Genomic DNA, 72,089 nt, shown 5'->3' with positions numbered 1-72,089 from the left:
AATTTTAACCCACTATCTTTGCCCTTGTGTAGTTTCTATGAATATTTAAAAAATTCTATAAGATCTAACTTCATCCTCTATCAAAATAAATCCGTATGAAGTTTTTGTACATGTAAATTATTTTTATTTGCTTTCTAAGGAAACATAAGTTTCTACCAGTCAATGGAGAAACCAGAACTTTTATACTAGTGAGGATGAAAAACTATGGAAATCCCCTGCATCTTAGATACAATATTAATCTCCAGGATATATAAAGAACTCAAAAAAACTTAATACAAAAAATAATAATAATAACCCAATCAACAAATGGGCTAAGGAATTGAACAGATACTTCACAGAAGAAGAAATACAATCGATCAACAAATATACGAGAAAGTGTTCAACATCTCTAGCAATTACAGAAATGCAAATTAAAAACTACACTGCGATTTCATCTAATTCCAGATAGAATAGCAATTATCAAGAATACAAGTAACAAAAATGTTGGCAAGGATGTGGGAGAAAAGGTACTCATACATTGCTGGTGGGACTACAATTTTGTGCAACCACTCTGGAAAGCAGTATGGAGATTTCTCAAAAAGCTTGGGATGGAACCACCATTTGACCCAGTTATCCTTCTCATTTTATACCCAAAGGACTTAAAATCAGCATACTTATGATGATGCAGCCACATATAGGTTCATAGCAGCTCAATTCACAATAGCTAAGCTATGGAACAAACCTAAGTGCTCTTCAACAAATGAATAAAAAGATAAAGAAAATGTGGTACATAGATACAATGGAATATACTCAACCATAAAGAAAAATGGAATTGTGGCATTTACCTGTAAATTGATGGAGCTGGAGATTATCATGCTAAGTGAAATCAGCCAATCCCCCAAAACAAAATGTCCAATGTTCTCTCTGATATGTGGATAGACTCTCAATAGGCCTTGGGGGGTGGGGGAGGAGTGGAGGTTCACCAGATTGGACAGGGTGGAATGGGGGTGGGATGGCTTTTTGAGACTATTTTGTTTCATTTAGCATAATGCTTACAAGGTTTATTCATGTTATATCATGTTGCATATAGCAGGTACTTTATTTTATGACTAATATTCCATTATATAGATAAACCTCATTTTATTTATCTGTTCACTAGATGATGAACATTGATCCTTCTGCCTCAGACTCCTGAGGAGCTGAGGCTACCAGAACACACCACTGTGTCCAGCTACTTTGGTCAATTTAAATGAAAACTAACAGTGGGGCAAAAGATAAGAAGACATAATGGGAGATACTGTTTCTTAAACAACTTGGAAGAAATTCAATCAAGACACTTATACTTATACACTATTAAAAGCTGACCTTAGAAACAATAATGTATGCATGTGATAAAAATAAAATCCAGCAGTAGAGATGGGTTTCAAGCAGTTAAAACAGCTGGATAATTTGGAGTGCACAAATAGGAATCTGAGGGAAGCCAAGTCACCTTGTTCTTCATGCCAGATTTGATCTCAGGAGTCTTCAATTCCTTCGGGATTTATTTCCCATACAAAGATGCAATAGATGAAATACTCTGGTACAAGAGGGATCTTAATGACTGTTCTACCAGGAATAGTAAAATAAACACAATATCCCTGGTTTTTACTCTCTGTGGAGAGTATGTGTGTCAAAGTATTTATGAGTTAAAGAGAGGAACAGAAAATAAGGATTCACTTTCTGAACACCTTTCTGCTTGGTAGGCACACAATAGTATTTAAGTTATGGATCTAATAGTGCTGTTCAGCTGAGGAAATTGTGCTTCCTCCTATAGGTAAAGATTTTCAGCAATTAAAAAAAAAGGTTAAACATAAATTTACCATGCTACCTAACAATTACCATGCCTTGGTATCTAGCAAAGGAAAGTGAATATATGCCCACTCAAGTGGTCATAGTACATTGTTTATAATACCAAAAGCTGAGAACAGCCCAATGCCCACCAGCTGGGGAATAAATAGTATATCCATACATGTGATATTACACAGCCATAAGAAGAAATGAAGTTCTGATACATGCTACAACATAAACGAACCTAAAAGGCTGATGCTAAGTGAAAGAAGCCAGTCACAAAAATGCACAAATTGTATGATTCATTTATATGAAATGTACAGAACAGCTAAATCTGCAAAGATAGAAAATAAATTAATGGTTGCCTAGGGCTAGAAATGGGAATGGGGAATTTAGACAGTGATGACGGTTGTACAACTCAATAAGTTTATTAAAATTCACTGAATTAACATTTAAAACAAGTGGATTATGTTGTATGTCATACTTCCATGAAACTTTTAGAAATTAATCAATATGGTGTCCCATGTTAGGATAATAAAAGAAAAATACCAATGGAGACAGAAAAATAGTTGATAAAAATTTAGAGTTAATAAGTGATTTTAATTTTTTCCCTATGAACCATATTCCAAGCAACTAGAAACACAGTATATTAATTGTGTTATTATGGGTAATACACCAGTGCCATCAACCCTAAAATCTCAGTAACTGAACACAACAAAAGTTCATTTTTCTCTCTATTTTAGTGTGGCCAACAGGTGTCATCATCAAGGGTTGGGGAAAATAAAGGATTATATTCATTACAGAGCTCAAAAGCCAAGTTTCAAGGAAGATACATCTGAATGCATGCTTCTGAGCTTTCCAAAGAAGGAAAAGGAACATGAAAACCATGTCCTGTTCTCATATCTTCTACATGGAAGTGAAACACATCACTCCTCACATCTTATTGGCCAAAATAAGAAATATAGCCACAACTAATTTTAAAATATAATGAGGAAATGCAATGTACGCATACATTGCTACCATATGATCAAGAGCAGGGGAAAGAGAATATTTATAATAAATAGCTCCATGGAACTGCTAGGAGGTGATAAATCTTGATCCTTCTATGTTGTTGGATATAAAACAGAAGGCAAGGTAACCCCAAACTCACTAAAAAGGAATATGATAGGTTAAGAAAAGCAGGTATGATGGGACTGGGGGCTAAAGGATCAAAATTTATATTTAACAAGTTGATACTTGAAAAGAAAATTTGAAAACTATGGTTGGATCCTAGATATTAAAAATTTAAAGCAACATTTTAAGATAGACTTACATCTTGGGCTTAAAAGTTATGCTTCAGTAGTTGTTAAGACTTTAATGGAAAAAATTCTACAATATTAATGGGAAGGATACTGCTAGAGTTAAGTAGCATGCTTTTTTGCTCAGGATGAGTCCTGGTCAGATATAAAAATTAGAGTTGTAAAAATAGCAGTGGAGTCTAGCATGTTGTGGAAACATTGAAACCATTGGATAAATGCTGAATTTTATTACACAAATGTTTCTACTCTGCTGGCATGGCTCATATGAGAGGCATGGGTATCTTTCATTGATAGAGTGCTTGCCTAGCATGCTTAAGGCCCTGGTTTCAATCCCAAGGGGGCAAAAGAAAAATAGTTCATGATTTTGCACTTTATTTTCTTAACTATTTGATAATGATGATCTATGTACTCCAAGCACCCCTTGTGGGGGGAAAAATGTTTATTTGTGGTTACTTTAGCATTCAGGGGAATAAATATGCATGTGAAAGACAAATTACTTTCCCCATCACAATGATAAATGGGAACTACGAGTAAACTATCTGAAGTCATAGGTAAAATGCAAATAAACAGAGTACAAAGTGACATCTAGCTGACATACTGTTTTGGAAGTTGATTTCCAAAGTTTTACTCTGTTAATTCTTTTGAAGCAATATTTTATATAGAGGGTGAGAGGTAGAAAATTATGAGTTAATTTATTCCTGAAATTCTTGTTAATTTTCTGAGACTACTTAGTGATTTGATGGGTTTTTAATTTTGTTTCATGAAACTTTTTCCCAAACAATAGTACGTATCCTACTGTTGTGTACTTACCTTAGAGTTCTTTCAAGGTACCATGTAAATTCTAAAAGTTTTCTTTCAGACATTTAAATTAGAGTATATTTAAAAAAAAAAAAAAAAAGACAAGACAGTGCAATTTTGAAGTCATTTGGCAAACTGATTCTGTCAAGAAAGCTTAGTTTCATTCTGCTTGCTGCAACAGCTTTTTTTTTTTTTTCATAACTCCACTCTTCTTGTTCTTGTAATGCATTTGGGAGGCCTGTCAAGGCCTATCCACTCTCTAAATAGCTTTGCAGATTAAATTTTTAACTCTCTTCTCTTCATGCAGATGTATATTTCTGACAAAGAATTGCCCTGAGATGTCAGCTTCCATCTTTCTCACTGGAGAAAAGTCGCCTAGGTGCAAGTGTGGATTCTTAAGTCTCAGCCTCTTCAGGAAGTACAGGCACACACATCCACACTCTCCAGAACCACACATGTGTATGTCATTTGCTCCTTTTGGATTTCCTAATTTTGTGGTTCTCCCTCTTTTTTCCTTTGGTGGGGCTGCAAGATAATAGTGTAAGGGACAAAAATAAGAAAATAAACCTATATTTTTGGTAAATTGATAACCATAATAATGAAGTTTAAAGCAACAAAAAATAGTTTATAGTCAAACCTGAGAGGAAGGTGTTGGTTTTGTTGGTTTCCTTTTGCAGATGATGTCTGAGAGGAACTTTAGTATTTGTAAAGAGAGGAGAGAGAGGGGAAAGGAAAGAGAGAAGTCATTTAAAGCAAAGGAAACAACTAAAGTGAAACTATGAATTCATAGAAACAGCATGGTCTACATAAGGACCTTCTAAATCAGGAGTCATGCTGAATTCCAAAGAGTGGAGTGGAAGGTGGACACATCCTGTGACATTGCACAGAGGGGAGTTGGGTTTAGCACCAGAAAGGAAGCAAAGCTCTCTTAGCCTTGCTTATCTGTTCATGAAGCTTAGGGTCCCACTTACAGAAACCATCACTGGGACCAGGATGATTTAAAGAAAGTAACTCCATTTCCCAGAGTGAGAAGTGGACAGTGAATTTTAGTGGGACCAGTCTGACTTTCACTCAAAATTAACCAAACACCAGAGAGAGAGAGAGAGAGAGAGAGAGAGAAGAGACAGAAGAGTCGTCATATTAGTACTTGATTTATTAGAAGACAGATACTTTCATCTGAGCCTAGGCAACAAGTAGTTGTAAGACCTTGAATTAATCAGTTCAATCCCATTGCCCTCAGCTTCTGTACCTGTACAATAATAGCTAGATGGCATGATTGCCTAGTCTTTCCATTCTAAAATCTGATGGCACCATGCAGGGTATAAATACTTGACTAGTGGTTATAGGAAAGAACATCTGAGAAAAAAAATTAAATATAAATGCATGAAATTAATAAATAAAATCACACATCAACAAATGCATAAATTTATAATGATTCACATCTAAAAACATCATTCCAATGATATTGTTTATGTGTTTAAAAAGACTTCCTTAAACTTGGAAATGCTTAATGAAATAGTTTTAGATTACTTAATATGAAACTGAGATTGACTGTAATAATCTAATTTGGGAAGATGAGTAATTATGGGTAGAAAAAACATGAAGCGAGTGATGATTGATTAATGATTATTTGGTTAAATAATAGGCACTAGGGAACTTGTTACTCTTGATATTCTGAGTGTGTTTTAATTTTACATAATAATGCTTTTAAAATTATCGTTTCTAGGGCTGGGGCTGAGCTCAGTGGCAAAGCACTTGCCTAGTATGTGTGAGACACTGGGTTCGATCCTCAGTACCACATAAAAATAAACAAATAAAATAAAGGTATTCTGTACCTCTACAACTACAAAAAAAATTTAAAATAAAATTATTATTTCTAAGTTATTTTTTTAATGAAAAGCACCAAGATATAAAACAGTAGCTTTTTCTTTAAAGGAAGAAGCACATACAAAAATATTTATGTTTGTTTTATTTCCATAAAGAAATATTGTAGAGGCAGAGCATGGTGGTACACACATATCTATAATTCCAGCTACTCAGGAGGCTGAGGCAGAAGAATCACCAGTTCAAGGTCAACTTAGGAAGACTCTGACTCTGCAGCTCAGTGGTAGAGTACCTATGGATTCAAACCTCAGTACTGCAAAAATGAAGAAGGAGGAAAAGGAAGAGAGGGAAAAGAGGAAGAGAAAGAGTGAAAGGAGAAGTAGGAAAAAGGAGAGGGAGAAGAAGAAGAGGAAGAGAGAGAATATCATTCTATCATTGTAGAATGATAAAAGGAGTTAACTTTGATGGTGAGGACACAAAGGACAGCTGCAGGTGTCGGGGCAGGAAGTTTCAACTTATAATATTTAATGTCATTTGTATTTTAACACATGAATATATTATCTATTGAAAAAGCTAAATTTTTGCCTCTAATATATAAGGATGTTAGAATAATATTTTCAATAAGTGGTGTATTGTCAATTAAATATCCTTCTGCAAGAACAAATTCATCTTAACCTTACCTCACACCCACACAAAAATCAAGTAAAGACAGTAGAATGAATCTGAGATAATTTTTCTATGTACATCTATGAATACATCATAGTGAATCCCACCATCATGTAAATCCATAAAAATGGGGTCCATGCTTGTATCATTATATCAAAAGGACTTCTACTATTGGGTATAACTAAAAAAAAATACAATTTAAAATTTAAAAATTTAAAAATAATAAATTCCAGATTGATGATAAATCCAAATTCAAAAAGTAAAACATATCCAGACGTGGTGGAACATGCCTATAATCCCAGCTACTCTGGAAGCTGAGGCAGGAGGATTGGAAGTTAAAAACCAGTCTGATCAGCAAATCACATACAAAAACATATTTTAAAAATACTGCACCATGATCAAGTGGTGTTCATTCCAGGGATGCAAGTTTGGCTCAATGTATGGAGATCAATAAATATAATTCATCATATCAATAGACTTAAGGATAAAATCATATGATTATATCAATTGATGCAGTCAAACATTTAACAAAATACAGCCCCCTTCATGTTCAAAACACTATAAAAACTAGGAATAGTAGGAACATACCTCAACATTGTAAAAACCATCCATGCTAAACCCAAGGCCAATATCATTCTAAATGGAGAAAAATTGGAAGTATTCCCTCTAAAAACTGGAAAAAGACAGGGAGGCCCTCTTTCACCACTTCTATTCAGCATAGTCTTTGAAACTCTAGCCAGAACAATTAGACAGACAAAAGAAATTGAGTCATATGCATAGGAAAAAGAAGAACTTAAACTATCATTATTTGCTGATGACATGATTCTATGCTTAGAGGATCCAAAAAATTCCACCAGAAAATTTCTAGAATTAATTAATGAATTCAGCAAAGTAGCAGGATATAAAATCAATACCACAAACCAAATTTATTCTTATATCTCAGTAATGAATTCTCTGAAAGAGAAATTAGGAAAACTACCTCATTCACAATAGCCTCAAAAAAAAAAAAAAAAAAAAAAAAAACCAAACTTGTGAATCAACTTAACAAAAGAGGTTAAAGACCTCTACAATGAAAACTACAGAACATTAAAGAAAGAAATTGAAGAAGACCTTAGAAGATGGAAAGATCTCCCATGCTCTTAGATAGGAAAAATTAAGATTGTCAAAATGGCCATACTACTCAAAGCGCTATACAGATTCAATGTGATTCCAATTAAAATCCCAATGTCGGGCTGGGGATGTGGCTCAAGTGGTAGTGCGCTCGCCTGGCATGTGTGTGGCCCGGGTTCAATCCTTAGCACCACATACAAACAAAGATGTTGTGTCTGCTGAAAACTAAAAAAGAAATAAATAAATATTTTTTAAAAAATTGTTCGCTCTCTCTCTCTCTTTAAAAAAAAAAATCCCAATGTCATTCCTTATAGAAATAGAAAAAACAATCATGAAATGCATTTGGAAAATTAAGAGACCCAGAATAGCCAAAGCAATCTTTAGCAAGAAGAGTGAAACAGGAGGCATCACAATACCAGATCTTAAACTATACTACAAAGCTATAATGACAAAAATGGCATGGTATTGACACCAAAATAGACATATAAATCAGTGGTATAGAATAGAAGACACAGAGACAAACCCATATAAATGCAGTTATCTCATATTAGACAAGTCACCAAAACATACAGTGGAGAAAAGAAATGCTCTTCAACAAATGGTGCTGGGACATACTACAAAATATCGTGCAGTATTCTTAAAATGGTTAAAGTCATCAAAACCATATGGAAATCCATATACAGCAAAATGAAAATAAACCCCATTCTCTCACCAAACTCAACTTAAAGTGGATCAAGGACTTAGGAATTAGTCCAGAGATTCTGTGCCTAATAGAGGAAAAAGTTGACCCAAATCTTCATCATGTCAGATTAGATCCGGACTTCCTTAACAGACTCCAAAAGCACAAGAAATAAAATCAAGAATTAATAAATGGGAAGGACTCCAACTGAAAAGCTACTTCTCAGCAAAAGAAACAATCAGTGAGGTGAATAGAGAGCCTACATTTGGGAGCAAATTTTTGCCACACACAGGTCAGGTAGAGCACTAATCTCCAGGATATATAAAAACTTAAAAAACTTAACACCAAAAACCCAAACAACCCAATGAGTAAATAGGCTAAGGAACTGAACAAACACTTCTCAGAAGAAGACATACATTAGATCAACAAATATATGAAAAAAATGTTCAACATCTCCAGTAATTAGAGAAATGCAAATCAAAACTACTCTAAAATCTCATCTCATGCCAGTCAGAATGGCAGTTTTCAAGAATACAGACAACAATAAATGTTGGCGAGGATGTGGGCAGAAAAAGCACACTCATACATTGTTGGTCAGATTGCAAATTGGTGCAACCAATCTGGAAAGCAGTATGAAGATCCTTAGAAAACTTGGAATGAAACCACCATTTGACCCAGCTATTCCACTCCTCAGTCTCTACCTAAAGGACTTAAAATCAGTATACTATAGTAACACAGCCACATCAGTGTTCATAGCAGCTCAATTCACAATAGCTAAACTGTGGAAGCCACTTAGATGCCCTTCAATAGATTAATGGATAAAGAAACTGTGATACATATACACAATAGAATATTACTCAGCATTAAAAGAGAATAAAATGGTATTTGTAGGTAAGTGGATGTTGTTGGAGAATATCATGCTAAGCAAAGTAAGCCAATCCCAATAAACCAAAGGCTGAATGTTCTCTCTGATAAGTGGATCCTGATCCATAACAGGGAGAAGGGACGCATGGGAAAAATGGAGAAACTTTAATTGGGTAAAGGGGAGGGAGGGGAGGAAGAGTGCATGGGGGAAGGAAAGATGGTGGAATGAGATGGACAACATTACCCAAGGTACATGTATGACTGTACACATGGTGTGATGCTACATCACAAACAACCATAGAAATGTAAAGTTGTACTGCAATTGTGTAGAATGAATCAAAATGAATTCTGCCATCATATTTACCTAATCAAAATAATTTAAAAAAACTATTCTGATCAGCTTAGCAAAACTGTCTCAAAATAAAAAAATAAAGAAATGTATAGGATGTAGCTCAGTGGTTGAGCACTATCCTAGCATGTGTTAGGCCCTGGGTTCAATCCCCAGTATTGGGGACTGGTGAGGGAGGAAAGAAGAAGAAAGAAAAGAGAAGAAAGAAAGTAAAACTTTTAGAAGAAAATACAGGTGTATATTTTTATGATTTGATGAATTAGAGGTGGGCAATGACTTCTTTAATCAATAAATTACAAATAATAAAAGAAAACGAATAGATCAAAACTCATTAAAATTAAGTCTGGCAGAATATATTTGCTAAATACATTACATATATATATATATATATATATATATATATATATACACACACACACACACACACACACACACACACACACACACACATAGTGAACCAAGCAATTATACCTAGGATATATATTTTAATCACATAGCTATAAAGATGGTAGACACACCAATTTAAAACATAATAGGCTTAACTCTCTAGTCCTTGCACATAGTGACTTCCTTTCAATGAGTAAGAAAAGGGAGGAAAAAAGAGTAACCTCATAGTAAGGAAGCTTGACAACACTACCTCAGCCAGATGATCAGAGTTAACATCAACAGTTATAACTTATGTTGATAGTGTGTACTCTTGATATGATAGTCTGGAAATGATATTTGCTACTGTGATCCTCCTCCTCTAAACCCTTAGCCTCAATCTAAATATGAGAAAAAATATCCAAAAACTCTCAGTTGAGGGACATTCTACAAAATATCATGCAAGTATTCTTAAAACCATTGAAGTCATCAAAACCAAAATATAAAAATCTTCCACATCCAAGAAGAGCCCAAAGAAACATGATAACTAAATGTACCACAGCATTCTGGATGGAATCTGAAACAGAATAAATAATTAATAATGAAAGAAATATCAGAACAGGCACAGCAATCCGCAGAGCGTCAGAGCCACCCCACGCACCCACCCCCGCGCCTGCAAGGTGGGTGGACCTACGACCCACCGGCAGGTCAGGACCAGCAACCCGCGGAGGGGCACAGCTGCCCCACGCGCCTGCAAGGTAGGCTGAACCGTGACCACCGACAGAACAGGCCCAGCAGCCCCCCAGACACATCGCCCCGGTTGGGGGAGGGGCAGAGCCCCCGCGCACCTGCAAGGTAGGCAGACCTGCGACTCACCAGCAGATCAGGCCCAGCAACCCTAGGAGTGGCAGAACCACCCCCGCGCCTGCAAGGTAGGTGCACCTGCCACCCACCGGCAGGTCAGGCCCAGCAACCCGCGGAGGGGCACAGCTGCTCCACGCGCCTGCAAGGTAGGCGGAACAGTGACCACCGACAGAACAGGCCCAGTGGCCAGCCAGGCACATCGCCCCGGTTGGGGGAGGGGCAGAGCCGCCACCAGCGCCTGCTAGGTAGACAGACCTGCAACCGACAGACAGAACAGGCCTAGCGGCCAGCGGAGGGGCAGAGTTGCTGCTCGCACCTGCAAGGTAGGCAGACCTGCGACCACCGAAAGAACAGGCACACCAAAAGTACAGGCCCAGCGGCCTGCCGGCATGGTAGGCACATTGCCCCAATTGGAGGAGGGGCAGAACCACCGCCAAAGCCTGCGAGGGAGACTTTGCAACTATACAAGAGCAATATAAATATATAGGGAGAAAAATCAATAACACAACAGTTTCACCAAGCAGAAAGAAACGCGATCAGTATGAAAAGACAAGGAAAGAAAGGACCACAAGCAATGCAGGTCAACTCAACTTTAGAAGAGGTAATATCTGCAGCAGATGGAATGTCAGATAAAGAATTCAGGATATACATGCTTCAGATGATCTGGAGTCTCAAGGAAGACATTAGACAGCAAAATCAGACAATGAAAGACCACTTCGACCACTTCGACAATGAATTACATAAACAAATCCAGGAAGCAAAAGATCAATTATACAGGGAGATAGAGGTTATAAAAAACAAACAAACAGAAATCCTAGAAATGCAGGAAGCAATAAACCAACTTAAAAACTCAATTGAGAATACTACCAGAAGAGTAGAACACTTAGAAGATAGAACATCAGACAATGAAGACAAAGTATTTCAACTGGAGAAGAACATAGACAGCTCAGCAAAACTGTTAAGAAACCATGAGCAGAACATTCAAGAAATATGGGATAACATAAAGAGACCAAACTTAAGAGTCATTGGGATACAGGAAGGTATAGAGGTCCAAACCAAAGGAAAGAGCAATCTATTCAATGAAATAATATGAGAAAACTTCCCAGACTTGAAGAATGAGACATAATCCCAAATCCTAGAAGCCTACAGGATGCCGAATGTGAAAAATCATAAGAGATCCACACCTATACCCATTATAATGAAGATGCCCAACATACAGAATAAGGAGAGAATTTTAAAAGCTACAAGAGAAAGGAAGCAGATTACATTTAGGGGTAAACCAATCAGGATAACAGCTGATCTTTCAACACAGACTCTGAAAGCTAGAAGATCCTGGAATAACATATTTCACACACTGAAAGAAAATGGATTCCAACCAAGAATTGTGTATCCAGCGAAATTAAGCTTCAGGATGGAAGATGAAATTAAAACCTCCCATGATAAACAAAAGTTAAAAGAATTTGCAGCTAGAAAACCATCTCTTCAAAACATCCTCGGCAAAATATTACAGGAAGAGGAAATGGAAAATATCAATGAAAACCAACAGCGGGAGGTATTACAGTAAAGGGGGGGTGGAAATAATCAAAGAGGAAAACAAACCATGTTTAGTAACATAAATAAACAAATATGGCTGGAAGAACAACCCATATCTCAATAATAACCCTAAATGTTAATGGCTTAAACTCACCAATTAAGAGACACAGGCTAGTAGAATGGATCACAAAACAAGACCCAACAATATGCTGCCTTCAGGAGATGCATTTGATAGGAAAAGACATACATAGACTGAAGGTGAAAGGTTGGGAAAAATCATATCACTCATATGGACTTCGGAAACAAGCAGGAGTGTCCATACTCATATCAAATAAAATAGATTTCAAGGCAAAGTTAATCAAAAGGGATAAAGAGGGACACTACATACTGCTCAAGGGAACCATACACCAACAAGACATAACAATCATAAATATATATGCCCCAAACAATGGTGCAGCTATTTCATCAAACAAACTCTTCTCAAGTTCAAGAGTCTAATAGACCACCATACAATAATCATGGGAGACTTCAACACACCTCTCTCACCACTGGACAGATCTTCCAAACAAAAGTTGAATAAGGAAACTATAGAACTCAATAACATAATTAATAAGCTAGACTTAATTGACATATATAGAATATACCACCCAACATTAAGCAGTTACACTTTTTTCTCAGCAGCACATGGATCCTTCTCAAAAATAGATCATATATTATGTCACAGGGCAACTCTTAGACAATATAAAGGACTAGAGATAATACCATGCATCTTATCTGATCATAATGGAATGAAATTGAAAATCAATGATAAAAGAAGTAAGGAAAAATCATGCATCACTTGGAGATTGAACAATAGGTTACTGAATGATCAATGGGTTATAGAAGACATCAAGGAGGAAATTAAAATATTCTTAGAGATAAATGAAAACACAGACACAACATATCAGAATCTATGGGACACATTGAAAGCAGGTCTAAGAGGAAAATTCATTGCTTGGAGTTCATTCCTTAAAAAAAGAAAAAACCAACAAATAAATGATCTAATACTTCATCTCAAAATCCTAGAAAAAGAAGAGCAAAACAATAGCAAAAGAAGTAGAAGGCAAGAAATAATTAAAATCAGAGCTGAAATTAATGAAATCGAAACAAAAGAAACAATTGAAAAAATTGACAAAACTAAAAGTTGGTTCTTTGAAAAAATAAATAAAATCGACAGACCCTTAGCCACCTAACGAAGAGAAGAGAGAGAACTCAAATTACTAGCATACGGGATGAAAAAGGCAATATCACAACAGACACTTCAGAAATACAGAAGATAATCAGAAACTATTTTGAATCCTTATACTCCAATAAAATAGAAGATAGTGAGGGCATCAATAAATTTCTGAAGTCATATGATCTGCCCAGATTGAGTCAGGAGGATATTGACAACCTAAACAGACCAATATCAATTGAGGAAATAGAAGAAACCATCAAAAGACTACCAACTAAGAAAAGCCCAGGACCGGATGGGTATACAGCAGAGTTTTACAAAACCTTTAAAGAGGAACTAATACCAATACTTTTCAAGCTATTTCAGGAAATAGAAAAAGAGGGAGAACTTCCAAATTCATTCTACGAGGCCAACATCACCCTGATTCCTAAACCAGACAAAGACACTTCAAAGAAAGAAAACTACAGACCAATATCTCTAATGAACCTAGATGCAAAAATCCTCAATAAAATTCTGGCGAACCGGATACAAAAACATATCAAAAAAATTGTGCACCATGATCAGGTAGGATTTATCCCTGGGATGCAAGGTTGGTTCAATATACGGAAATCAATAAATGTTATTCACCACATCAATAGGCTTAAAAATAAGAACCATATGGTCATCTCGATAGATGCGGAAAAAGCATTCGACAAAGTACAGCATCCCTTTATGTTCAAAACTCTAGAAAAAATAGGGATAACAGGAACATACCTCAATAATGTAAAAGCAATCTATGCTAAGCCTCAGGCTAGCATCATTCTGAATGGAGAAAAACTGAAGGCATTCCCTCTAAAATCTGGAACAAGACAGGGATGCCCTCTCTCACCACTTCTGTTCAACATAGTTCTCGAATCACTGGCCAGAGCAATTAGACAGACGAAAGAAATTAAAGGCATAAAAATAGGAAAAGAAGAACTCAAATTATGACTATTTGCAGATGACATGATTCTATACCTAGCAGACCCAAAAGGGTCTACAAAGAAACTATTAGAGCTAATAAATGAATTCAGCAAAGTGGCAGGATATAAAATCAACACGCATAAATCAAAGGCATTCCTGTATATCAGCGACAAATCCTCTGAAATGGAAATGAGGACAACCACTCCATTCACAATAGCCTCAAAAAAAATAAAATACTTGGGAATCAACCTAACAAAAGAGGTGACAGATTTATACAATGAAAACTACAGAACCCTAAAGAGAGAAATAGAAGAAGATCCTAGAAGATGGAAAAATATACCCTGTTCATGGATAGGTAGAACTAACATCATCAAAATGGCGATATTACCAAAAGTTCTCTATAGGTTTAATGCAATGCCAATCAAAATCCCAATGGCATTTCTTGTAGCAATAGAGAAAGCAATCATGAAATTCATATGGAAAAATAAAAGACCCAGAATAGCAAAAACAATGCTAAGCAGGAAGTGTGAATCAGGCGGTACAGCTATACCAGACTTCAAACTATACTACAGAGCAATAGTAACAAAAACAGCATGGTACTGGTACCAAAACAGGCGGGTGGACCAATGGTACAGAATAGAGGACACAGAAACCAATCCACAAAATTACAACTATCTTATATTTGATAAAGGGGCTAAAAGCATGCAATGAAGGAAGGATAGCATCTTCAACAAATGGTGCTGGAAAAACTGGAAATCCATATGCAACAAAATGAAACTGAATCCCTTTCTCTCGCCATGCACAAAAGTTAACTCAAAGTGGATCAAGGAACTGGATATCAAATCAGAGACATGGCGTCTGATAGAAGAAAAAGTTGGCTATGATCTACATACTGTGAGATCGGGCTCCAAATTCCTCAATAGGACACCCATAGCACAAGAGTTAATAACTAGAATCAACAAATGGGACTTACTCAAACTAAAAAGTTTTTTCTCAGCAAAAGAAACAATAAGAGAGGTAAATAGGGAGCCTACGTCCTGGGAACAAATCTTTACTCCTCACACTTCAGACAGAGCCCTAATATCCAGAATATACAAAGAACTAAAAAAATTAGACAATAAGATAACAAATAACCCAATCAACAAATGGGCCAAAGACATGAACAGACATTTCTCAGAGGAGGACATACAGTCAATCAACAAGTACATGAAAAAATGCTCACCATCTCTAGCAGTCAGAGAAATGCAAATCAAAACCACCCTAAGATACCATCTCACTCCAGTAAGATTGGCAGCCATTTGGAAGTCAAACAACAACAAGTGCTGGTGAGGATGTGGGGAAAAGGGTTCACTTGTACATTGCTGGTGAGACTGCAAATTGGTGCGGCCAATTTGGAAAGCAGTATGGAGATTTCTTGGAAAGCTCGGAATGGAACCACCATTTGATCCAGCTATTCCCCTACTCGGTCTATTCCCTAAAGACCTAAAAAGAGCACACTATAGGGACACTGCTACATCCATGTTCATAGCAGCACAATTCACAATAGCAAGACTGTGGAACCAACCTAGATGCCCTTCAATAGACGAATGGATAAAAAAAATGTGGCATTTATACACAATGGAGTATTACTCTGCATTAAAAAATGACAAAATCATAGAATTTGCAGGGAAATGGATGGCATTAGAGCAGATTATGCTAAATGAAGCTAGCCAATCCCTTAAAAACAAATGCCAAATGTCTTCTTTGATATAAGGAGAGTAACTAAGAACAGAGTAGGGACGAAGAGCATAAGAAGAAGATTAACATTAAACAGGGATGAGAGGTGGGAGGGAAAGGGAGAGAGAAGGGAAATTGCATGGAAATGGAAGGAGACCCTCAGGGGTATACAAAATTACATACAAGAGGAAGTGAGGGGAAAGGGGGAAAAATATAAGGGGAAGAAATGAATTACAGTAGAGGGGGTAGAGAGAGAAGAGGGGAAGGGAGGGGGGGAGGGGGGATAGTAGAGGATAGGAAAGGCAGCAGAATACAACAGACACTAGTATGGCAATATGTAAATCAATGGATGTGTAACTGATGTGATTCTGCAATCTGTATACGGGGTAAAAATGGGAGTTCATATCCCACTTGAATTAAGTGTGAAATATGATATATCAAGAACTATGTAATGTTTTGAACAACCAACAATAAAAATTGATTAAAAAAAAGAAATATGAATGAACTATGGCTTTAGTTAATAATCAATATTAATATAAACAATATCAATATTGTCTTATTAATTTCAACAAATATATAAGTTAATGTAAGAAGTTAATATTAGGGATCACTGGACGTGGAATTTATGGGAAGTGTTCGTATTCACCAAAAGAAGAACCCAGTTACAAGTCTGACTATATAGGTGCCAGGATTTCCATGAAGAAAATAAAATCCATGTCGGAGGTTCATACTATGCAGACCAGGCTAATGCTAATGGGCTGTGGTTATCCAAAGGAAGTAAAGGAAGTGGAGTCGGTGGAGGCAGGTTCAAAATATGTTTGATTGCTGGCTTCTCCCCAGCCCCTCCCCACCTTCTATCTTTCTATTTCTATATCTATCTCTGTCTCTCTCTTTCTCATTCCTTCTCTCCCTTTGTAGCCATTAACTGCCATGTTAGAAGTCCAGATGGAAAGAATACCCTAAGAAGAAGATGACACTCCTGTTGTTTCTTGATTCCTACCTACAAACCAAACATGTAAGTTAAGGAGGCTTTGGTATGAACCTCACACCCTTCCTCGCTACTACAACCTTGTGAGTGATCCTGAGCCACAAACACCTAGCTAAGGCCTTCTTAAATTCTTGACCCACAGTAATAATAATAAATAACTTGTTTAAGTACTGGTAGCTGGATTCCCTGAGACAAAAGGAGAGAGTTTCAGAGACCACAAGTTGGAGCAATCTGCAGGAATGAGGTGAAACTGTGCCCTTTCAACCTCCAGACCACCCCACACCATGGTGATACCTGAATACTCTAGTAAAGAAGGCTATCCCACAGAGGAACATTCTGAGTCCCAGCACAGCCAATCAAGACCAGCAAACACAGCCTTTCTGCCACTCGGGTAGAAGGTATATTACAAGTTGATCAGACCAGAAAGATCTGATGACAGGGGGCAAGAATACCTGGTTAAGAGGGTGAGAGCAACTCCTAGAACATTTGCTAAAACCTCGCTGAAGTATTGCAAACCTGCAGTCAGCACTCGGGCATCTACTAGGACCTTCATCCCTCCCCTATATCCTGGAGTCACTTTCCTGATCCCCCACTTGCTAACTGCTGCAGAAATTTAGAAAAGTTCCCTGTGGCCTCTGTGTCTTCATTTCTTCATGAGAGAGAGAGAGAGAGAGAGAGAGAGAGAGAGAGAGAGAGAGAGAGAGAGAGAGAGAGAAATACCTGTTTCATAAGTTAGATTGTAAGTACTTAAAATAATACATGTGAAGTATCTTGAAAGTGATTGATGTGTGATAAGGACTCAGTAAGTTTAAACTCTAATTATTATTTTTACCAGGACTTTGGGGGATAAAATTAGGTAGGTAATGTCAGGGAAAATAGATTTCCTGCCAATTATGTGAGTGTTAAAATTTGTAGTACTGTTATAAATGTGACCCTTTTGTAAAATATAAAGGACCTATCGGTGAAATCAGAGGAATGCATATTTGGAGACCAGTAAGACTTTTTGTTGCTTGTTATGTTGACAAAGATTTGTCTAACAATAACCCTCAGTGCCAGAGAAAGTGCAATGAGGTGAGTACCTATACAATACCAGTTGATACTTAAAATATAATATCCTTTCTAGAGCCAACTTAACAATGTGCAGAAAATACCACAATGACATCTCTAACCTCTACATAGTAAATACACAAAAAATGGTTCTATCCTAAGTAAATAAGTATATATTGGGGGAAATTGATATATATTAATATGATTCATATTAATAGAATAATAGAAAATTTGTAAACAGATAAATAAAATGACATTTCTGACAAAGGCAGGACCATACAGTGGAATATTACATAGGCATAAAAGAAGATAGTTTTCAGGAACACTTAATGATAGGCAGAAATGTACCTTACATAAAATCCTGCTGATGACACCCACCAACCAAAACTCACCACGAATGCATAAAGCCAAGTTTATTTAGTTGACTGCAGTAAGGGACAATGCACTGAAGGAAAAATTTAGGAGCCTTCCAGCAATGGAAATTGAGAGGCACTGTTTATAGAACTTGAGCTGGTGCTGAATGATTATAAGGAAGAGTGACAGAAGCAGGGACCGCTTCTAGATTGGATGCTGCCAACTAGCAAGGACAGTTTGCTGATCTTAATCATTTTGATCCAGGAAGTGGGAAGATTAAAGTAGGTCTAGATTTGTCACTGATAAGTAAGCAATAGTCACTCAAAACAGTGTTTTTTTTTTTAAATATCAAACTGTAGGTTTTTTTTAAATCTTTATTTTGTTATACAAAAGACAAAAATGTTATGCAAAATACTGAAATTCTACTGTAAAAATATCATTTGACTTTTATCAAGCTTTTCACTTTCTCTGGCTACCAACAAAAATAGTCTTTTAATTTTTCACTACAATGTAAATCCCATACAGAGACAACAAAAATACTGAAATAAAATAAATTAAATTTTAAAATGACAAATTATGGATAATGGAGTTATAGAAAATGTTGGGTTTTTTTCTTGTTTTGTTTCTTGGTAGTACATATCTGTATTTTTACAGTGAAAATATGTTACTTAATAATCAAAAAATGATAAATTTTAAGAAATGTACAAGCCATTTACAAGAATGAATTTGGTAGATTTTAGCAATGAGGTAAGAACAGTGAATATTATGTCACGACTGTTCTCATTAATAATATATCAAAACTGAAATGAAGTTTTCCTACAGAATAAAAAGGCAGCACCTGCTATTTGCCAATGATATTGAGTCTACCCATTTCATGCAGGGAAATGATAATTCCCTAGAGAAGTTGGCTGATTTGCCTGGACTTTATGACTTCTACAAACTAGAATGTATAAGGAAAAAATTTCCCTCTGGTATTATTCCTGATAATAATTCATATTCTCTCATGCTAGGTTTAACACAGAGAAAAATGCCAAAGTCATGACTCTTCAGATATCTTGTTTAATCTCTCCAGTTCAGAAACTTCCACCCTATCCAGAGCTACAGCTTCCTCCAGGTATTAATGAATTAGATCAGAGGCTCTCAGCTTTAGTTCCACTATAACAATGGAAGAGTTTATGTTTTTATGGACAATACATGATTTTAACAGATTTCACTGAAATAATTTTTTTATTAAAGCTTTATAGTTATACATAGTATTTGGGTTACTTACAACAAACTCATACATGCATGGAGAATGATTTCAGTTTATGATTCCCCCACTTTCCCTGACCATTTTCCCTCCTGTCTTCCTTCCCTTGCACCATTCTCCTTCTTCTACTCTTCTAGACTTCCCTTTTCTGGTCTATTTATTTATGTTTTATCTTACTTATATATAAAGGTGAAATTCTTTGTGGTATATTTATATATACACATACAAGATTTTTTAAGAATTCATTCCTCATTACTTTCCCTTTCCTATTCTTCCATTTTGCTTCTTGATCTCCTCATTCTACATTATGGATCTTTCCTTTATCTTTACAATATCCTGTCTTTCCATCCTCCTTTCTTTATTTACTCTAGTTTCTACATATGAGAGAAAACACTTGACATTTGAGTTTCTAAGTTGACATTTTCACTTAGCATGATATTCTTTATTCAATTCATTTATCTGCAATGCCATAATTTCAGTCTTTTTTATTGCTGAGTGGATCTCCATTGTATAAATATACCACAGTTTCTTAATCCATTTATCTATTGACAGGCACATGGGTTGATTCCATAAAGTAGCTGTTGTGAATTGTGCTGCTATAAACATTGAGGTGGCTGTATCACTATAGTATTCGATATTTAGGGAAAATACCAAGGATTGGGATAGCTGGGTCTTATGGTGGTTCAATCCCTACTTTTTGAGGAATCTCCATAATGTTTTCCAGAGTGATTGTACTAGTCTGCAGTATAAGTACTGCACCAACAATGTACAAGTGTACCTTATTCTCTACAACCTCATCAGCATTTATTATTGTTTGTATTCCTGGTCATTGCCATTGTGACTAGAGTAAGATGAAATCTTAGTGTACTTTTGATTTGCATTTGTCTGACTATAAGAGATCTTAAACATTTTTTCATATATTTTTTTGGCTATTTGTGATTTTTTCTTTTGAGAAGTTTCTGTTTGTTTTTTTTTTAATCAATTTATTGATTGGATTCTTTGGGTTTTCTTTGGATGTTAAGATTTTTGAGTTTTTTTTTATATTCTGGATATCTATCCCCTATTGGAGGAATAGTTGGCAAGGATTTTTTTTCCCATTCTGTAGGCTCTCTCTTCATGATTTTAATAATTTCCTTTGGTATGTAGAAGCTTTTTTGTTTAATGCTATCCCATTTATTGATTCTTGGTATTATTTCTTGTGCTTTGGGGGTCTTGTTAAGGAAGTCAGTGTCAGCACTATAAGATGGAGTGTTGACCCTATTGTTCTTTTCTAGCAGTTGCAAGGTTTCTGGTCTAATTCCTGTCTTTGATCCATTTCCATTTGAGTTCTGTGCAGAGTGAAAGAAATTTATCTAATTTTATCTTTTAATAATAGTGATCCAGTTTCCCCAGCACCATTTTTTTTTAAACGCTGTCTTTTCTCAACAATATATTTGGTACCTTTTTAAGTATCAAATGGATGTAGGTATTTAGACTTGTCTCTGTGTCTTCTGTTCTGTTTCATTGATCTTCATGTCTATTTTGATGCCAGTACCATGGTTACTGTTCTTGTTACTACAGCATGATAGTATAATTTCAGATCAGGTATAGTGTTGTCTTGCTTAGTATTGTTTTAGCTATTCTGGGACCCTTATTCCTCCAAATGAATTTGAACATTGTTTTTTTTTTTTTTTCTAATTCGGTGAAGAATGTCATTGGTATTTTGATGGGGATGCATTGAATCTGTATATCATTTTTGGTAGTATGACCATTTTAACACTATTGATTCTGCCTATCCATCTAATAAGCTCTTCTTCAATTTCTTTCCTCAGTGTTCTGTAATTTTCATTGTAGGGCTCTTGTTACCTCCCTAGTTATATTAATTCCGGGGTTCTTTTTTTTTTTTTTTTTTGAGGTTATTGTGAATGGGATGATTTTCCTTACTTCTTCTGTTGAATCACTGTTGTAGTATAGGAAAAGTATTGATTTATGGGTGTTGATTTTCTCTCCTGCTACTTTGCTAAAGTAATTTATAAACTTTAGAAATATTCTGATAGAGGTTTTTTTTGGAGGGGGCAGTTTTCTAGATACAGGATCATGTCATCAACAGAGATAGTTTGACTTCTTTTCCTATTTGTATCCCTTTGATTTCCTTTTCTTACCTGGTTGCTCCAGCTAATGTTTGAGGACTATATTATACAGGAGTGGTGAAAGTAAATAGCCTTATCTTATTTCCTATCTTAGAGGAAATGATTTTAGTTTTTCTCCACTCAGAAAGATGTTAGCTTTGGTTTTGTCATAAATGTTGAGATAAATTCCTTCTATCCATAGCTTCTCTGGCATTTTTTTTAACATGAGTGGGTACTAAATTTTATCAAAGGCCTTTTCTGCATCTATTGAGATAATCATGTGATTCTTATCCTTAATTCTGTTTAAATGGTGAATTACATTTATTGATTTGCCTATGTTGAACCAATCCCTGGAATTAAACCCATCTGTTACATTGTATTACTTTCTGATGTGTTTTTTTTAAATATTTTTTATATTTATTTATCTTTTTAAAGAACCAACTCTTCATTGCATTGATCTTGTATATTGTTTTATTATTCTCAATTTCATTAATTTCAACTGATTTTAATCATGCCTTATCTTCTACTTGTTTTGTAATTAGTCTGTTCCTTTTTTAAGCCTTGAAATGGAGCATCAGCTTCACTTAGTGCTATAAATTTTCCTCTTAGAACTGCTTTGGTACTCTCCCAGAGATTTCGATATGTTGTATCTCTGTTCTCATTTGTGAAACTATTTTTCTGATAAAGACTGAAATTAAAATAATTTATAAGCCTTGAATTATGAAACTATTAAGGAAATATATACTATAGCTCTAGTAAGTATACAAATGGCTTCAATGATTTCCCATCCATTCAAGACAACTTACAGCCATACAATTGACAATGAATTGATATGGAAAGTCTTTTGACTTCATTCTTTTCAAAAATGGGTGACTAGGGGCTGGGTGGTGGCTCAGTTGGTAGAGCAGTATGAGGCCCCAAGTTCGATCCTCAGCACCCCATAAAAACAAATAAAATAAAGGTATTGTGTCTGTCTAAAATTAAAACAACATGCCAAAAAAATAAAAGGTGACAATACCCTGAATGTTTGTGCCCACCCAAATTCAAATGTTGAAAATAAGATAACTAATGTGCTATTAGTTTTGGGGGCCTTTGGGCAGAGCTTTTATGAACAGAATTAGGACCTTATGAAAAAAGATTCCAGACACAGCAAGAAAGCACTATCTAAATTTAAAAGAAGAAGAAGACAACATCTATGAGCCAGGAAGTGGGTCTTCACCAAACATAGAATCTGCTTGTTCCCTCATCATAGTAAGTCTCTGTTGTTTATAAATCATCCAGTTTATGCTACTTTATTGTAGCAGCCCCAACAAACTGAGTCACAATGCACAGATATCAGTATTTTAACATGACACTTGTAGAAACATACTTCACAAACGATGTTGTTTCTTTAATATGATTGAAAATTATCAATTTGCTGGCTGTGCTGGCACACACCTATAATCCTAGTCACTCAGGAGGCTAAGGCAAGAGGATCACAATTTGAAAGACAGTTTCAGAAACTTAGTGAGGCCCTGTCTCAAAATAAAACACAAAAAGGACTGGGGATATGATTCGGTGTTAAAGCGTTCTTGAGTTCAATCCCGGGTACCAAAATCAATAAATAAATAAAATGAAAGAAAGAAAATGACCAATTTTATTTACAAAAGTAGAGGTATTGCCTCTCAAGAGTAATTAGATTGATTATTAATATCCCCAAAGAAAATAATATATTGAATCACAGAATATGATTCAGAGAAATGTGAATAAAAACATAGCATTTTAAGAGGAGGAAACAGAATGTACAAGATTTAAAGATGTGGATAAAGCATGCTGATTTGAGAGATATAAGAAGTCTAATGTATCCAGAGCAGGGAGGGAAGGAGCAAAATGGGAAATTCATAATTAATTCTCTAAGAATCCACTGAATTTTACAATAAGCAAAATTGATCAAAAAATATTCGAGAAGATTTTTAAAACACCCTTAAGCTTAAATAGTTAATAAATTAAATATATGAATTCAGATATAGAAAAGGTAAAAGTATGTGATGATTTTTTGGAAATTTTATTTAATGGATATACATATTATATATGCTATATGTTCCTGTAATGTACAAGTTGCATGTATGCACAAGTAAAATAAGAAAGAGAAAAGTGAAGATTCTGCATTCTTGAGATCACTATAATGGAACAGGGTAAATATTAGCTGGAGTCAGACAAAGTACGGCAGAAATATGACTTAATGCCACTGGAGGAAATGATGCTCCTGGTATCCCATTTATAGAAATTCTTGCTAATGAGATTATAATGAGAAAAATTACAAGCAAATTAAGTATGACGCTAACACCCTTCCGAATTCTTTTTTGGCCCCAAATATGAAAAGCAAGACTGCACAGAATTCATTCTAGATGTTTCTCTCATTGCATAATGTCAACCATAATAATAATAATAAAAATTAAAAACAACAATGAAGATTAACATCTACTTAGAAACTATTATCTTCCAGGCACTGCTTAAATATTTTATTCTGATTAACTGAGGAGATACTTATGTTATTCTGATTTTAGAGCTAAGCAGACTGATATTCAGAGGCATTAAGTAATTTTCCAAAGGTCATAGTTCTAACGAGTGACATAGCTGGTATTCAAACTCAGGAATTGTGATTCCATAGCAAAAATAAATAAGTTGAATCCATAAATAAACTCTTCTCATATTCACACACATCCCCTATCTTCCCAGTGGCCTTTATGAAAGGAGACCTTATATGGTGCAGGACAGAAAAGTCAGAAGATTTCTTTGCCAACACAGTACATATATCTCAGGATTCCTGCTACTCTGTAGCATTTTTTCTTGTTAATGAGCCTGATTCAGGGGCTAGACCTAGGAAACCAACTTCTATAATGGTACCTCACTATACCTGACCACAGCTGTCAAGAACAAGAATGCACAGCTATATAAAGGACAATCCAAATTACCAGAACCAGATATTCTTAGAATTAGAATAAAGGGACACCGAGCTTGTACTTAGAAAGTTAAGGGGAAAGACCATGCAAAGCTATGCATTCAGGCTGCTGGCCATGTGCAAACAGAGAAAACTAGAATGTTGATTTGTATTCTGTGATTACTATCCATAGAAAGTGACTAAAGTCAGAAAGAGAATGTATTAAAAGGGGGCTAAATAGTTCACAGACTCAAAGAAAAGAAATGTGGCAACTTTATTGTCTTGGCCCAAGGACTCAGATATTCTCTGTAAATAAGGACTCAAGTCTCTCTCTAACATTACTACCAGAGAAATTTACCTGATTTAATGACATTTTGTGTGTCACTCCACTCAAAATTAAAATTTCTGGGAAAATAGAATATTTTGGTCCAATTTGGGTCACATGGAATCCCCTGTATAGAATTGGAGGCTCTTGGCTATTTTCGGGAGAGAAAGACAGCTGCCTAAAGAGGAACTGGGGCTCTATGTTTAACATAAAGTGGCTTTGGGCAAAATAAAAGTGTGCTCTGTCCTGTGTCAGGAGAAGAGGAAAGAGGGAGAACACAAAGGTGAGAAGATTGTGTTCACCTGTCCCTTGGGAATCAGTGAGAGATGGAAAGTAATTCAGCTTCAGAGATAGAAAAGGGTTTTCATTCCAAACTCTACTCCTGTGACTTCTGAGTATATTTCCTTTCCCATTTCCATGCACTACTTGTATCTTTGCAATAAACCCCACACCACTTGATCAAGCCTGAGGAAGTTTCTATTTCTTGTATGCAAAGAATCTTGACTAGAAAAACCAGCACCATGTGAGGAAATCAGTGATCAGAGACAGAAGTCTCAATCATTGAGGGACTCACTCCTAATGGGGAAAAACTGCTGCAAGTATGAAGATTAAAGTAAATACAGAAGGTCAATGGAGCATGTTAGATATCTCTTAAACAGAAATTTACTTTTAGAGGATGGCTTGAATTGAGGGAAAATGAGGGAGATGATAGACATAAAAAAAAGACTGTGTGACTACGCAAGAGGCCTGAGATTGGCAAATGGGATGCAAGAGAAGGTCAGCATGGCTAGAGAAAGGGTGAGAAGAAAAGGGAGGTTACTATGAGAGTGGGCTGTGAAGGTGATTAAATGTTATGACAAAGAAAGTGTGGGAGCTACTAAAAAAATTTTATTTATGGTTGCATCAGACAAATGTCATGCACCACTTTCCATTTGAAGGTGCTAACTTTTGAAGGTGACTTACTCCTGGGCAGCACCATCTTGCCCTGACCAGTCTCTCATCCTGGGAGGGCAGCATCACATTTTCAGCTCTTTTTGCCATTTCTAAACTTGGATGAAAACAACACAATGCAGATGAGCTATACAAGATAAAAGAGAGGAAAAATTAAGAATTGGTAGGGAAACAGAGATCCATTTTTTTTAAGATAGAATGAATTGAAACAGTGTAATAGAGTATAAAAATACTACAGCAGATTTACACATGGATTCCTGTGGCCAAATAGAGAAGGAATACTATTTTGTCTTTCTGAAAGGGGTAAGTAGTAGTCAGGAAAAAAAAAAAAGTCTTGAGAATTAAAACTTTAGCTGAGTCACAAATATGAGTTTTTAGTTTAGAGAAGGCATTTTGGGGATTATAGGTCATATTCATGTAGTTTTAAAAAATATTATTTTAAAATAATACATGCAATAGTTAAGAAGTTATAAAAAGTAATGCATTAGAATAAGCAAGAAAATAGTAAAAGAGAAGAACAGATTTGGAAGACTGACACTATGCAATTATAAGATTTATTAAAGCAATGGTAAGTAATGAATATAGTGTTAGCATTGATGAAAGTATAGACAAATATATCAATGAAACAAAATAACATAGAAATAAAGTCCAATAAATATATGCAGCTGACCTTTGGCAAAGCAGCAAAGGCAAAACAATAAAGATCTTTATTCCTGGGCTGGGCTTGTGGCTCAGTGGTAGCGTGCTCAATTAGCATGCGTGAGGCACTGGGTTCGATCCTCAGCACCACATAAAAATAAAGACAATAAAGTCCATCAACAACTAAAAAAATATTTTTTAAAAAAGATAATCTTTTACCAAAAATGGTGCTAGAGCAACTGAACATCCATGTGTTAAAAAAATTAATCTATACACAGATTTTACACTCATCTCTAAAATTAACTCAAAATGGTCACAGAACTAAACATAAAATGCAAAATTATGAAACTCTTAGAAGATAACAGGAGAACATCTTAGATGATATAGGTTTGGTGATAACTTTTTGGGTACAACCCCAAAGAACTTGACAAGTTGGATTCATTAAAAATTGCTTCTCTGAAAAAGCCAAGAAGTAAAAGAAAAGCAACAAAGAGAAAATATTTGCAAAAGACATATCTAATATTTCATTGTTGTCCAAAATATACATAAAACTCTTAAAATTCAGAACAACAAAACTATTTTAAAATGGGCCCAAGACCTTAACTGAAACCTTACCAAAGGAGATACACTGATGTTTCCTATAATCCCAGCAGCTCAGGAGGCTGAGACAGGATGATCTCAAGTTCAAAGTCAGCCTCAGGAAAAGCCAGGCACTAAGCAACTCAGTGAGACCCTTTCTCTAGATAAAATACAAAATAGGGCTGGGGAATGGCTCAATGGTTGGGTTCTCCTGATTTCAATCCTCCACACACACAAAGAAAAGATACACTGATGGTGAATTAGCACATGCAAAGCAGTTCCACATTACATGTCAGTAGGAAAATGTAAAGGTACAATGAAGTACCTCAAAATCTAGAACAATGATAACATCAAATGCTGAAGGGGATGTGTAGCAACTGGGTCACTCTTCATTGATGATGGTAATGCAAAATGGCACAGCCATTTTAAAGATAGTTTAGTGGTTTCTTGCAAAGCTAACCATACTCCTTTACCATAAAATCCAGCAATCATACTCTTTGGTTTTTACCCAAAAAGGTTGAAAATTTACATCTAAACAACAACAACAACAAAAACTAAACATGGATTTTTAAAGCAGTTTTATTCATAATTGTCAAAACTTGGAAGCAACCAAATTGTATTTCAATAGGTGAATGGGTAAACAAACTGTAGTACATCCAAACAATGGGATATTACTCAGTACTCAAAAGAAATGAGCTCTCAAATCATGAAATGACAGGTGGGAAACTTCAGTACATATACTAGGTGAAAGAAGACAAATTTGGAAAGGTTGCTTTCTATGATTCTGATCATATAGCATTTAGGGAAAGGTAAAAAAAAATGGGAACAGTTAAAGGTAAGTGGTTGCTAGGGGGTCACTATGGGAGGTGCAGAAATGATGATTCACAGAAGATATTTAGGGAAATAAAAATACCCTGACGGGGCTGGGTACATAGCTCAGTGGTAGAGCACTTGCCTGCTTGCATAAGGCCCTGGGTTCAATCTCCAGCCCCATCAAAAACAAAAAGAAAAAAAAAGAGAAGGAAATTTTTGACTTTGAAGGATACTATAATGATGAATATATGCCATTATAATCTTGTCCAAATCTATAAAACGCACAACACCAGGCATGTGATATAATATAAACTGTGGACTTCAGGTGATAATGAAGTGTTAGTGTAGGCTCTTCACTTGTAATAAATATGTCACTCTAGTGGGAGATGTTGATAATGGGGGAGACCATGAATATGTGGGAACATGGCAGGTGAGTAAGAAATCTCTTTGCTTCTGCTCAATTTTGCTATGAAGCTAAAAATAAAAATCCACATTTTTTTTTAAAAAAGGGGCATAGAATAAAATTTCTTCTTCTAACTTCTTCTCATAAATCCTCCAGACTCCTTCTTTGTATAACAATGATTCTATCTTTTATTTATTCTATTAGAGATATTTATGCATAAACAAATACATTTTTCTTTCATCTTTTTTTTAACAAATAATACTTTGCAAACTGAGGTCACCTCCTTTTTTAACCTAACCATGTGTATATCAGCACTTAAATATCTTCCTCATTTTTGTGGCTATACAGCAGTAGACCCTCCACATAGGCGGTTGCATCCATTGCTTCAATCAATAGCATACCAAAAATGATAGGAAAAAAATCCAAAAGTTACAAAATGCAAAACTTGAATTTGCAGCATGCAGAGCACTGCATGAGTCTACAAAATTGAAAGAATGTGTGGGCTTGCCCTGTTGCATCTCGTCATTTCCCAGATCTCAGGTTTCTCCAGTAACTGGATCTGAGCGTTGTTCTCTGTGCATCTTGTTGATGCACTGAGTAGTTAGGCCTCAAATGGGCTGTGTTGAACATGTCGTCATTCCCAAAACAATGCAATTCAATAAATATTGACATAGCATTTACATAGTATTAGATATCACAAATGCTCTAAAGATGATTTCAAGTATGTAAAAGGATGTGCATAGGTTCTATGAAAATACTGTGCCATTTTATAGGAAGAACTTCAGCCTCTGTTGACATTGATATCCTGAAATCAATCCAACACGACTCTTAGGATGATGGTATGTTATTTCCTTCTGCTAATGTACCATGATTTATGGTTCCCCCATTTGTGGTCCTTTAGGTAATTCCAATCTTTTGCATTTCCTTATATATTTATAGTTTACAATTGTGTATGTAAAAAAGAATTCAGGCAAACCTCTTTCTTTGCAGAAACAGATGGACACATATGAGGGTAGGCAAGTTTATCTCCTAAAGTAGCAGCGAGAGAAACATCATTTAAGGCTAAACAATTTAGGCTTGAGTCAATGACAAGAGATATTTAATGCAGGAACCCAAGCAGAATGGCAGTAAGCTTACCTTAGACTTTTAATTCTTTTTTTTTTTTTTTTTTTTTTTTTTTAGAGAGAGAGAGAGAGAGAGAGAGAGAGAGAGAGAGAATTTTTTTTTAATTTTTTTTTTTTTAGTTTTCGGTGGACACATCTTTATTTTTATGTGATGCCGAGGATCCAACCCAACGCCCCACGCATGCCAGTCAAGCGCGCTACCACTTGAGACACATCCCTAGCCCCTAGACTTTTAATTCTATTGGCAAGAAATAGAACCAAATCTATGCTTTCAGGAATATGAATTTTTGATGTAACCCCCATTAGGAGTATTAGTGAGAAAATTTAGTTTGTAACAATGTTAACTATCATTCTAAGCAAAAACCATATTTTATGGTTTCCTATAGTTTACTCTTAGATTTTGCTGGAACACATCCACAAGTAGCAGTCTATAATAGAGTACGTGGGAGGTGTATTTTTTGACTATTGGGGATCAAAAACATACCTGTATTCTTTCCTTATCTTTCCTTATCATTATAAATGGTTTGATATAGAACTTGCTTGATTTTATATTTTAAAGTTAAAAATCATTTTCCATAGAAATTTAAAGGTTTTACTTCATTGCCTTTTAGCCTTCCATTTTATTTTGGAAAATCTGTGCCTGAGTCATGTTGCTCTATGGATGCAGAAATCACGTTCTGACATTACTTTGGGTATGGGTCTATGCTTGCTTGTGGTAGGTTGCTACCATACTGGGCAACACTAGTTCAAAGCCCCACTACCACCATGTCTGGGTAAATCTCCTCTTCTTATTTCTTTCTCTCAATTTCATTCCTTCAGAATTTTCTCCTCTCTCTTTCAGAATACATATTTCTCAGGTATTGAAATTTTAAGAAGAATCCCACATGGCTTTTATTTTCTCTTCTGCTTGCTATCTCTTTTATCTTTTTCTTCTATCTACTAACAGATTTGTCCAATCATAAATTCCAGCTTTCTTTCTGAATTTTCAACAAATGAAAACACAGAATGGTTCTGTTAATTTTTTTTTCTTTGTCACACTTTCTTGGTCCTTTCTATTGTTAGTTAGTACCTTATAGATACCTTTTACTAGAACTTCATTATATATGTTTTTCTTCTTTTAAAATATTTTCTCTTTTCATATTGATGAACTTCCTCCAGTGATTAATGATCCTTGATTAATTGTTCATAATTACAAGACACTAAACAAATGATTGGGAGCTGTGCTGAATTTTTGAGTTTTTCACTAGATTTTAGGATTATCAGTATGCCAGCCAACTTGCTATGCAAGCACAGCATCCCAGAATATGGAGTTCTTTTCCCTGAGACCATTCATTTTCTCTACAGAAGAAACCTCCATTGTCTCACTGTAATCTCTGGGGATTGGAGAAAGGAGACACCTGACTGTATTGTATATTTTGGGTGAAGGAGTGGCTGTGAGCCAGCTATCCCACATAGGAATGTTCAGCAAGTCCTCTTGTTCTTATCCACACTTCTTTTCACTGATTTCCCCTACGTCTAAGCCTCTGTAAACTTCTAAGAAGCACATTGACTCCCTTGTCCATCTTCTCCTTTATGAATATCAAAGCTGTGTCTTTCTTTGCCATGCTACATGAATTACTGCTTCCATCTGTATTTTATCTTCCAGAATTATTGAAACCTCTTTGTGCCTGAAGCATACTCTCTTGCTCTTTGAACTTTTATCTACTATTATTTATTTTTTACCTACTATTGTCTGTATTATTTTTTAACTTTGGATTTGTATGTATTATTCCTTTTATAGCATTTCAGGTTTTTTTAGAGAACAAATAAAAAACAATAGTCTTCCATCTTCAATCAGAGGCCTTTGGCTTTCCTTTTCAATCTCACAGTGTGGAGACAACTATTATTATTTTCTAGATCACTGTTAGTCAAATCTTACCTACATAACTAACATACACGTTACTAAGCACCATCTTTAAAAAGTTTAGCTGTCAAGTCAGAAAAACATAAATTAAAGCAAACAAACAAAAAAAAAACCACTATGGTTTGGAATGACTGCATTAGGTGCTAAAAATATTCACTTTTAGCAAACATCCACGTATATTCTAATAAAATAGTCCTTGGATGCATTAAGTAATACTGTCCTAGATAAACTGAAATTTGACAAAAGATAGTTTCAAATAGTTTGGTGAGCAGAGGTGGAGGCTTTCAAATGGTTGGGAGATTTTTGGTTGATTCCCAAGTTAATATGTATATCTACTTTTATTATATAAAGATAATGGTTGTTTGCAACATTTCTACTTATTGTTTTCCTTTGTGGCCTTTATGTGCTCATATTTTTAACAAATGTCTCATGAGCATGTTAAAAAGTGTGTTCTCAACAGGATAAAGAATTTTTCCGTGTCTGTCTGATTAATAATGTTAATTGTGTCAAATTATTTAAAATACCTATATTGTTACTTATAACTTGTTTAAATTTTATCAAGTAATCAAAAAATATATTAATGTGTGCTGTTATGATAATTATACATCCAAATCTTTTTATTGGTGTATTATAATTAAGCATAATAGTGGAATACATTGTGATATATTTATATATGCAGAGTGTATACTTCGATCTGAATCATTCCCCCATACCCACCGTTTCTGTCACCTCCTCCCTACCCTGACCCTCTTCCTCTACATATCTCTTTACTATTTTTATGAGGTCCTTCTTGTTTCCTTTTTCCTCTCTAGCTTCCACATAGGAGAAAAAACATACAACCCTTGACTTTCTGCATTTGGCTAATCTCACTTATCATGATCTTCTCCAGCTCCATTCAATTTCCTGCAAATGACATAATTTCATTCTTTTTTATGGCTAAATAAAACTCCATTGTGTATATAGACCACATTTTCTTTATCCATTCATCCATTGATAGACATCTAGGCTAATTCTTGTGTTTGGCTATTGTGAATTGTGCAGCTGTAAACACAGATACGCCTGTATATTCAATTCTTCAAACATCAAAACTTAACTTTTAATAGTTCTCTGCTATGCAATTAGAAAAGCATAAGTTCATTACATTTTATATAATTGTTTATTATTATACACTCTATAATTAGTTTTGAAGTGGTTGGTTCTTTTTTATTACATATTAAGCTTTGAACTTAAACTCAATTTATAATGATATTAATTTCATTACTGATTATAATCTGATTTGTTTGTATTTCTAATTTTTGGACTTACAAACTGAGTTATTTCATTTTGAATGGTAGTTGCTGTTACGTTTTCTTTTAAGTCTATGTCAAGTGATTATGTTTTTGATTTGATATTTTGCATTCTATTGCAATGGTTTATTTTTCCTCTCAATGGTCATACATCATTGCTCTTTTATTTTTCCCTTTAAAATGAAAGATATGCAATCTTTTATTGTTAATTTGTTTTTTAAAGAACATTTTTAAGTTTCAAAAATTATATTTAATTATTCCTTGTCAATTAAACTAAGAAATTAAAGAATACCCATTAATTTCTCAAAATGATATTAGCTCACTTTTCTATGAACATTTTTGTTATGATTTGATTGTTATGTATTTTGATGTTGCATATAAATCTAGATATCTGAGTTTCTGTTGTAGTATGTATCTATACTTATTTTTAGGATCAGTGTATTTCCTTGAAATCTTTTAGTTCAACTACTACTATGTATAATGCTATTTTCAGAAGAATGTCTATAAATATTCACTTGTTTCTCCATCCATCCATTGATGTAAGGTCAAGATCCTTTCTCTGAGTTTGAAGTTTTTGGTTGGAATTACTATTATTTTTTTTTAGTTGCTCATGACAATACAATGATCTTGACATATCAAACATTTGAATTGCTATTATTAATGGAAAAAACTAAAGCCATAAAGCATTGTCTATCATTTTTAGTTTAGATTGCTTTAGAATTGAATGTCTTGAGATCTATAAAGCAAAGTATACAGAATTAAAAATGTTTACTACATTATTTCTAAGAAGGTTGTATATCCTTTTCAAAATGATGCATTGAAAATTGTACATATTTAAGGGGTACCACGTGATGATGATTAGATGCAGATATACACTGTATAGTGTTCAAATCAGACTTAATGTATCCTTTGTCCTCAAACAACTCTCATTTCTTTATAGTGAATACATTTAAAATTCGTCTGGCTTTTTAAAAAGTATATCAGGCTGGTGTTGTAGCTCAGTGGAAGAGCACTTGCAGAGCATGTGTGAGACACTGGGTTAGATTCTCAGCACCACATAAAATTAAACAAAATAAAGTCCATCAATAACTAAAAAATATTCTTAAAAATGAACAAAAAGTATATCATACATTATCATTATATATAGTCACCCTTTTGTGCAGTAGAACACTAGAATTTCTTTCTTCTAACTATTGGTTAGTACATATTAATCAATCTTTCTTTATTCTTCTCTCCCTATGCTCTACTCTCCCTAGATTCTGAAAACCACCATTTGCACCTAACTTCTATAAGATCAACATTTTTAGATTTTATATATGAATGACCTCATGTAATATTTATCTTCCTGTGCTTGGCTTATTTCACTCAACATAGAGAACTTCAGTTCCATTCAAGTTGTTGCAAATGACAGGATCTCAATCTTTTCTGTGAGTGAGTAATATTTCATTTTATGTGTGTACTTCATTTTCTTTATACGTTATTTTGTGACACTTAGAATGTCTGAATATCTTTTGCTGCAACTTATTTTACCAAGACTTATTAGAGTGTTCAATAGTTTTCATGTAGAAAAAAAACTTGGTATATATTTATTAATTTATATAGCATTGGTAGCATATGAGTATGGTGAAAAATACAAATTTTTAAGAACAAGTAGAACCAACCTTTGGTAACCAAACAACTGAACTGGAAGAAGCAGATAAACATGGCTATCAGCATCCAGGTTATTAGTCGCCTTTACCAAGCAGTATGTTTTACAACAACAACAAAAAAAAAAAAAAAAAAAAATGAAGATTGGGTTAAAATAGAGGCCAACAGAGATTCACTTTTGTATCACTAGCTTAGACCTAAAATTGGAGGATAAAAATAAATCACAGAATTAAGAAAGGCATAACTCCAAGAAGAACGTATAAAAAAGGAAAATAGAAAAGACAGTGACAAAAGAACATATTAAGTCTTCATTCAAGTTTTCTTCAGCCATTAAATTCATGGGTGCATTTTTTTTTAACTGTTGCTTTGGATGTTTGTTGCTTTTCCCAACAACTTGAGCTGCTGTATATGACAGTAACAAGGGTAAGATGTCACAGAAATGTTATTTAAAGATATAATTTGTAGCCAGGTTCAGTGAGGCCTACCTATAATCCAATGACTTGGAAGGCTGAGGAAGGAGGATCCAAGTTTGAGTCCAGCCTCAGCAACTTAGTGAGACATTGTCTCAAAATTTTAAAAGAAAGAGCTGGGGATGTGATTCAGTGGTAGAGCAATCCTGGGTTCAATTCCCAGTCCGGCGGGGAGGGGGGCAAGATGTTATTTGTGAAGATAGCAACTGAGTTTGAAAGTTCACAAAACAAAAAACAAAATCACATATCCAAAAAATTGTGACAATTTTTTTTTGCTAAGATATCCACTCACATTCCTTGCATTTTGAGTTGGAGAAAAATATAAAACTCTTTAAGAAGACACATCACTTAAAAGATTTGAGAACATGTTGAGTGAAATTTCTATAATAAAACTTCCAGATTGAGTGAAAAAAATATAATTTTAATAAGAAAGTCTTCTAAATCAAACACATTTATTAGTAAACATTTATGCAGATATACCAAATTCATCAAAAGAATTTCATATTTACTTTTAAAATGACAATCAAATTTTCTCTGAATCTTTTAAGTTCCTATATATCAGCTTCCTTAAGAAGAAGAAAAAATGATTAAACACTTCTCTGAAGTTAAATAAAAGAAGTAACTTATTGTTTTTACTGATGGGATAATATTTCTGAATGTTTATTACTATTTGTATTTGAAAGTCAATATTGCTATTATCTCTAGGGGGCAGCAGGGCTATGGAGAAGTATACAGTTGCTCCAACCCTGAGTCCGCTGAGAGGCTAATATGAAGAGAGAAGCAAACACTCATAGGAATTGAAAAGCAACCCAAAATAATATAGGACAAATACCAAGTATGCAATATAAAACTGTGGTATCAAAGAACTTAATGTTGTTACCTTCTAACTTACTGAAAATATAAAATATAATTATACCTATAAAACATCAATCCACATTCTCTTAATGATTTGACAACTTAATCTCTTTGCGAGATTATTTTAGTGTTTTGCATTTTACCTATGTGACTACCGAAGACATTTACACTATCTCTGCATCAGGCACACATCAGTTTGTGAAATAGCTACGTGAAAACGTATCTGTATCGTGCCTTGTAGTTTTACAATTTATGGTCCTCATAAACTAAGCATTCAAATTGTATCTTGACATCCTTTATAATAATAAAGCAAACACAGTTACAATTGACATTTTCCTGGATTAATTTGTTCATTCCATGATCTATATTTTACTCTTATCTGTTCCATGTCAGAACCCTTTGTTCTACAAGATTTCTTTTCTTGCAGTATTGATCCTTATTGATCTTAACCTAGTACAATAGTGAATAATTAAATATTTTCTCAAAGAAACAAGTATTTCACTCTTTTCAATACGACCTTCACCTGATGTTCAAACAGTTCCAGCATTAGTGAAGAATCTTTTTGGTGCAAACTTGACCTCTGTTGTCCTACTTTGAAAATGCACTTGATTTCTAACAAGAGCTTTTAGAAATGTAACAGTGCTGATTTGTTAGATAATGAAATCCAAATTGTTCTAGAAAAAGGTGCAATTATACAGCATGTAATACACAAATAAATTGACTTAATGTTACATTATAATGAAAACTGTGCAAAATCCTCTACACAAGCACAATAAAATAATAAAAAGTAATAGAACAGGTAATAGATGTAAAATAAATGCTAAAAAAAGTAGTTCAAATCATTTTCATACCAGTCAAAAGATACTGAGGAGGGCGCATCCAATCACAATAAAACACCAGAATGAAACACTTCTAAATAGTAATATAAATTTTTGTGGACACTTCATGTCCCATGATGTGGAATTGACATATAGTTTGATTTTCTTTTTCCTAATGTAAGCCACAGTTTTACAGTCCTAGTGAAAACATTTTATTGCTGGGGATGTATTAGACATGGTTCATTTCCCTTCTCAGTATGGCTTTAATTTTCCACATCCATGGCTTGACACAGACCCAAACACCAGAAGATGGTTGTCTGCTATAAACTGTTTGGTTTTCTTTGATTGCTTTACAATTTAATCTATAGTTCATTCCATTAACCCTTTCCATTTTAATGCTGCCAAGTCTTCCAGCTCCTTAATATAAAGATAAACTTCCCCCAAACATTTATGTTTATTCTGGTTTCTCATGCCCAGTGAATTATGTGCTGTTGGGTGGGTGGGTGGGTGGGATGTGGGCAGGAAATGTTTCTATCCTAGTTAACTTTTTTTTTTTTTTGGAAGCCCTGGGTAATTGCAAAATAATTGACATTTTACAATGAGGAGGGTTTTCCCTTTGGCTTCATAATACATTCATCATTATTCATTCATTGGGTTTGGTTATATTCATACTGATCTGCTGAGCCAAGAAAGTGCCACTGTCATTCTAACTTCCTCCTCAAATCCCTGATCTTTCCGAGGGTGTGGGGTGGACAGCCGGGAGGGGGGGAATCCTTTCCTGGCTGCCGGTGTTGTCACATCCGATATCCTGTTCCTTCCGGCAGAGAAAGTGTATCTGGGAGGGTCACCGGATCAGCCTGTGCCTCGGGGCGGCTCGCCTCAAGTACAAAAGACTCGACTCAACTCACGTTAGTCTTCGAGGTGGCCTATCGGCGGTGACGGACTGCCAGCTCGGGCTGTGGGCGAGCCGTGATGACTGCCTTGAAATGCTAAGTGCTTAATTAAGGACCTTTCATATCAGTTATTGAGGCCTCCATCTCCCATAGCCCTGGGCATTGTACTCTACCAAGGGCTCCCTGGAGCCAGCGCCAACTTTATTGCAGTGACAAGTACAGAAAGAGAGAGGGAGAAACAAGTGGTTTCAGTCCTCTCACAGCGTTCCCCAAATCCAAATACAACCCGACAGCTGACTAGTCAAAGTCGGCCGCGACTCCTAAAATACATTTTTTTTTTTTTTCACATTCATGGAAATAGAGCAAACTTGTGTCTCACTGGCGGTGATGGGCCGAGGCGTCTTCCTCTGAGAACAATCTCCTTGTTGGAAGCCGCTTAGCAACTGCCCAGCCAAAGCCCTGGTCTCCCCGTGCTCACCAAGCCTGCTGCACCCTACAGAGGTCATATTTTTAAAAGATGCAAAGCTGTTTTTTTTTTTTTTTTTCTGATGCCTCCCACCCATACCATCTTCAAAAGTACTCCTATTATTTTAAAAGTCTAGCTTAAATAGCATGGGATGGTGAACCCATGCTACTAGTAGGTTTTAACTATTTTGCTCTTGTACCATAGTAATTCTAAGCTACTGGAAGGGACTTCCATAGGAATATGTGAAAGAAATATATGCCAAAGATACTTAAAGTTATTGAGTACTGTGAGGTAAGTTAAAAAAAATCTGCAAATCTGGTGACTGTCATGTTGGTTAATAGAAAAATGATTGATTGCTGACAGGTGAAATACAATTTTTTTTCCCAGCTTTATTTAGCTGTGATTGACAAAAAAAAAATGTATATATCTAAGATGTACAGTGTTATGTTTTGATGTAGATATATATTATGAAATGATTACCACTATCAAGCTAATTAACTTATCTATCACCTCATATAATGTCACCTTGTACATGTCCATGTAGTGAGAAGATTAAAATATTTCTTAGCAATTTTTGCTTAATACATTTTTATTTACTATAGTCACATGTTGTACAACAGGTCTCCAGAACTTATCAATCTTATAATTGAACTTTTATACTCTTTCAACAACATCTCCTCAATTCCCCCCAGCTCTTGGCAACTGCTAATCTAGTCTTTGCCTCGAGTTCACATTTTTTTTTTTTTTTAGATATCATATATAAGTAAGATCATACAGTTCAATATTTGTCTGTGTCTGGCTTATTTCACTTAGCATAATAGCCTTCTTCTACATAGATGGTTGTTGCAAATCCCATGATTTCCTTCTTTTTTAAGACTGAATAACATCTCCCTGTCCGCACACACACACAGTTTTTCATTGTCCATCCATCTCCTGGTGGGCACTTAGGACCTTGCTTACCCTGGCTATTGTGGATAATGCTGCAATGAATGTGAGAGTGAAATGCAAGTAGTTTTATAGCAAAGAACAGGAAGAATACAGTCTAGATGCCTGTACAGCTGACAGAGCTAACATATAAAGCCCTCTTTCATTAAAAAGAAAAAATAGACTATAGTTGACTAGCAAACATAATAGAATAACATACATGTATTTAAATTAAAATAGCCAAATTATTGACAAATGTGACTTGACTGTGGCTTGAAATGAACAGATCCTGGCAAACAGGGCATTTACACCCCGCTCCCGAAAGTGTCTGACATTACATTGTAGTTTTAATAGCTAAAATTCATGAATAATAAAAAAAAAAACTCTAAAATATTTGGGAACCAACCTCCTCTATTCTTTGTAAAGACACATGAAAATACTTTTCTTCATATCAGAATATCTCCAAATCATATGTTGGCCACCATGATCTTTTCCTAATACACACTGCATATACACATTAAATTTTAAAATTAAATTTCTTATACTTTCATTGAGAAATGAAAGTATATATACATTATTGTCATATTTATACACATATAAACCATATATAAATATTAATATCTTCAAAGTAATCGTAGACATGTATTGTGTTTCTTCAGGCAAAATAAAGTGGCCTTCATTTTGAACAACAGTTCATGAAATTCAGGCTCTGGAGACAGATGGTATTTCATTGTTGACGTTCCATTGGTTCCAAATAATCAGATTAATAGATTGAGATAAAGCTTTATAATATTAACTCTATTAGTTTCTAGGATGAATGAGAGAGTCCCCTTGGTGATTTACCATCTAAGAATTAGAAGTGTGTTTTAACTCTTAATGTATCAGCTTTTAGTGCTTTGCATACTGATCATCAAATCTCAATATTTTGATCTAGAGATACTGAGCAAAAACTATCCATTTTGAATGCAACTTTTATCACATCTCAACACTTAAACCTCAATCTCTATACCCCTATATATCTTGAGAGTATGAGGATTAGTCGTTTCATGCAAGTCAGAGCAATACCTTTATTCAAAGCCACATATTCACCCCATTCTATCTCTCCACACTAGAATTCTGGATGATTAAATTATATTATCCATAAATCTTAGCCCATAGAAATATCTATGGTTTAATATTTATAGAAAAGGGCATCAGGAAATTTATTCAAGGAAAGAAAAATCATGCAAAATATTAGAATACACTTGTTTACAGCAATTTATTTCTATACTAAAATTCTACAATGATGGAGAATCTATTTCTTTTTAAAAATTTTTTTTAGTTGTAGTTGGACACAATATCTGTTTGTTTTTTGTTTATTTATTTTTATGTGGTGCTGAAGATCGAACCCAGTGCCTCACACATGGGAGTCAAGCACTCCACCACCGAGCCACAACCCCCGCCCCCCCGACAATCTATTTCTTAAACAGTACTACCCACAGGTAATATTGCTCTGCTAGCAACCATAGGAAGTAACTGAGAACTTGAAACCATCTACCTTCTAATTTAATACAGTTGAGAAGCAATAGATTACATTAAGGGTTATTGAAAATATCAAGAAAAAGATATGTAAAAATCCCTAAGATACACACATAGTGAACTAATGTTACTTTTTTTTTCCCTCTTTCCTTTCTAATAGGGAAAATATACTAAACTATCTAAGTTATGCCAAATTGTATTTCATATATTAGAAAGATGAGTAGCTATCTCAAGAAATGTAAGAAATATAGGGGCAGAATATTTCAATGATATGGACCTTTAAAGAGGATATTTTAGAATGGAAAAACGCAAATTTATTGTCTGAATTTTTATTATAAATCAGCAGATAATGGTTCAATTTTTGGCATCTCTTTGGATAATTTTAAGGACATGGTATCTGGAACTGAACAATAAATAATGACTGGTTTGGCTATGACTTACAGTTTTATAGCAAAGAACAAAATGTTGGTCCTATTGGTCTTAATGCCCCAGTAAAATGATGGACTACATGGAGTTGAGACTGTTGGTACAGATATTAACCTTAGCAACTCATTGAAAACATTTTTATTGAATACCTTCCTAAATTCCAGACATATTTGTTTTTTTCTTTTTACCCCAGGGATAAAGAACAGGAGTTTGTACTACAGGGGTAAATGTAGGCAAGATTTTGTTCAAGATACTGGATTATTGGGAAGGGGTACAGGATAGTGAGGAAACAATTGAACTTTCCAAGAAAGGAGTAAATTTTATCATTTAAAAGTAGTTTCAAAATTCCAGCACTTATCTTAGCATTGATGTCTGACACCTTGTTCTTGTATCATTCTGAGAAACATTCAGCGTCTGGTAAAATTTACCTGCTTGTAAAATAAAGCTCCTACCACAATCTGACATTAGAAGTTAGTGAATACTAGAGAGTAATTACAGTAAATGTCATATGAAGTATTTAATTCTTAACTCAAAACTAAACAAATACAAATAAGTCAGAAATATTTAAATAATTTTAAAATACTAAATTATTAAACAAGAGTAAGTATAAAATTAAAATAATTCTACAATACAAAACATGTTGATTTTCTCTCCATTTTTAATTTGCTTTTATCTCAATTTACAGAATGACAGCTTGCTTCTTCATGTTAAAATATAAAATACTAATTATAGCTGTGTTTACTTTATTTAATATTATTTTATTTGCCTATAAAGTAATTACTCTTAAGCTAAATTGCTTGCACAGAATTTAACCTGACCCCCCTAAAATAATCTGTCTATCTGAAAGAAAGCACAATATTTTGAATCATTCATTTGTACTTAATGAGCTTTAGTAATCACTAAAAGAGAAATCAAAATCAAATACTTTTAATTCTCCTCTTAAGACTTAATTTGGCTAATAATTTGCTGAGATGTTGCAATATAGAGAATAAGTACGGACATTTTTTTGTTTGTTTCTGTTGTTTCATTTGTAAAGAAATGTTGAACACATGAAATTACACAGAATAAAATAATGAATGGAGAAATACTTTTTGAAACACATCAATTCTGGTGAATAAACAGAATTCTAAAGTAAAATTTAATTCCAGCAGAAAGACAGCAAGAGAGGGAGAGACAGAGACAGACCCAGAGATAGAGCACTAAAAAGATTATTGATAATTCAAAAACCCAGTGTCTGCACTCACTTGGCAGTGTGATACTGACAATTATTAACTACAAAACTGTGGTCACAGCGTCAGGGTAAATAAGCTATCACCATGGAGCCGAGTGGTGGGATGGTGTTCTACTGGAATGTATTTTCTTGCAGCAGGCCCTACCTGATGACAGCTACAATCAAGAGTGGCTGCAGGCAGCTGCTTTGCTCCAGGCCACATTCAATTATGTCGGACTGCATTAGTCCCTGGCGAAGCTGTCACCTTCTAGCCTGTGAAGTGATAGCGTGAAGAGGCTCCCAAAGTCTCTCCAGTCCCTTGCTTCAGGTTTCAGGGGGAGGAAGGGAAACAATGTGGAGGGAAAAAAAAAAAAGACCATTAGTACTCTGACTGCTTGCAGCATTCATTTTGCTCTCAGAGTAGGGAAGAAAAAAAATAGCTTAGGTGAGCTGGATTCAAGAAGTTGTCTGGTGTTGGATAATTGCAGGGTTATTTTTTTTTTTCCTCCAACAAGTAGCTTTTTTTCAGGATGGAGTGCCAAGAGATTGTCCTGTTTTCAGGATTTGAGAGTCACTGTGGCTCACCTTTCTCAGGAGGGAGTATTGCATTCAAATTTATTTTCTAACACATGATGTCCCCAAGGATTCTCTAGCTACCAAGATATTTTGCAGGATCTGATCTGCAAGTGTGGAATATTTGACTTCTTTCCTAAGGTTTCCAGACTTTTAGACTGGATGGATTTTGAGATTCAACTTATTTGGGGTGGATATTTGTAGACATAATATATTTTTGATGAACTATTCTGCCAGAACAGTTTCTAACTTCTATCACACTACAACCAGTGTTTGAAGGATGGTTGAGATTAGAGATTCTCAAGGTTAAGTCAGTTTTTTCACTTCTCTAAAGAAAGTATAAATTCTCAAATGGAATTGAGTTGAGTTATAGAAACTCATGGTCTTTCATTAAAATGTCTAATTAAGTACCAAGACCCAGTAAAATTAACAGGAAATTATGATTTGTACACTGAAGCACCAGATAAATTCTAGGCACTGCCATATTAAAATATGATGTCTATTCTCAAGATAGCATTTAGTTGCAGTGAAAATATAACACTGATGTTCAGTTCTAGAACATACTGGAGACATCTCTAGGACTCATTGTGTGATATTGTACAAGTCACTTCCTCTTTTTCTCAAATTTTCATGTTGGAAATGCAAACAGGAAGATGTTTCCAGACAGAGATTATGAAAGAATAGAAATCATATGCTTTATAGAACTTTCAAATAAATTCATCCAAAAGTATTGAAATCCTGAATTTTCCAGATATTTGCTTTTTTTAAAATTTCCGATTTTATTCATCCAGAAAGTTTTTTTTTAAGCTGTATTTCATGTTGGTACTTTTGAGCATTCTAAGACAATATCATTATAGCAAATAATTATTTAGTGAATATTTATTGAGTGCTGCACATCATAATTAACATGCATACAAACCTTTTAAATGTTAATATGAACTGATACCTTATACCTCCTTATACCATATACTCCTTATACCATATATCCGTCATGGTACTCAAATTAAACAGGGTAGTTTCCTGCCTTAGATTTGCAAAGAATGCTGAAATCTAACTTCTTAGTGGCTATTAAATAAACAAACAAACAAACAAATAGAAGTACTGAAATATCTTGGGCTAGGATGCCATTATCTCCCTTGCATGCTGGGAGACCTTGTACAAATGCCCCTCATCTCTCCATCAGTTGAACATCTGGCTAATGAAACTCCTTCTTGCATCTGTTCCTTCACACTTGGACGGACTTAGTCAGACGTATCCTTGCTGAAAGGAAAGAACTTCCTCATGACCCCACTTTCTCTCAAGGTCTTTGAGAAACTTCATTCAATACCTGAAAGCTATTTGGTGACTTTCAAAATCAAAATGCAACTCAGATTTTCTTAAAGCCATTTTTGGAAGAAGTAATAGAGATCCTTGACAGAGTTTCTCATCCTGCTACTTCTTATATCTCTATGTTTTTTTATATGGCTCTGTGACCTAGAATTTTGTTAGGGAACAGTGAATAGTTATTGAAAAAGAAAAAAGATAAAACAAATACAGCCTAGCCTATCTGTGACAAGAACAACTTCTGATACCGAAGGCATTAAAAACTCACACGAGGGCCTTTGGGCTAGAACCATCATCTTCTGGTAATTTGCCAAAATGAGCACACAAAAGGAAAGAGATGAAACACTACATATTCTCTAGGCCTTTTAGAAAACATAATTGTTCCTTTGGCTACATATATGGGGTCTACAAGAAGGGTGATATTGTAGACATTAAGAAACTGGATATTGTTCAAAAAAGAATGCCTAATGAATTTTTTCCATGGTAAAACTGGAAGAGTATCTACAATGTTTCCAAACATGCTGTTGTTACTATTGCAAATAATCAAGTTAAGGACAAGATTCTTGCTAAGAGAAGCAATGTGTGTAATAAGCATACTAGGCACTCTAAGAGCTTCAGAAATGACATGAAGGGAAAAGATCAGGAAAAGAAGAAAGCCAAGAGAAAGGTACCTGGGTTCAATTAAAGCACTGGCCCATTCTGCCTGGAAAAGCACACTTAGTGAGACTCTCTGGGAAAAGGCCTGAGCTGCTGGAACCTAGTCCCTATGAATTCACAGCATAGTAGGTGTAATAAATAAATAAATAAATAAATAAATAAATAATACTTCTAGATTGAAAAAAAAACCTCTCACTAGGGCTGACACATCTTTTGCAGAATTTTAGTTGATGACCCACACATTTAGATCGAGATGAGCCTCACATTCAGGGTGTGCTCTCCTCTGTCTTGCTCCCAAAGTGGTTTTTATGCACTAACTTATTCTGTTTCTAATGAATTAGGGCTAGAATTTAGTTTCAGTTTGTTGGTCTAAGGGTACTAACACCAAAAAGATGAATGTAGAAGAACTGTGTGCACAGTTAACAAAGAGATATAAATGTAACATTGGTTCAAAACCACCTCCTACAATTATCTCAGACTAGAAATCTCAGACTGGAGGAAACAGAATGCTGTGTGTGTGTGTGTGTGTGTGTGTGTGTGTGTGTACATACATGCATGTGTGTGATGGCGTAATTTCCAAGTTGCTAGGAAAAGGTGAAGTCTGTCCTTATTGTAGAAAAATAAAACTCATATTAACATTAGTAGAGTAAGATTTCACTCTGTCTCCAAAGTAACAAGTACCCAAAATATTCTGTCCTGCTAAAGGAAAAATAATCATGGTTGAAAAAAAAATATTGATTCTCTGATATTTTTTTTTAGGGTCAGACAGTAAAAATAAAAAACTGAAAAAAGTTTTTCACCCTTTGAAATAAATTCCTCTTATTTAAATGCAAAGAGTTCTATTTTATTTCTTATATCCTCATGATAACAATACACCATGAACCTCAGACACAGACCCTTTACCCCCAACTTTAGCAAAAATACATCTGTATGAATCAAGAAATTCTTAACTGAGGTTAAAGGAAGTCTACTTGTGGATTAGAAGAGAGAGACAAAGCAGGAGGGAGGTCTGGATACAGGAAGTGGTGCATTAAAGCAAAGAGAGGGAACAAACTGGGGAAGTAAAACACGAGGTCAGCTTGTCTGTTAACAGAAAGCCATGATTGGGAAAGCTGAGCGCAGGAATATTATAATGGATAGTGGGGAGAGGGGAGACAAGATGAGACTGTCAGGTGTTTAACAGACACCACGTTTTCCCTTTTGACATTCATTGAAAGCTCGTTGCTTTCTGCCTTGTTTTGCCCGTTTTTTTTTTTTTTCTTTTTTGTACCTAGAATGTTCTACCTGTTGCCAGAAATATATCAAAAGACATTCTGGAAATGAGCATGAAGCGACCAAACAGATGAACAGATGACTGGATAAATAAAAAGATACACACACACACACACACACACACACACACACAGACAGTGAGATATTATTCTGTAATAAAGAGAGTGAAATCTAATTTCCAGCAATATGGATGGAATTAGTTGTATTTCCACATGCAATGACATCTGTATGCATAAATATATACTTAAGTCATTGAATGGCCAAAAGTTAAGGACAGGATTATGTTACGTGAAAGAAACCAGACACAGAAAGACAAGTACTGCATGTTCTCTCTCATATGCCAAAGTTAAAAAAAAAGAAAAAGAAAAAAAAAGTTGACCAGAATGTAAAATAGTGATTATTAAGAACTAGTAAGAAGGAAATGTGGATAAAGAGATGAAGGATTTGATCAGTGTATAGTATATGCATGTACTGAATTATCACACAGCACCACAGTGATATGTACAATTAATATGTGTTAATCAAGAATGAAATAAAGTAGCCATGCGTGGTAACTCATACCTGTAATCCCAGCAACTTGGGAGGCTGAGGCAGGAGGATCACAAGTTCAAAGTCAGCTTCACCAACTTAGCAAGAATCTGTCTTAAGATAAAACATAAAAAGGACTGGGGATATAGTTTAGTGGTTAAGCACCCCTGGATTTAATCTCTGGCACCAAAATTAAAAAAAAAAGAAAAGAAAAGAAAAGGATTTAAAATCTTATTGCACTGACAGTAATATCTTAAATAACATAGATATGTAAATGTACATATACATGAATGTATATATATGTGTACTAATTTTATATGTATTCATAAGCACATTATATATATATATATATATATATATATATATATATATATATACACTGTATATTCTTTCATATACACTTGTATTTGTATGTACTTGCTACATATCACACCTAAAATTTTTTCATGCTAATAAATAGTTTTTTTTACAAAGTAAAAGTTCTTGTTAATATTTTTCTGAGGAGCATTTTCAAAACAATTTTAATACAAACATTAAATTCATGTTAATCAAATAATATATTAAAATATCTACATAAGGCAGATTCTTAAAGATAATGTGCAGTGCATTAATAATAATCAACAATGTGCTTTTAAATTTAAAATGTTGCTATGAGAAGTTGTATTTCTACATGCAATGACATCTGTATGCATAAAGATATACTTAAGTCATTGAATGGCCAAAAGTTAAGGACAGTGGTTTTTAGGATGAAAATTCTTATTCCTTTGGTTTCTTTAGACATATGAAGGGAAGTATAGATTGAGTATTGATATGCATCTGTAGTGAAGTATTAAGCTCAGCAGAGCACACAGAGATCAAACTCCCTGTGTTTGCCTAACTGAGCAGCAGTCAAATGTTTTCATCATTGGATTTTGTAAAGAGGCTCTTGATTAATCATGTGAAAGTTCCTATAGCCTTTGCAAGTGGCTGAAGAAATAAGCCAGGGTGATCAGAGCAATGTGTACCTTCTAGGGAATTTCAAAACATATGCTTAGTAGAAACTCCTTGAATGAAAAAGTAAATGAATTCAATAACAGTTTTTAACCTTGGACAAAAGCAATAAAATAGTAGAATTTTAAAAATAAACCAGGTATCAAAGTTTCTTAGGTTATTTGCCTAGTCTCTTTTCTTTTTAGGATGGTTCACTAACATGTGTACTGAAGGCGATTCGTCTGCTTTTCAACTTAGTTAGAACAATGCTGCATAGATGTCCTGTGTGCTATCACTTCAAATTGGTTTTACTGAGTGCATAGTAGGAAAATAAGCTTCATTTCTTTTCTGTTTCTCAATGACCACCCAAAATTTCCTTTTCTGAATGTGATTTGATCTTTTGAGATTCCAATTAAGAATCTTGTTTTACTTTAAGAACATAGTATGGGGCTGGGGATGTGGCTCAAGCGGTAGAGCGCTCGCCTGGCATGTGTGTGGCACGGGTTTGATCCTCAGCACCACATACAAACAAAGATGTTGTGTCCGCCAAAAACTAAAAAATAAATATTAAAAATTCTCTCTCTCTCTCTCTTTAAAAAAAAAAAGAACATAGTACACAGTCAGATCCATAATCCTTTACCTCAAACATATGGCCAGAGATATTTTGTATTTCAAAATTTTGCAAAATTTAAAATGTAATGTTCTATATGTTACATAGAATACTCAGTGAGGCCTGGATCATCATTGAACATATTACCATTTCTATAGTAAAATATTCATAATAACTAGGACAAATAGTAGAATATTCATAAAAACTAGGATAAATAAAGACTATCACTAGGCTACTGCTCAGGTCTATATTTTGTTTTCCTTTCATACCAAGGATTGAACTCAGGCGTACATAACCATTAAGCCACATCTCCAGCCCGTTTTTGTACTTTATTTTGAGACAGAGTCTTACTGAGTTGCTTAAGGCTGGCTTTGAATTCAGCAATCCTCCTGCCTCAGCACCCCAGAGCTTATGGGTGTGTGCCACACTGAGATTATGGGTGTGTGCCACTGTGCCCAGTTAAGGTCAATTTTTGATACCAAATTAATTTTATAAATCTTAGGTCTCACAAAGGTTTCTGGGTTTAAGGACTTAGTATAAAGAAATATGCATGCATATTTAGAAATCTCTTACTATTTTTTCTTTCAAGAGTTATTTTTTTATAAATATTATTTATGGAACTTAGCATTTGATGACTTGCTATACCATTCTCTAATTATATAATAAAGTCTCAGTAAATATTTTCTATGTAAAACGAAGAGAATAAGAGAAAAAATGAAAAGAAAAAAGAAGAAGTAGGGTGGAAGAGAAAGAGGGATAAAGGAAGAAATAAAAGAAAGGAAAAAAAAAAGACGAGAAAAACACAGCCTAGTTTCCTTCTAGGATAGTGGTGCTCTGACACCTTAGTCACAGGTCTTCATAGGACACAATGAAGAATAATGCTCTCTCAAAAACTTGCAGGTTTGGGAAACCCTGGAAAATCTCAGAAATAAGTTCCGGAGAATTTAAATGATTCCCAGATACATATGTAAAATCAAGTGGGATCTGGAACAGACATTTAGAAAGCAAAAACCACACAAATAAAAGCAGGTCAAATGCCAAGATCACAAAGCAAAGAGAAACACAGACTGAAAAACAAGGTGGGGGGGTGGTTAAAGGAGGTGCTCCTAAAGCCAGCATAGGAATCCGAAGCCAAGATGAAGGCTTTTCTCACAGAGACTCAGGTTCACAGAGATGCACAACCTGGATAACAGGTTGCTCTGTTCCCTTCCTGTGAAAAAGCCACAGGAAGAGCCAGATGGCTGGCAAGGACTCACACCAAGCATGCAGTCACATATATATGTGTGTCTGGCCAAGGTTCACAGAACATCAGGATAACAATAAATAAATAAGACAAGCAGAGTTAAGGAACATGACAGCAGCCCCCACATACGTGTTAATACCCGCTCAGCATACAAACATAACCAAATAGAATGCCTACTTGTAGGTTTAATAAAAATACCTCTGGTAGGTCTTTATTGTATCACTTTCCCCCTTCCATCCCTGTCTTAAGCCCCAAAATGACTGTAAGATGGAATAAATTTGGAAAGGAAGAGAAAAAAAATGAAAGAAGTAAGAAAGAAGGAAGGAAAGAAGGCCCCTTTGAGACACCATTTATGCACCACAAGCTCTGTTATAAATTTCCTCATACAAACCTTTCAATTACTGTGTTTTCTCTGATTCCCATAATTCCCAATGTCTTAAAAAGCAAAACAATAATAGTAATAACTATAGTACTGTTTATTCTTGGTCACTGAGTTAATTGGTTCTTATGGTGCGTGAATGTGATGGGCTGTGGACTGAGGACATTTTTCATCGGATGTTTTCATTTTTTGCCTTTGGCAAAAATTCCACCAGTAGTGATAAATAATTCCATACCCCTAAGTGATTATTATTATTATTTTCAAGTGTAAGCCACAGCTGGCTTCTAGCCTGTCAATTCTCTCAGTGTCGCAGATGCTGTGTGCATACCTGTTGACAATTCTGTGGGTGGAAACAGCTCACCATTCCCAGTTCCATTTTTTTCTGCTCTTTCATCCTAATGGTGTCCCCTGAAAAAGCAGCCAGGGAAAGAGAAAGGGACGGACTTAGGCAAAGGTGCAAATAGACAGTGTAGATTTTGCCTGCAGGGTTAGAACACACACCTACTTTTCAGTTATTTTATCTTGCAGCCAACTCAATTATACTAGAGGACTGAATGAAAACACAAGCCTTCCAGTAATTTAAGGAACTACCATAATACCTTGCACACAGTAGGTGCTAAAAACTGTAGAATAGAGGAAAAAAAGTGAATGAGGGACAGGTTTGCTGTGTTCCCTTGTTAATCTATGGGCCTCCACTTCTCTGTCTTACTGGCTTCCTAATCCCTTTTGACATACATATTTCCCCCATCCCCTTGTGCCTACTGCCTTTGCAATGTCCCCTGGCTGGCCTCGATGCAATATTCTACCTGTCCTTAGGTATTATTTTCAACCTCTTACCTCTTTTGCTCTATTAAAATGTGCTCTTCCAGCCAATCACTCAATCTGGACAATGAGTGCCAATCGCTTAATTGGATAAAAAATAGTTTCAAAAGTATTTTCCAGGAAAATAACTGGGTTATTCCTCATCTGTTTCCTTATCTTAAAATCAGCTCAGGGATTCTAAGACAATAAAATTTCTCAACACAAACTGACTGGAGACTAGCTGGACCCAACAGTTATTTAAAAGTGCTGCTAAAATCACATCGTGTACAGATTGCCATCCCCAGGTGTATAAGCCTGGCCATCTGCTAATGCCTAATGGCCCCCCCAATTGAAAACACATTATTTTTAATATAAAGCTAACTCTAATAATTAATGAAAAGTAAAACAACCATAGAAGATTAAAATGATGGAAAATAAAAGTAAAATATGCCTTATAGAAAACAGGGAAACTATTTTTTTTTGGCAAATATATATAGGCAAGGGCTTGCAAGGCAAGCACTCTATCAATGAGATTTATCCCCAGCCCAAATATATAATTTAATTTTTTTTGTCATTCCTAAGCAAATTACACAGCCCTCTAAAGAAACAGGATTATTTTGGGGGGTTAGGGTTAGGGTTAGGGTAAGGGTTAGGGTTAAGGTTAGGGAGGGCATGGGGTACTGTGAATTGAACTCAGAGGCACTCAACCACTGAGCCACATCTCCAACTCTATTTTGTATTTTATTTAGAGACAGGGTCTCACTGAGTTGCTTAGCGCCTCGGTTTTCTTTCTTTCTTTCTTTCTTTCTTTCTTTCTTTCTTTCTTTCTTTCTTTCTTTCTTTTTGTTGTTTTTTTCTGAGGCCATCTTTGAACTCAGGATCCTCTTGTCTCAGCCTCCAGGGCTGCTGGGATTACAGACGTGTGCCACAGCGCCCGGCCAGAAACAGGATATTTTTGAATAAGATTTGTTAGTGTTAATTGGGTATTTCCTCTAAAAACTAAAGAATGGTTCCAAAGAATGCAGTTTTCTGCCCACTTTGAAAATCTAAGCAAATCAAGTCAAAGACTCAGAAGTAAATTATTGGTTTAAAATTGACAACAAATGGTCAGTAGTTTTGTGGGCATAATTGTGGCTAACAGTTTATGTGACTAAAGAAAATCAAGTTTTATTCCTACTTTTCCATTGATCAATTGTGCACCCCTTATAACAGAAGAATATTTTTAAAAATATCTTGTCTAGAGAATAAACAGACAAGAGAGTGTATGTCCCTGGGCTAGTCATTTTAATCACTACCAATCTATAAAGTAAGGGAGTTGAACATGCAGTCTCCATAGTTTCTTATAGTACTCTAATTCTATGGTTCGCTAAATTACCCCAAGGGAGTCAGTAGGTATGTTCTGAAATAGAGATGGAGAAAAGTGGTTGGCCACAGGGAATTAGAGATCAAAGTAGTATCTGTGCCTTGTCTCACTCCCTGTCTTTTCTGTGCTGGAGGAAAGGGGTCAAAGGTTAGTGGTGTCAGGAAGTCTCTCCATGTTGGTGGTACTGCCCCAGGCACCAAATGCCATCACCACTCTCCATGTGCATTATACACCTGAGGTTACAGAACAGCAAAGCAGAGGAGGGAAACACTACTTCAACATCTCAGAGCTAAGTACCCTAAATGACCAGTTCCAAAGCAGTTGTGGTCCACCCATATTCATGTAATGGTTTACATGAAGCCAAGAAAGCCCTTTACTGAATAAGAATTAATAAAACAAACTGAAGGAGTTGCTAAGAGATAAATATTTTCTTACAATAGAAGCAAACATAAAAAATTCTCTCACCAAGCCACCATTATCAGAGACTGTCTTTGGAAGCAGATTTTGTCAACTCTCAAGTGAAACAATGTCTGTTAACTGCAGCATTTCACCACCTTCTATTAACTCACAGAATTTTTCTGCTTAAATTCCCCAAATCAAGTAAGAAAATGATCACTTCTACAATTTTCATTTTAAGAAATTGAAGGAGAAGACAAAAGAGACACTAGCTTCAATTATGGTTTGGGTCACAACCAGCTGTATGACCTTGGTCAGACACTTAGCTCTTCCAGACCTTAGGTCCTCTTTCGAGGCAACTGTGCTAAATAATTCCTAGGAACATATTCCAGACTGAGTGTTCTAATGACTTTGATATACAGTACATGATGGTATTTTCCTCAGAGCTATTTTTAAGTGACAATGAAATTTAGATGGCAAGGGAACTTAGACCTTAATTTTCTAAAACATACTTCTGACATTTGTAAGAAATACTGGCAGACTACCAAAAGTAAAGCATAAGAAATACCAATCCACAGAATGTTAGTATGTCAGGGTGGAAAGGATTTTTCAGCAAGAAGTAACCAGTTTTCTCCAGAAAAGCTGTGATAAGTCAAGTCAGAAAGTTTGGGATGCAAATACAACATGAAAATCTAGCAGACTATATATATTCCAAGGTTAAGGAATGAATACTTTGAATGACTATCATTTAAATGTTTCTTGCTAACTTGTATTGAACACACATTCTGCCAGCCATTGTGATAAGAATTTAGAACAGATGATTTTATTTAATTTGCTACAACAAGGCATTTCACAAATTTGACAATTAAACTTTTCATCAGAGTTATAAATTAGAGAGTAGAGAAGTTTCCAAAGGAGCCCAATTTGACGCTTTCTGGGCAGGCCTTTCCTCATGGAAGTCAAAGCTCACGAGGGCCAACAGCGCTCTGGATTTTCCGGATGCAATACTCTCTCACATCAGGTGGTACCCTGGTTATGTTAGCATTATTCCTTATGGAATTTTCATAAGTGAATGACTTAAAAAAAAACTACCAGTAATAAAATACAGGATCCAACCAGTGTCTATATTAAAGTTTATAATGCTTGGCAAACTTTGGCACTTAATGAAGATGAATCACAAACAGATGACACATTTTTCTATTAGCTTAAAAATATTTTTTTTCTATGATGAGCAATGAACTAAGTTAAGACCATGTCCATGCCTTGGGTAAATTCATTTCAACAACTAAAAACTAATTTTCATCATTCATGTATTAATATTATGATCAGAGTTGCAAAAAAAATCTCGTATGAAAAATATATTTTTTTAAAGATTTCAACTTTCAATGGTCACAAACAAACATATATAAAATTTTTGTCTATATTTAAACAAGAAAATTTGCTCTTTTGGCTGGTGTTCAGCTGCAGCACATTAACATTGAAGGTTTTTAAATAAAATTTAAAGGAAATACTTTAAAGACTTAAAGATTCTTTCCACATGGCATCTTTACTGTGTTTCTGTAACCTCCTCAAAATATTCCTGTCCAGGTATGAGTGGAAGAGGGTGAGTTATTTTCACCTCCAAGAGAAAAAAATGTATGTTTAAAATCTTGCTTCTTGTTTTACTAGTGCCCCCTCTAGTGGGATTTTCACAGTAACACAGAAAACTGGAAGGAAAAAAAAAAAAAAAAAAAAGGAGGTAGGGAGATTTAAAACACCAAGCACATATTTTGTTTGCTTTTTTACATTTCCTTTTTAGAAACATTCTAAACAAAATGATGTGAAATAAACAAACATAATAGTGCATAATAGATGTACAATAGTTTCACAAGCAATTGTAATTAAACAGGGGAGTGATAAAAATCTGTGCTATATTCAGAAAGGGAAACATTTTCAGAAGCAATGTGGCAGACAGACATGAAAACATATTTTACCAGAATTCGCTGTCACTCATTTTGTGACTTGACTTTTTTCCCTGTATCAGCCTATTTGGCATTAGCTTAAAACTTTGCTACCAGTCGCTTTCTTCTCATTTACTTCAAAACTTATTTCCCCACACCCTACTTTTTGCCACCATTCTCTTTTTTAACATCATTAGATTGATTATGTCTTTTATCTCTAACTTTTTCAATTCTGTTTTTTTTTTAATCTGGAAACTGCATTGATGCCTCAGAACCAAGACATAGAAGCAAATTCTCCTTACAATTGCAGAGTAGTCTTTTTCTAATCATTTTCTAGCATCATTTTTTCTTTCACTCAAATTGTATGTTTGTGCCAGTAGGAAAAAAAAAAAGAAAAAGAAGAAGAAAAAAAAAAAAACTACCCCCACCCCAAATGAACATTTTTAACACTGCCTCATAGGATTTTTCCTGGAGAAGTCTTGAGTTTGGTAGATGCATCTTGTTCTACAGGGATCTCTGTCAACTTCTCTTTTTATGCATTTAATGTGCTTCCCTGGTGATAGCCTAGGGGTGCTTTCACTAAACAATTAATGTGAAGCATCTCTTGGGAACCTAATGGGTATTTAGCAATAAGTTCAATTCCAGTGAATTGTATAATGTGATATTTTGACAGTGCATGTAGAGAAGTTGCAGAAAGGTGAACTTTACTCCAAAAAGGTAATAAACTACCCGCACACACTTCTCACCCCTTTGTTACTGTTTGGGGATGAAGGAGAACCAAACTGTAATTTGGAGCATTGTTCTGTGCGTCTGCTTTTGCCTTTGTGCCATAATACACACTACTGTTCACTTTTACTAATGTAATGTACAAGTCTCAATCTATTAGTGAAAGTAAAATTTGCTGTGACATTTTGATTCCAAAGCCGCAAGCAATGAAAGGGGTAGCACTGTATGGGATATTTGTATTATGTTAATAAAAAATGATGCTACCATATGATACTAATACTAAGCAGAGAACATTGATTAGTATTTTCTAGACCAAAGTTACAGTCTAATTTTAGAGTGATGGAATATAAAGTTTTGGATTTAGTCACTGCATCATTTTGATAAATATTTTTTTAAAATGTTGTTCGAATCATTTGTCTTTTGTTAGCCAGAAAAACTAAAATAGAATCAATTCCAAACATTTTGCCCTCTTCAAACTTCCTAAAAATGTAGAAAATTTATATCTAAAGTAAGTTATGTGAGAATATTATGTTTTCCTATCAGAATATCTTTAGTAAAATTACAAGCAGAGATAAACTAATACTTTAGCATATTTCATGAAAACAAGTTGATTTGGATTCAGTATACAATAAAGTGAGGATTTAGATATCATTTTAACTTTGAAATAGATTTTAAGCATTTTCTTAAAATTTTTTTTCAGCTTGCTTGAAGTGTTCAGAAAACATACCCAATTACAATCATATATGTGCTATATTTGTAGACACAGACATAATATAGATGTTTAAATGCTTATTATTTTTAATAAATCTGGCAATTTTTAATATTAATATAAAGCAGTCACCATTTCAAACTTCTATAATTTAAATCCACATAATAGAATTTTTTTCAATTTTGTTTGCTCCTCCAATGACATTTACATTCACACTTTTATTTTATATCCATATCTTTTTTAGTCAGAAAAAAATACTAGATGGAAAACCTGTGAGACAATATATGGCATGCAAATATAAAAACAGCCCCCCAAGGAAGGAGAAATTACTGTTGTATTATCATTGCTGTTATTGCTCCCATATTTTCATGCCCATAGTGATCTATGAATATTTTTGTGGCATATTTAAGAAAATGAATTCAAATTCCACATCTTCTCCATCAAAATTCAAATAATTTTATCAGCTATCCTTAAAAACTGTTATTTCCCAATGAGACCAAATGTGGGCAGTAACAATTACAAATCAATTACCATAAAAACATTTTATCATTTTTGCCCTCCTCTTCCATATCCTTGGGGCTACCAACTGATATTTTCCTATGTCGGGCAGGCTCCTTTTCCTGCCTGTTAAGCTTATTAAGCGGGTGTGCCTGTCTGAATTATTATTGAACTTATGTAGCAAACTCACATGTTGTGAGAAGAATTGCACAAACAGCTGCATCAGTCTATTAAGCATAGCAATTGCATTATGAGGTCAATAAAAGATTGTAGGCAAGATATCTGGAAAGTAATCACTTCTCTTTAATGAATATATAGCCTAGTAATTTCTGAGTGCTGTAGGCATAACAGTGCTATATGTTTTATAGTTTATAAATAAATAGTTATTACCTTACACAAAGAGTAGAAATACATCCTTTGAAAAAAGTTAATTTGTTATAAAGAGGCACATTTTGCTTAAACTACTTACATATAATGGATTATCAAGTAATTCCAATATGCTGTAATTGAGAATTACCTCTTTCAACGTGGAATATTCAATTGCATTTTGTACATCTGGGAGAAAACTGTATTTTCACCTCAGCTATTCTCTTCTACATTAAAAGCATGATTTATGGCATATATTTTATGTAGGGAATAATGGCAATACAAAGTCAACCTTATGTTATGAATAATTTAGAATTATTTCTTTAGTTTAAATATATTTGCATGCAAATTACATGATATAATTATTCTCACATAGCAGTCTGGCTTGCCTTATTTTTTTCCTAGACACCCATTTCTCAAGCTGCAACCTCTGCATTTATTGTCAATTGCCAATTTAAATATGCATATTTTGCATGCATTGTCTCTCTCACCTAAGCAGTATTAAAATTAGAATGTCATGTTATAATATTTATTAGCTGATATTATGAAAGATGACTTCAACAAATGACTGTTTAATCATTGTATTAAATAAAATCATAATAAACTCCTCTTGCTGTTTTGACAGAGAAACTAATTTAAAGGATCTAAAGGGGAAATTTACAAGTATATGGAGCACTCTGATGCCTTTGTGAGCCTTGAAATTTTGAGTATGAATCACAAAGGAAGACAGTATTTTTTTCATTAGCAGAAACTGTGAGGACACAGTAGCAATTTTTAATGCTCTATTTTTTGTATTACCTGTGTATTTCTAAGAAGCCTTAGACTCTTTAAAGTCTTCAAGCATCAACTAGGAATCACTAATGTATGGAGTTGGAATTAAGATCTTGGAAAAATGTTAACACTGTGAAGACTCACTACAGTCTTTAAACCCAAATTTCAGTGTATCTCCTTACTTTTTCCTATTTTCTACATGAAATTGAAAAAAATAAATAAAATAAAAAGCCCCATCCGGGTTTGACAATATCATCAAGTGAACAATTATGTATTCACCTAATTCACAGAACTGGGCATTTCTTGAGCCACAAAATAGGTGAGAGAGAGAGAGAGAGAGAGAGAGAGAAAACAGCTAATGACAGTATCAGAGGCATCATTATGTGTGCAAAACTCACTAGCAATTTTATAACACGCACACTATGTACCCCAGTGCCAGGAGTCATCACACTCTCCAGGGAGGCAGAAGAAAACAAGGATTCTTGTTCTAGTCTTTGCCACCCACCCACTGGAATCCCACAGGATCTGCAAGAGCATTAGCTCCTAATTCCACTTCTGTTTCTAATTTCAGGAAACTTAGACAACATTTCTAATCTTTAGTTCCACTATGCATAAAAGTTCCCCTCAGAAGAGCCATGAGCCCCTTTAATCTTCAGTTTTATTATTTCAACTTGTAGAGGAAAGCAACAATGGCAGAGGAATGTGCAGGTAGAAAACAAAAGCCAACACTGATTAAGTGGCTGACATATTCCTGGCCCTATTTTAAGGGCTTCAAATTATCATGGAGAAGATTGAGATCAGGTATAAGCACAGAAGTAGAAAGTGGCAGAACAAGGATACCAAACTACCCCTTTTGGAGAGATACCTCACCACCACCACCACCTCGCTTCCTCTCTCTCCAGAAGTTCCAGTGGAGGATTGGTTCCATAGGATAGTGAAAAAAGAAAAGCTTTAGCCTGGTAAGCAATTGTTCCCAGAACTATCAAATAAAGACTTTGGTAACATATTGAAGGGTGTTATAAACAATTGTCTCTTGTTCATCTTGGGTCCACCCCTTTAATACCATTTCATACAACCTCACTTAACATTGTTGAACTATGGCTCCACTAATTGTTGTGATTTATATTTCATAGAAAATACCTTATTTAACTATGCAATCAACTAATTATGCTGGCATATTTAAAAAAAATAGATTGCATAAATTTCTTGCCATTAAGCTTCAAAAAAAAAAAGATATCTGAGAGATGAGAGTGAAAAGAGTGAATAATTTGAGCTTGAAATCGCAAGTTCCATTCCTGGATCCATGGCTAATAAGCTTTAAAAACTTGGGTGTCTTAATAGCAATAGGTCTAAATATTCTCATCTATAAAATGAAGCATTTACTCCAGTTTCCAATCTAGCTCTAATATTACATCACAGTTTTCTGACCTCCATTATCATCATAACAGAAAAAACTATTAATTCAAACCTGTGTTTATTTTACTTTTTAGAGCCAAAACAACACATGTTCTTTTCCAACCCATCATCATTTTGACCATTCTGTCTCCCAAGTGACTCATTGGGATGCCTTTGGTGTACCAGAAGATTAAGTTACTATTTATGTCTAATGTACTTATTGAGCACCTACTTTATATTCAAATAAATAAGATATAGCTCCTGCTCTGAAAGAGCTCCCATTCTAGTATAATTTAATATATAAATCACATTTGAAAACATGGTCCCTGTCTTGGAAAAAGCACAATACTTTGGATAATTCTATAGCCTACAACAATGTTTATCAAATTTTTGTTTGTACACAAGGGCTACAGGGGGCACTTGTTTAAAAAATTCAGAATTTGGGTTGCAGCTCATTGGTAGAGTGCTTGACTAGAATGCATGAGGCCCTAGGTTTAATCCCCAACATTGAAAAAAGAAAAGAAAAGCCTACTCTGGTTCAGGTTTAGAACTCAAATACTCCAGGTAATACTGAAGTAAATAGTCTAGGTTTGATAAAACTGATCCAAGGCCTGTCTGAAGTATGCTTAAAAGGACCTATGGAAAACCAAGGTTCATTTATCCAATATTATTCCAAATTTAAGAAAATCCAATTTTTCAGCCATGATTCTACCTAACAGGTCTAGAAATTAAAGGTAGGTTAAAGTTGTCTCCAGATCAACTGATATAAGCGATTAAACCATGTCCTCTTCAATCAGTGTAAGCATGCTAGAAGTGGGTAGAAGATTAAGCATAGAAAATAACAGCTCAGAGAAAAACAATATAGGAACTAAGTTGTTCTGAAATATAAATGATATTAAGTCAACAATGAAATCGAATTCCATGGAGTTCCAACAAATTGGAGAAAGACCAAGAAATCATGTTATGTTCCCAAGTCAAAAAAAAAAAAAAAAATTGATCACTTGTGCAATTTTTATAATTAAGTTTACAATTTGGAGAGATTTTATTTAACATTTAATCAATTAAAAGATCATTATTTTGTGAAACAGAGCAAGGGATCTCTTCCAATTTGGCTTCAATGAATGGAAATATTTTTCCTGGCAAATCTTTAATCAAGGCAAAACATACCAGCATTTAGGAATCATAGAGAATTTAATGATTGCATCTGGGTATTTTGAAGGCTAAAGAAGTATAGTATACTGCAGACATATCTACAGATACAGTATTTTCTACTCTTCACCTCTGTCACAGCCACTACAGTCCCATATGGTTTCAAAATTACAATTACTTCTATGACGGACATTCCTATAGATATTACTGCTATTATTACTGCTACTATTATATCACAACTTCTTCACATAAAAGCAATCTAAAATGTATCTGTTGTATTACATCTACCTTGTGAGATAAGTCAGACATTCTTGTCTTTGATTTACAAATAAAAAAGTAGGACTCGGATATATTAATAAACATACTCTCAGTTTGCAAGTAATCTGCAGTAGTAGTAAAATTACCAAACAAAAAGGGAAAAATAAAATACATTTCAGAAAGAGGAGGGGGTAAAAATGATTGAATATGAAAAACCTTGGTCAGGAGAAGCAACTGGTTCTTAATGTGTAGAACTTAACATGTGAGTGGAAGTTTTTCTAAGACCGACCAAAATTAAGGACACTTCCTTTCCCTAGGCCCGTTCATTCTTCAAATCTTTTCAAGATTTTGAAACAAAAGATTCAAGAATCAGAGAATGACTGGCCCCAACATTCATAAGCCCTGTACTACACCTCAAATTTATTCAATATCAAAGAATATTCCAACGTTAGGGTATTCAGCACTGCCTCCAGCCCTCTGCTCAGATCATGACTCTTCTAAAACATAAATACTTCCAAACTCAAGAGCTGGTGTGTGTGTGTGTGTGTGTGTGTGTGTGTGTGTGTGTGTGTGATTAGAGCTGATAAACCTGGATCTGGTTTCAGCTTCTAATCTAGGCCCTCATAGAGGTTCTAAGAAACAGATTTGTTTTAATATTTTTTTCAAGGGCAAAAAGTGTGAGCTTTTGCTAAAATCCAGTAATTTCCTTTCGCCTGATTTGGGATACAAGGAGACAATTTTCTCCTAATTTATTTATGAATGTTTGAATTTTCTCCAATATTTCAATTGAATGTATTAAAGAGAAACATCAAGCAGGGTCCCTAGACAACTTGTGTTTAAATGGGATGCTATGGAATGTTATTTATGCCCCCTTCATGTGAATACAAAGCATTGGTTTTAAGAAAGAATAATGGTTATATGGCATTCTCTGCTTATGAATGTTGGCCATAATCTACTAGCCCTCTCCCTTCTGGACATGAAGCTATTCAGATATGATGGTACCATGAATCTCAAACTCCCTTTGAGTACTTTTATAAGGATCTCATAGCAAGGGATACATTAATTATGCTCCCCTTTGTACCCATATCCCCTTTCTGACAGGTGCTTCAAACAAGGTTCACATAACGTACACCAGAAAATCCCCCACTCAGCCACACATTATTGGAAGCATAACCATCTAATACACAAAACCATCTAATACAAGGATCAAGATGGACTTACATAGCAGTGTATTGGATATAATGAATAAGTGTTAAAATCTTTTCAATCCTAGCCTTGAAAGATATGGAGAGAGGAAGAAATAGCAAAATGAGTGAAAAACAAATCATCTTCCTTATGATACACCATGAGTGCAATTTCTAGATTAACAGAATTTCTTGCAGTTTAAATATAAAGAAGGAATGTTATTACATAAGGGAAGCACTATGTGTGACACATCATTCCAACTTCATTAGTTTTTAGATAGGAAAACTAAGACCAAGAGAAGAGTATGTCAAACAATAGGAGTGCTCACTTCCTAGTCTGTTTGTGGAATAATATGAATTATCTATGTGAAAAATCTTTCAATACGTATTGCAAAGACATTTCTTTTATATTCAAATACATAATCATAAATCACAAGCCACACATGAGGTAGCATTTAAGATTCACCTTGGTCTAGGATGGATTTTGCTTTTACTTGAATATTTATGCATCCCTTGCAAGATCTCTTATATTCTTTGGATTTTTATATTGTACTCAAATTCCACATCCCAGCTGAGCATCTAATATATACAGTAATGTGAGAAAAAAAACATAATAAGTTGAAAATATTTTGTATTAAATGCATTTAATACACCTCACCTACCAAACATAGCTTAGCCTGGCCTACCTTAAACATGCTCAGAAACATAATCAGACTACGGTTGGACAAAACCATCTAATACGAAGCTTATTTTACAACTAAGTGTTGAATATCCCATAAAATTTATGAAATAGCATATTTAATGTGAAAAAAACAGTATGAGAATATACATACACTTTTGCACCATCATGAAGTAAAACAGCCATCAGTCAAGAACCCCCTATCTGTGGTGGAGCCCAGGCTCCATGAACTGGCAGAGTTTCAAAATCCTGGCTCTACCCACTCATTGCCTGTGTGACCTTGGGAATAATAATAGTAAAATATTTACTGGATACTTTCTAATGATGCATTTACTAAGATTCAAAAATCATATAATGTTATACTTTAATATATTAAATTTACATATCTTTTCCCAACTCATCAAGGATAATTTGCATCCAGGACATATAAGAGAGAAGGTCTAATTTGTCATACTGCCCTCTAGTGAGATAAGGTAGTGTTATATTAATAAAATCCCACCATAAGATTAGTTTTTATTCTACACATATAAATTTAGATAGAGCAGGGACCAAATTATCATCCCAGATATGACCCCAAAAATCCTTTTATTATACTTAATATACAAAATAAGTTTCTGTCATTTCCCTAACACTGGCAGAAAAAAGAATCTATATATTGTTTTTAAATACAGTGAATAAAGTTTAAAGAGATGAGAGAATTTTCAAAGTATTTGCACCAAGGTTGTGACAGAACCTGGACTAAGAGCCAGATATCTTGTCTTTATCTATTGTACAATTTCTTCAAGATGGCACCATAGACTTTTATCACCATTAAGTCACTTGTCTCTGGTGGGGGTCCTTTGGAAGGAGAGTATAAAGCTATATCAGTTATCTGATTGCTTTTAAAAATTATAATATAACTTACACACATAATAAAGATTTTCCTGTCTATAATAATTGCTATATGAGAGTCGTTTGAAACTCAAAAAGTATATTGTTTTGCATTGTTGGCTTTTGAGCACAAAAGTTTATGAAAACTTGTCCTTGTGCAGAAGAGGTCTTTCTATATATCATTTACTTTTTAAGCAAGTCCAAGAAAGGGAGAGATCTGAAGCAACTTTTGACACCATTCAAGCTCTCTATTTAAAAACAATGCATTTTTTTTTTTTTTGCTTTTCAAAGATGAATGTGGCCTCTGAGAAATGTGTGATGTTTGTTTTTTAAGGCTGCCAATATCCATGAATAGTAAGTTCAATAAGAGGTAAATATACATATTTCTAGTTTTCTGTTTCCTTTCTTTGTGTGAAGTAGATCTGCAAAACTTTACAGTATATGTCCATTGCTTACAAAATCTATCTTTCCATTAAAAAAAAACTTAACTGTTTGAATATGGATTTTGTCTAGAAATATTTAAAAAGCAAATTGCAGGATTTCAAAATTCTTTCATCAGCTGTTCTCACACTCCATTCCTAATCTCGCACCTGGTAAGGATTGCAGTATATATTTCTATCTTGGTATGTCACTCTACAAGACTGAGCTTGTCAAATGCTAAATTTAAAGTTATTCTAGGGGTGCTCATTCAGGAATCATACTCCCTAAATTACAAAATAAACAAGATCAAGTCAGGTAGTAAACTCAGTAACAGAAGATCATTCAAGAAAACACATAGGCACATCTGAATGTATCAATCCAGAAGCATAGTCCAAAGGATAGAGCCAAGTCAGAAATCACAAAATATATGGACAGGACCAATAAGACAGCTCTGGTAAATATTATTCTATCAGTCTACAGGCTTATACTTAGCATTTATTGATCTAGTCACTAGAGATAGCAGGTTTCTTCTCAGGTACTTATTAAAGAAATCGCTTGTTTTTTGAAAAGTTGATGAAGGGAGGGCAATGGATGATAATCATGTCTATGTGTTTAATCCATGAAGTGTGCATACCAGAATCAGAAGAAGAAAAGTAGTGCTTATGAGTGGATGATACCTGATACTTATTATCTAGATGCCTGAGTGTTAAACATTCTTCCAACTGAAGTTTCAAACCAGCTTCTTTTATTCTCAAAAGTAGAAGATGAAGAAATATTTCCCAATTCATTTTATGAAAATAGTATCTCCCTGAAGTCAAAACCAGAAGTTTTTTTTAAAAAAAAAAAAACAATAAACCAATGTAGACACAAAACTCCTTAATAAAATATCGTTAAAATAGAATTCAACAATATGTATAATGCATTATACACCATGACTACCTAGGGTTTATTCCAGAGATGGGAAACTATATTTACAACAAATATAATTCCCCATATTAGTAGGTAAAAGAAGAAAATGACAGAAATATGTAAGTAATGCAGAAAAAAATTGATGAAACCGTATCAAATTATGATTTTAAAACTCTCAGAAAAATAGAAATTAAATGGAATTCGCAAATTTTGCAAACTTGACAAAGAGCATGTGTGTGTGTGTGTGATAAAACTATAGGCAGCATTTTGTTTAAATAAACTAATCTAAAGCAAGCACAAAGGAAGAAAATAATAATAAAAAATGCGTTTTAAATTGAGAAGATATGAAAATATATTAGGAAACACTAGGACACATGAGAAACATTAGGAAAAAAATCATTGAAACCAAATGGTTCTTTGAAAGAATCTGTACAATTAATAAACCTCTATCTGGATTTATAAAGAAAAAAGTGGATAAGATGAAAGTTATAAAAATCTGGTATGAAAATTCTATAGACATTAAATGGATAACAAGATATTTAAGTTTTTAATCTTTGGCATTACAAATTACACACAACAATTATTTGGCATTTCAAAGTTCTGTATGCCAGAAATTCATATGGACTCACCTGGATTTTTCTTTAGGGACTCACAGGCTGAAGTCAAGACATTGGCCAAGCAGAGCTCTTATGTGAAAGCTCTGGGGAAAACTTGCCTCCAGCTCATTCACCTTGTTGGCAAAAATCAGGTCATGGATACTGTAGAATTGAGGTTCCTATTTCCTTGCTAGCTTCCGTGGAGATTTTGCTCTGCTTCTAGAGTCCACTCACATTTCTCTTCACAGGCACTCTCTCCATCTTTAAACCCTCAATGATTCATCAATGAGTCCTTCTGATGCTTCAATATCTCTGACTTTATCTAATACTATCAATAGCCAAAATCTTTCTGCATTTAAAGGATGCATCACTTAGGAATGCACCAACCAGATAATCTTACCATAAGATCCACTGCTTGGTATCTTTAAGTGCATCTGAAACATCTCTTTGGCTATGTAACACAATCTGGCTGTGGGAATAATGACCCATCATACAATTTTTGTTAATTTAAAAGCAAGTATCACTGGGGACTTTTCTTAGAATTTTGTCTACCACAAAGGAAATATTATAAACAAGTATATATCCAAATACTTGACAATTTATATCTAATTGGTAAATTCCTTAAAGGAATTTACCAATTATATATAAATATGAAATAGATAAAACTGAATATTCTAAAAATCACTAAATATAAAATAGATAAAATTGAATATTCTGGTATTTATTAAAGAAACATAAATTAGAGTTTAAAACCTTTCAAAAAAAGAAAACTCTATACTTAAAATAGTTTTTAAAAAATATTTCTTAGTTGTAGATGAACACAATATCTTTATTTTATTTATTTATTTTTCTGTGGTGCTGAGGGTTGAACCCAGTTCCTCACATGTGCTAGGCAAGTGGTCTGCCACTGAGTTACAATACCAGGCCTCAAAATATTTTTACTGACATATTTGACCAGACATTTGATGATGAAATAATATCAATTCCACAGGGTCTTTTAGAATACAAATGATGTGAAACTTTGCAATCCATTTTATGGCATTAATATTACCCTATGCCAAATTAATATTACCCTATGTGTGAGAAAATAAAAAGACTGATACTCTTTATGTGATTATACACACAAAACCCTTCAATAAAAATACTAGCAAACTAAATCTAGTAATACAGCAAAAAATATATTAGATTCCTTCCAAACGGATATTATCTGAGAATGAAAGGCTGCTTCAACTTTCAAAGAAAAAAAATCAACCAATGTAATCCATTTAACACCAGGGTAATGACTAAAAAATTCATGACCAACTCAATAATTGAAAAAAAAAAAACTTAGCAAAATCCAGCATCTACTCCTGATGAAAACTCTCACAAACTAAGAACAGAGGGGATTTTCTTCAATTTGATAAAAATGATTTTTTTTTGGTTTAGACATCTTTGTACTTACATCTAAATAACTGTACTTAATGGCAAAAGGCAAAAGATTGAATGCTTTTCCATAAGATTAGCAATAAGTCAAGAATACCCACCCTCAGTACCCATATTTCACTTCATCCTGGACATCTTTACCAGTGCAGCCAGATAAGAAAAAATAACTTAAGGCCATACATATTAGAACAGAAAATCATAAAACTTTATTTATACTTAGACAAAAAGTTTAGCTACATAGACAATCAGATGGAGTCCACCAATCTGTAAGAACTAATAAGTGAGCTTAACAAAGTCACAAGGTAATACCCTTAATATTTAAAAAGTCAACTAATTACAATCTTATATACTTGAAAAATGATGAGAGAAGGTTTTTAATATTCTCACAACATAAAGAATTAAATATGTGAGGTCACATGCTACTGTTTGGATCTGAAATTTCTCCCAAAGATCCATGTGTTAGAGGCTTGGTTTCCATTCTGAAGTGTTATTGGTAGGTGGTAAAGCTTTTAAGAGGCAAAGCCTAGTTGTAGGAGTTCACTGCGGGCATACCCTTGAAGGGGGGTATTGTGAACCCAACCTTTCCTGTCTTTCTGTATCTCCCAGCTGCCATGAAGTGAAAAGTTCCTTCCTTCTTACATCCCCACCATAATGTACTGCCTTACCATAGACCCCAAAGCAACAGAACCAAATGACATTACTTGGCTGATGCTTCTGAAACTGTGAGCCAAAATAAAACTTTCCTCTTAAGTTTATTTATCTTAGGTACTTGTCATAGTAATAGAAAGCTGACTAACACATTAAGCTTAGGTAAAATAGATTGATTAAGCCATCCCACAATGTACAAATTTTCCCTTTTCCCCAGTTCACTTTCCAGTTTTGATTACTTGTGGCCAACCTTGGTCCAACATCAAACCATCAATATCATGGCTTAAAGATGCAGGATTACTTGATGCAGATATTTTTCCTTCTAATCTATCAATACTAGTTCAGTTCTAAGTCACAGTTCCTACATCACACACCTCATTTCATCTCATCTTGTAGGCATTACATGATCTCACATCATTGCAAGAAGAGGAAAGACAAATATAAACATAAAGAATATTTGGGAGAGAGAGAGATACCACAATTATATAACTTTTATTATAGTATGATATTAAGATTATTCTATTTTATTATTAGTTATTGTTGTAAATATCTTACTATGACTAACTTATAAATTATTGATACTTTTGTAGATGAAAAAACAGTATACAGTACATAGGGTTCATTGCTATTTACAGTTTCAGGCAACCACTGGTATAGTATATCCTCCATGGATACCTGCGGACAACTGTATATATATATCAAAACATCATGTTGTACCACCTAAATGCATATAATTTGTATTTGTCAATTTACATAAATGAATAATCAATTATGTTTTTATTCATGAGCAATGGAATATCAGAAATTTTTTAATTTCCATTTTATTATACCTTCAAATTCATAAAATATTTTAAATATTACAATATATGTGAAATGTTATTATGCTAAAGCTGAAATAACACCCATCAAAAAAATTGAAGTAATCCAAAATAATAGAGCTCTGATATGTTCACTGAATGGATGACTCAATATTTTAAAGATGTCAGTTCCCACGGCGAGGCATCTAGGGCTGTAGCTAAATGGTAGAGCACTTGCCCAACATACATGAGGCATTAGGTCCAATTCTCGACACCACCAAAACAAAAACAAATCAACAAACAAGTCAGTCCTTCCCCAAATTACTTATTGGTGAAATGAAGTTCTATTCAAAAATCTTAGTAGGATATTTGTTAAAATCAGTCAATTGTTTCTATAATTTATAAGGAATAAAAAGAGACTAGATGAATCAAAAACTATTGAAAAGTAAGAACAAAATTGGATGAAGTACAGTTACTCAAGATAAGTAAGTTCTGGAGATCTAATCTAGAAAAATGTGACTATAGTTATCAATAGTGCAGTGTATGCTTAAAATGTGCTAAGAGGGCTGATGTTAATTATTCTTGCCATCATAAGTACAGAAAAAGAGAGAGAAGGGGAGGGGAGGGAATGGTATTTATGTGAGATATTTACACAACAATATGCATTTTCCAGAATTATATAGTAAAATACCTGAACTATGCTCTACTTTAATAGAACCTTAATACGAATAAAAAAACTTCATAAACATCAGCTGAAGAACAACTCCTTTGCAAAATTATGAAGTAAATCATTTTTGAGAGAGAGAGAAAGAGAGAGAGAATTTTTTAATATTTATTTTTTAGTTTTTGGTGGACACAACATCTTTATTTTATTTTTATGTGGTGCTGAGGATCAAACCCAGCGCCCTGTGCGTGCCAGGCAAGCTCGCTACTGCTTGAGCCACATCCCCAACCCTGAAGTAAATCATTTTAAAATTCATTTTATAGTTATTTATAATCTATACTATTCCATCACCCCTATGTAACATTTCTTCCAACTTCCATCTCTGGGTAAACCGGGCTTGTGAGATTTCTTTCCTCATAACTTCTCAGATATATCCTTTTAAAATCACTATGAATCCAGTTAATTCCCAGAACCATAATTCTGTCATAATTCTGTCATCATAATTCTGTCTCAAATCACTCTGAGGGCCAGGAAGAGGATTTTTCATACTTGGGCATCTTTTATTGGACTCTTCAAATTATATCATACCAGTGGGCAATTCCTCATTATATTGATGCCACATCAACTTCAAAAACCAGTGCTGCAAAGAAAAGATTGTGAGTTAAATAATTTCTAACCTGAAGCACCTCTTATCCACCCCACATTTCTCTTTTTCATAGTTCTTTTTTTTTTTCAAAAATCACATTTGCTTTTGTTCTCTGGACTCAGGCACATTGGGGTTAAAAATACCAGCTTGTTCTCATTAGCTTTTTATCTTTAGCTAAACTACTTTTCTTCTTGTTTGTTCTTTCATATTTAAAGAAAGAAGTGGATTACATCTGTGTCATAAAGACTTTACAAAGATTAAGTGAGATAATATAAATAAACGTGAGTACAGGATCTAATACACATTTAAGTGATAAATGATAAGTACTCCTGTTCTTATTACCACTAATATTACTTATTCCAATTAAGTACATCTATATATGTATTTATAATCCTTACTAAATAAAGATGGAACTACGTGCCATGTAAAAACAATTTAGAGTTACTTTTAATTTTAAAATATTTCAATTTAAGAGTTGCTTTCTAATGTATGTAAAGCACCAATAATGATTGCCTAATGTGGCTGACTTTAAGACACACATTCTTAGTAACTAAGACTTAAATGCCACACTTGTAAATGCTATATCATAGACAGGATGATATTCACTCAGTTGAATAATATTATCATTATCACATACACTTTATGATATAAATCTCTGCATATTCATCAAAATTTGTTTATTTTTAAGAAATGACAGTTATTATGGCATTTTTAACTTATTTTCTTAGGAATCCAGCACTTTGCTCTGACTCCAGACACCATAGGCTACCACTAAGAGTGACTATAGCAACTGAGTTGGTGCCCAATCCTAATAACTTAACAAGAGACATTGTGACAAGAGGTATCAGGAGGTACTGTTGCCACAGACAGCCTCAGAGAAGTTAGTGGTTGCTTAGTAACCTGCTCTACTGAATGAGGAAAGCACATGAAAACGTAAGAAAGTAACAGGGGCTAACAAGAGTTCACACTTTCTCCAGGGAGTAAGAGAGGGTGAGATACAGTTGTACTTTTCCAAGAAGGGAAAAAGCTCAAAATCCATTGTATCTTCAAAGATTACATTATATAATTCCTGCCACCATCACTTGTAAAACACACATCTGACCTTTTCTATGGAAAAGAGCAACGTATAAAATTAATTTTGACTGATAATCTTAATTTGCTAGTAAAAATTCAACAGTTAATTAAATATTTCCTTAAAATTCTCTATAGGCATATATATATATATATATATATATATATATATATATATACACACACACACACATATATATATATATGAAGCAAAAATAAAATGAAAACAAAAGAAACATTTTTTTCTTGAAAAAGTTTTATTTTGGTTTTATTGATTCTTATTTAATAATAAGCATTTTATCATAATTCTATTGATGTATACTACATAATATTTTATCATACCTACATTATTTTGGTGCTAATGAATTACTATTATATAATTATATAATTATACTATAATATAATTACTATATAGTAAATCATTAGCAGCTTCTGATATTAATTATTGACCAACTCTCTGAGGGCTGTAACTTAAATTTTATTTATAAGATCACTGAAATGGCACCAATGTGCAGGTTTAAAAAGTCTTAGATTAATGAGGAGAGGTATAATCATTACTGAACTCAGCACAGTTTTTTCCATATTAAATCCATCTTGTTGTCATATTTTGCAACACTGAAAAATTCCACTGAGGCTGGGGTTGTGGCTCAGTGATAGAGCGCTCGCCTAGCATGTGTGAGGCCCTGGGTTTGATCCTCAACACCATACAAAAATAAATAAATAAACAACAACAAAAAAGGTATTGTGTCTAACCAAAAATAAATATTAAAAAAATTCCACTGAGTCAGTCCCATGAAAAACAAGTTTTGATAAAGAGAAATTAACAAATTCTTTCAAGAGTATTAACTCTCACTAGTAACCCTGAGCATATAGATACCATAACTTCTGTAATTTTTTATAACTTGTAATACAATTCTGCTTAGGCCAGAAAAAAAATAAAGCAAAAAGAAAACTAAAACAAAAGAAACATAATTTTTTTCTTGAAAAAGTTATATTTTGGTTTTATTGATTCTTCCTTATTTAATAATAAGCATTTTTATCATAATTCTATAGATGTATACTACATAATATTTTATCATACCTACATTATTTTGGTGCTCAGGGCCTCTCTGCTTTGGCTTATGAATTTTTGAGGATAGTTTAAAAAACTTAGAGAGAGGATTTGGGTAAAGGGGGTTCATATATGGGCCCCTTCAATGTATGCACAATTGGAGTCAAACTACTTTAGAAAAGATAATCATAGGAGCAAAAGTAACGGTATTTCAAAAACAATAAGATACCAAGGCCATCACTGCAAACACTAGGAAAAAATGTGAAAATGCTGTTATAAATTAGTTTACTAGCCCATGTGCACATGGAGCTTTAAAAGGAACTAGGAAGAGTATACATTTCAGAATCAGAATACTTTAAATTGCAAATGGAAAATAGTTTTACAACCACCCATGTGGTTATTTATGAAATATTTATTGAGCTACTTCCTCGTGCCCATATGTAGATATATAGAGTTGCACATTTTAAAAATGAAGCCACTAAACTAATTACATTATTTTAATATCTTGAAATGGTTGACTTAACTTAGAAACAACGAATACATAGAAGAAAATCAATAGCGTTTTGCCTTTTAATTTTATCATATAAATTATATATATATATATATATATATATATATTCATCTAATACCTTTTTTCCTCAAATTTACTTCTCACTTGTCTCCAGTATAGTTTTATTATTTAGGGGGTCTTACTAAGAGATATACTGGGCTTTCAGGCTTCAGCAGCAGCTGGGTGTCAGTCTAGTGATACCAACAGGAAGCAATGCTGGAAAAGATGGAGGTCAGGAACAAGAGAGAAGACATATGAGCAGGCATGAGATGATGGCTACTTCTATTTAAGAAGTAAATATAACTAAGTGGAAGCTCTAGCCACACATATGTGCCTAGTAAAACCGTGACTTAATTCTTGAAAAAATTCTGTCTACCTGGACATACGTAATTATATGATTTTCTCGTGCTCTGCCAAACTACTTCTTATCACTTCTTCTGACTTAACTAAACTCAAAACCTTAGCCCACTCTCATTCTCAATTCATGATCTAATCCAGCTCAGTCACCTACATGTTCTTCAGGTCTACATGGGTATGGGGAATTTTAAATTCCTGTGATTTATAAAATGGATAACCAGGGAATCTAGAAGCTGCAATAGGTAAGATATGAAAGATGTGGACTACATGCAAGCAACACTGTTTATGTTAAGGAGCAGTCCTTAAGAATATTTGACTCTTGGGCTGGGGATGTGGCTCAAGCGGTAGCGCGCTCGCC

Source organism: Callospermophilus lateralis, chromosome 6 (assembly GCF_048772815.1).
Source record: "Callospermophilus lateralis isolate mCalLat2 chromosome 6, mCalLat2.hap1, whole genome shotgun sequence".
In the NCBI taxonomy this organism is placed as follows: Eukaryota; Metazoa; Chordata; class Mammalia; order Rodentia; family Sciuridae; genus Callospermophilus; species Callospermophilus lateralis.
Note: the sequence above shows the minus strand (reverse complement) of the source record.